This window comes from Haemaphysalis longicornis, unplaced genomic scaffold (assembly GCF_048455015.1).
Source record: "Haemaphysalis longicornis isolate Haplotype H1 unplaced genomic scaffold, Haemaphysalis longicornis Haplotype H1 scaffold_7, whole genome shotgun sequence".
Classification (NCBI taxonomy): domain Eukaryota; kingdom Metazoa; phylum Arthropoda; class Arachnida; order Ixodida; family Ixodidae; genus Haemaphysalis; species Haemaphysalis longicornis.
In genome coordinates, this window is record NW_027526422.1 from 117,529,276 (window position 1) to 117,601,364 (window position 72,089).

Genomic DNA, 72,089 nt, shown 5'->3' on the forward strand with positions numbered 1-72,089 from the left:
GTGTTAAGAACATATTAACAGAAATTCAGAAGAATAAATGGACGTGGGCAGGGCATGTAATGCGAAAGCAAGATAACCGTTGGTCATTAAGGGTATCCGGGTGGATCCCTAGAGAAGGCAAGTGTTGCAGGGGGCAGCAGAAAGTTAGATGGGCAGATGAGATCAACATGTTTGCGGGGATAAATTGGTCGTAGTTACCACAGAGCCGGGATATTTGGAGATTATTGGGAGAGGCCTTTGCCCGGCAGTGGCCGTAGATAAGCTGGTGGTGATGATGGTGATGCAGAAGAAGCACCTATAGCCACGAAAAAAACGTACCAAGAAAATTTCATGTCAGTACTCCTTTAAATGACATCGAAAACCTCAGCCAGTACGTAAGCGAACAGAAGCTTAACGCTACCAATCTCGTCTGCATGGGCGATTTTAATTCACCATGGATTCACTGGCCTTCGTTATCCTCATCTGGAAGACACAGTCTAACTATCTTTTGACCTCGTTCAGTCCGTGAATTCACCCACAAGAAACCATGCTCTCTTGTTAGTGGTTTTTGTTAGCTCCCACTTTGAAGAAGCAGGATTCAAATGTGAAGTTATCGACGGTATTTCGGACCACAGAGCGATTCTGGCTACCTCAAATTTCCTCATTTGTAGGCAAAATCATGCGTTCACCACGTTTTATGGTTTACAACTGGCGGACGCCGTCTCCACAACAGATATACTGGAAGGCGTTTCGACAAAGCCGTTTCGACTCATCGCCTCAGACGTTACGCGCCTCCTTCCTAACCCTGTAGTCCTAGGTTCGATTTTCCTTAGCGTTTCTTCTTTTTTCTTTGTTTTTGTTGTGTGTGTGGCCATCGCTAGTGTTTTGTCACAGCAAACTTTGCACCCACCTTATTATTCACGCTGTGGGAGCAGTCAGTCTTGGTTTTTACACGACTAGCCAGAGCTTTGCCGTTCACGGAATCCAAGCCCAACGTTATTCTGCCTTGTCAGTGGGCGGGTGAGATTTCGCCGGTTGGATAGACTGCTACATGTTGTCAAGCAGGCGTCACAAAAAAATGCACGAAAGAATAAATCCAGAGAAGAGAATTTGAGATCGCCAGACAAAGTGAGGGGGAAGGCACCCAACTGAACGACGGCGCCGGGTTGAAGTCTTTTTATCGCCAGGTGTTGCGTCTGCTGGCGCCGTTGGCTCGATATTCGAAACGTCTTGCTCGCCAGCGCAGGAGAGGTACGTAAAGTGACAACATAGCTCTGTGTTGCTTGCGTCGGCGTACACAACGAACGCTCATGTGCCTGACACCGGCCTAAAATACCGGTTGGTAATCCACCCGGAACTACATTATATTTGCACACGCAGATTGAGCGTTCCTATCTAAATAAAACCCACTTGTTTCCGTTTCAGGTAAAACGGATCAGAGGCCTTTATCGCACGGAGCGGAATAAATTCTGTTAAACGTAAAACAGAGGGAGCCCTGTATCTTGAGGAACTGGCGTATTTTCGTAAACTTGCTGCTGTTAGGTCCGTTTTGTAAGGAATGAAACTCGGTTTTGTATTTTAACAGTTGTTTTGTCGGCAATTTGCCCGCAAAACTACGGATTGTCCTCACAGTTTGTGTAACGTCCGGCGTATCTGAGTATGGATGATTTTTAAACTATTGAGCAACAAAGCGCCTTTAGATTGGTATTCTTACCTACTGCCTTTGACTTCTGTAATTATCGGGGCCGGTCTTTTTTTGCCACTTGTTGCCATTGGGCCCCGTGTTACTCTGTTCCAGTCATAAATGCTGTAGATAATTGGTTATAATGAAGGGTTCTGCTGTGAAGCTGCTGCGTAACTTCGAGATTATGAGGGTATAAGGTTGCCCCCATCAGAGCAACTACACAAAATTATTGTGTACCTGACATTTCTCTACTTTATGAGACATTCCTGACTGTATCCCAAAACGTATGAATTCTAAAATTAACCCAGTTTAAACTCCATCGGGAGCATTACTTTAATTGGTCAAAAGAGGAAATTGCGCAGTGTGGGCGACTTGCGGGACTACAATTGAGCTCTGGGAATCAATGGATAAAAGCGTGTGCGGCCTTGAATTCCCGGTTAAACGCAGGATGTCTTATAAAATGAATCTTTTCACATTGCAGCAAAAGGTTTCCTGTGCACACTACAAGTGCTTCTTGAGAACGCTTGAGCGAAAAGAATCTCTTTTGTACAACAGACAGCCGGCGTGGCTATGTCACTTCTCCTTTGCGCGCATGCTTTTAATATATGGAAGCGGGATGCGTGGACATTTTAACAGTAAAACTATTGTAGCTGGCGGTAACGTATGACACGTAACGCATAACGCGTTAAAAATACCAACAAACTGCCTAGTGCTCGTGAGCACGTGACTCGCGGCAACCATGAGGCGGTTGCAGTGAGGAACCCAATGATATCGATGAATATGACGATTACTACTAAGCACATAGCAAAGCGACGACGAAACATGTCAATAAACAATTTTGTTCTTCACAGCTCACGTAGAAAGAAGTCCTACAGTTTCGCTACGGTTGAAGCCTTGCGCGACTTAGTGCGAGATTCCCCAGTTTTTTAAAACTCTACTGCGCTACGTAGGCGGTGTTGCAGAAAACATTCGGTGGCAGTATCTGAAAATCCTTACTGACTGATTGATTTGGTCTAAACGAATGCGATTCACGTGGTTGAGATAAAGTTCCCATCGCCTCATGGTTCTAGCGGTGCTACCGTGTGGACCTTATCAGCGGTCTTTGGAAAAGGCGGCCCCCGCCTTGTCCGCCGGGTGAGAACACGTGCACGTGCACGTACACGGGGTAGGGGACGTTTCCCGCAGTAGTACATTCCGCTCATCTGCGCTTACAGCCTTGACCTCATCTTCCGTCTGTAGAGAATAAAAGATCTCCACACCGCCACGGGGACAGACCGCCGTGCCATGGTTCCGACATAGTCTACGACGCCTTCGACGAGTGCGAATGGCGCATCTACATCTTCTCCTGCTTCGACATACGCTTCGACTTCGGTTGTTCGGTCTGACCGTGTTTTCAAAATTACTGATAATCTATACCTAAAGGACAACTACCTTATTCATTAACTGACAGATTCGCTGGTTCTTCAACGCCCAGCTCAGACTGGTCGACCTAGAGATTTGAAATTTATGGCGCTAACTTTCGGGTGTGGCATGGCGCAGGGGCTCACTAATGTGGAATTTCTGGAAATGCTAATCCTAACCTGCGAAAAGGACAAATTGTGTTTTCATGAATGCGTGATTATCTCATTCACCCGTTGACATATCGCAGTGCTTTTTGGTATCATGAGTACTATATGTGTAGCAAATGTATAAAAATGAGTTTACGGTTTCGCACTCAGCAACGCTATTGTGGCGATTGTACATTTCGTAATAAAGCGGGCGTTCCTAAAGCTTCTCCAAGTAATGTTTCATTGATTGATTTATTCAATTGGTTCTTGCTAATAAATGTTACTCATCCAAAGGCACAGAACCAATTTGTAGGATTTTGCCCTACGAAGCCGGCAAAAGGGCGAAAAACATTTTTTTAGAAGTGACGCGCCTGAAGAGCCGAAAAGTTCGAGCAGGTGATGTGAACGCCCAGCGCAAATGCTAGCTCAAACGCCTTCACACTTCATGAGAACTTTGGGATTATGGTTTCCGAGCTCGATATTGCTAAAAATTAGTCCTGTGAGACAGTGAAAAGCGCCGAAATATATTTTCAGATATTTATTTTTTATCTTTGGGCCAGTTCAAATAGTTCACTGGTATTGGTTGATATATGTAACTCATCGTGTACCTACACACTTTTCCAGAAGATTTTGCTGTAACACCCACCTGATAGTGACAATCATGATTTCGAGAAAGCTGAGTCTTTCTACAGATTCCTCAATAAGTATACAGCGCCTCGATAGAGCGCATTCGTTTTTTCTTGCATATGCTTCCCATACAGTTTTTCAAAAACAAGACTCGCGATTTTGTCCTAGCAGGCGTATAATGGGCACAGCGGAATTTTTGATCTGACACCCACCTGGACGTGGAATTAAGTTTAATGTTTCCGCGTTCGCATAGCGGTCGCCATCTGTTGGGACTTTCTGGAACCACGCGCCTCCCGTAGGAGCCCATGTTATTTATCATAAAACTGTTATAGAAGTACATCGTTCATGCGTACAGATATAACAGTTATTATTGGTAATTAGTAATTTCGGCGCACAATGTTGGTGCAGTTTGTTTTGGGAGAGTTTTAAAAGCACGAACACCAGCACGAATAAGAGCCCATGTGTTGACTGCAGGTGGGAGTTCCCAACTTTGTACAACATAACGGTTTAACTAGCCAATTACGACAAGAAATAACTGAACAAGAGCCATACTCATTAGTGTCATTACTACATAGACCCACCCGGGCATCGCCAGGTACCACCACTAGTAATCAATATAAAAGTACATCAAAGCCCGCGCCCTCAATCCCTAGCGGTTATTTTACTTAAAATAACATGACTGCAGCTTAGGCGTCCAAAAGAAAATTTTGAAATTATGAGAAGGAAACTTCAGCAAGCGGAGAAGGAGAAGTAACCTTTTGCGACCAAAAATACAGCACAATTGTGTTCGCATCTAGGGCTATACGAGGACATTTGCCACGGAAGTATAGCTGCTAAACCGGGCCAAGCTGGCCGGGTTTACCAGCTGTCTTCCCATGGAAAAAGTCGGCCTGATTTAGCAGCTGCAGCTGGTTTGTTGGTCGGAGCTTCCAAGCAAGCTAGACCACTTCTGGAGGGTGCGGAAGAGTATGGGAGTGATTGTAACGGCTTGGGAGAGGGTACATGAGAATGGTATTTTTAGATGAAGCTGCATCTCATTCACGTGCCTTGTCCCTGCATCCGACCTCGGCGTTGTTGTCGGCGTCCGCCTCCGCCCCCCCCCCCCCCCCCATTCTCCTCGCCGCGTGAGCTGCGCTCTCCACCGCTCACCCCCTCTCCTCTCCGATAGCGAACACTCTCTCGCGAGGGGCATTGGATTGGATTCGAATGGATTGGCTTGGCTTGGCTTGGATTGGATTGGATTGGATTGGATTTGGATTGGATTGGATTGGATTGGATTGGATTGGATTGGAATAAAGTGGATTGTGTTGGATTGTGATGCGTCATAGCCGCGGCAGGCGCACTGGCGCCGGCGCGTCCCCTCACCGATATGCGCGCTATAAAACGCGGTGCCTGCGCCGTTCCGCTCCATCGTTCCAGCGCCGTTCCTCCGCTGTACAACGTTGCAACGTGAACCCCCTATGCGTCGCATCTACACAGGGCTTCCCGCCAGGGGAGGTGGGAGTTTTTATTGCAGGAGCCGTAGTGGGACCGCGTGAGAAGACTTCATGGGTGTAGGCTTCGGTTTGAAGGCGCCCATAATCAGCAAATTCTTGTTGTCAGCGATTGATTCTTAGCGAGGTCGAGAATACGGCGGAGGATACGATAGTATAGGATAGGGTGTCCCTTTGATTGCGGCAAACGACATGGTAGTCTTCCTCGCGAGGTGGCATTGGGGGAAACACCCGGCAGGATGTACGCGCTGGCCGTGGCATGTGCGGCCTGATTCCCCTAAGGAACACGTGTATCGGGGTCCAAACGAGGTGAAAGTAGCGAGGATACTGCGCAGTCATGAGAATGTGGTGCGGCAATGAACGATACAGCCACTGGGGTATTGGCGACACGCTGCCTTGGAGTGGTTGACAAAGGCAAGAGGGTTGGTGTCGGCAATTGTTGCGATAGAAATATATCGTTCCCCTCGTTGATAGCGGGGCTTATGGTGAGGACGGTGGGGTATTTCAAAAAAAGCACTTTTACTACAAAAACGAATAAGTGTTTGACACCCTCAATTCCCACAAAATTACCTCCCCAATCGTTAGGTGGAACCAAAAAACACGTGTCAGACCGTTTGCACGTTTAGTATTTGCGTCTAAAATTTTGCTGTTGTGGCTGCCTATTTACGCGCCTCAGAGCGACAGCATTATCCTTCAAACCATCCCCGAAAACTCACCAAAGTTCACTGCTTCCTGACACTACCACATGGGGTATACCGAGCCAGTCGCGTCGTCAGCCGCTTGGCCACCAGCGGTCCTAGTAGCTGCCACAGCAGAAAGCTGGGAAACTCGAACAGGTGAACGACGGATGCGCAGAAGGCAAATGGTTTAGAGTAGTGGTTGTCCGCCATTGGTGTGTTGCAGCCCGCTTGTGAACCCGTGCACGGGATTGCACGGGCAGTACATTGGTACATTAACACCACTGCAGTGTGACTTAGTGTGACTTTATTGCTCTCTAGCAGAAAATTGTCAGGATAATGAACCACGTAGCTTCATTTTTTGGTGGTGCATCAATGCGCCGCGCTTTGAGCATAGTCACTCATTTACGGACATAGCCTTGTTTTCCTACTTGGTTTTGATATATGCAAGCCATCGACGTCACTTAAAAATCCGGCACCGACTCACCGGGGACACTAAATTCGAGAATTTCGGTTAAAGCGGACGGAAGAGCAAAAGGAGGTTACCGAGACAATCATTTGCTTATTGCTGCCGTAGCCATGACCAAACCGTACTTCTTTTTTTTAAAGACAGGGGGCTTAGCGGACTCTAGAAATAGGTTAGCGTAGTACCTGGGATCCGCGGACCCCTATTTTCGAACGACTGGTTTAGTGCGTGGAAAACAGGCTTCTGGTGCCCCTGACAAGCAGAAATGGGTGTCCAGAAGGAGGTTCCGGGGCCAGATCCTCCAGCACCATTTACCTGCAAACGTTTGATGGGTCGTCGGTCAGAAAATAAATGCAAAGGATGGGATGGGAAAAATTCATTCCAGGAGAATGTATCGTCTGCTTCATCATGGGGCAGCAATTTTTTTTCTCTGCTCTCTGTATGCTGTAGGTGAATGCCCGACGTTAACTTCTCTAGCCCCAAGGAACCGTCCCTACAGGGAATTTTTAACAGAAGAGGTGTTTAAGCTTGAGCTAGGAGTGGTGAACTATGCAAGAAATACCCATAAAAAGGATACACGTTGTGCCTGGTGGTTAGAAAGGAGGGCGCGAAAGCAGCGCGCGTCAGCAAACAGCGAAGGGAACCCGCTAGCCTTTTCGTCCAGCCTCCCAGGAGGGCTTAACTTTAGTCAGGCCCAGCTACCAACAGCGTGAAGAACTGTCCTCCAGGCCGGGCTGAACTCTTCTCGGGGAGCGCGCGACATAGTCCAGCGTTGCCGACGCGTAGCGCCTTGTGACTCCACGTCGAGCACATCGTTTATACTCACGCAGAACATGGGTCACCTGAAGACATATATAACTCCAACGGAAGTAAAAGCGCAGTGCGAACGCCGTCGTGTTGGTGCTCGAGAACATGTGAAAAGGCCTCGATCTGGCTTCGGCAATCGCGCCGAAGCCGCCGCACCGAAACGGCAGCGAAGACCGGAAGATCCCGAGTACACTGACCACGGATCTCTGGCGACCCCCAAGCTACGCCGTTTCTTCAGCCTTGTAGTACGTGGGCCAACTGCGCCATTTTTAGGGTATTAGTTTGTTCTATTCAGTGTTGTGGAACTAGTTTGTGTTCACATTTCTGTTCATATGCGGTTTTACCTTTTCGAATGATAGAATATTTTCACTAATGTAGGAAATAAAGTTTACGACCTTGACTTCATTTTTGTCTAACACACATCGCCAGTGATTCTGCGACGAGGGCTTTCCGATTTGTAGGAATAGTCTCAAAGCCAACGTGCTTTCTTGCATTCTTTCAAATATTGATGCAAAGGTGCATAAGGGCGTTCGAATAAACATGTCGAGTTCTGTGATAAAGATTAAAGGACTAGAAATATCGCGCCTGAAGTGTGAGTGCCCTGGACTCAGTTCGGGAAGGTTGGAAAATGTTGTGGGAGACTGATGACATTGGGAACACAATCACGGAGCTCTGCACCACTCTAGCGCTGTGCCTACACCACGTGCCATCACATCCTCAGCGGCCAAGGTAACATTGAGTGCACAAATGTTTTTTCAATGTGCGGCTGCTCTCATCTCGCTTGATGATACAGCAACCACAGCCAACGCATCTGGGATTCCCTTAGCCACGCACCATGTACTCGGGAGCACGTGCGAGTGGTTGGGGAGCCGATTTAAATGTTATTTTACGCGAACGACTCCAGGCTCATTACTGAAGGGATTATCGAAACTCGACAACAGACCCAAGTCCCCAGTGTTTACGTACACTGAAGTTCCACCGGCATTTTCCCAGTGGTGCAAGGCTACCCCAACAAGATGTACCGCCTTTTCTCCGGAGTCGCTTGTTGGAGGAAGCACACGGAACTATCGGACAGACAGAACTTCCCCATTAGTGCCTAACAATTTAGAATGTCGCCTAACATTCTTTTACCGGTGGTTCAGTACTTTGGCTCTAAAAGTCGATTTGATTGTAGGGTTTAACGCGCCGACGCAACGCAGGCGATGAGGCGCGCCGTAGTGGAGGGCTCCGGATTAATTTTGACCAACTGGGGATCTTTAACGTGCGCCGAAATCTCGTACACACGGGCGTTTTTGCTTTTCGCCTCCATCAGAAAAGCGGCCGCCGCGGCCGGGAATCGAACCCGCGACCTCGTGCTCAGCAGCGCAAGGCTCTAAAAGTCACAAGCCTTCCACTACGTGGAGTTTATGAACAGCGATTCTTTTAAGCGCGGCAAGTGCTTGAGATAGAACTTGGATGAAAGAAATCAGCAAATTTTATCCTCTGACCATTGCTATGGTGTTCGAGGGGCGCCCAAAAAACGTTTTACTGCGGTTCTCGGAAACCGAGGGAAGGCGTCTTCAAGGGGCCACGCCTCATTTTCGCACAACGAGATGCGATGCGCAGGCTTTCATAAATATGCACCAATTATTCTAGAAGAGTTAGGAGTTGGGCCTGCTACTGTATACTTTGAAGAACGGTGGAACCCAGCCTTGAAAACGCGTACACGAGAAGATAGAAGGACAACATACATGTTGGGTTAGCAACAGCTTAATGAATAAAATTTCGAAGGAAAAACAAAATGAGGGCATGCGCCATTCAAACTAAAGTAAAAGGACCAGCTGATGACGCATTTCAGTATCGGATCTTTTCCAACAATTCAGCTTCTTTACCTGATACCGTTAGTGAGGGCACACTCAGGCACTTATCCAAGCTGTGCTTTGGCATTTGATAAATTTCAATATGCCCCACCTCGCATTTTGTGGTTCCACTACCAATGATTTCGTTTTTGTCAAAGAGGGGGTGCATCCATAACCTCGGCAATGAACAGGCAAGTATGCCGCTCCGCCTGACGTGACCGAAGTTTCATGTTCTTTTAAATGAACATTCAGACAGCGTCCCGTCTGCCCAATGTACACGTTATCGCACTGCAGTTGTAAACGGTAGATAACATTTGTCATGCACTTCGTGAATTTTCTGGCATGGCGGGTTCTTCAGGAGTTATTTGGTTTGGGCTTTTCAATTTTGGGGCAAAGGCTTGCCAGCTTACAGGGTGCCGAAAAAAACTGTGTGTACCCCACCCATGTCTTGTGGCCATTTTTTTAATAAAGTTTTAAAATAGGGGGCCCCAAAGCTCTGGGGTCCCCAAGCATCTTGGGGCGCCGTACAGCGCAAGCGCAGTACCCAAGCCGTAATTGGGGTTTTGGGTTTCCGTTTAGCGCGCACGCTATTTTTCCGAAATAAAGGGCGCCCCAAAGCTGGAGCTTGCGTCGCTCTTGCATCCAGCGAGACTGCGCGTCACCATGGCTGAAGCGACATCTGGGGTCCTACTCTCGGCTGCGCAAAATGCCGGCAGTTCGCCATGTTTCCCGGCAATTTACCGGAAGTATTTTCTGATTGGCTTTCAGTTTTGGTCACGTGCGTCCGGTTGACAAAGCCGTTGTGTGTGCTGTCATCATTTTGACGTTTTATGACGTTTACGGGCACCAGTTCTAAAGTTTGCCTTATTTCTCTTTACTGAAAGCGCATAATTCTTGGCCGGCAATGAAAAACCAGACTAAAAGCACTAGACATGACAACGTAGGCCTGTCTTTGCTATTCAACAAAAATAATGTCTGTAATACACACCCTCTCTGTGATTGGCTAAGGCGTGACGCAATTTAAACTGTTGGTGCAAACGATTACGTCATGCATTGGCATCTTCCGCCTGCGTAAAAGTGACGTAAAGCAACGTAACAGCTTGAAAATGGCGGCTGTTTTTGTAGCAAAATAGGGCAAAAAATTGCCCCGGCTTACGGCGCCGAGAAATGTCCGCCAATTTGCAGCAGGCGCAGTTTCGCATGCACGCTGTTTAAATCATGTTAAAGCTGTCTACAGACCTCTTGTTGTTGTTTTTTTTTTTATTTGTGTCATTATTCACCTGACGTAGCATGTTAGGCTATCTGCTGGACAGACTTCGTCAGCACCATTAAACTGCGTTCTATCTCTCTCTTACCGAAACAAATTATAGTTTGAACTGATTCCAAGTCAGCGATCATGGAGGATACAAATAACTTGCCATATTTTGCTCTTATGTTTGGTAATAAAATAAAAATTATTTGTTTGGCGTAACCACAATATAAGAGGGCAGTACAAGCCTCTCCATGACAAAGAGAACTCAATGCATGGCATTCGTCCACACTCGTCCTAGTGAGCTGTTGGGTCACATCATAGAGCGTCCTACTAATATATACTAGAGCGAAATCTGGCGCCACTGTCTAGGGGATCCGCGCTTCAGTTACTGTTCCTTCATGTACCCGGCAGGTCCTTGGCATGGCTCATGAACAGGTTGAAACGTTGGCTCTGGCTGCAAAAAAACAATAATATTACCGTAGATGGTTCATGAAATTTTTTTATTATAAAATTCAACCTCCAAAGTCAGTAGTTTTCAAAATCTGAATGCACGATGAACAAGAAAAAAATGTTAATTTTGTTCTTTGATTTTGGCTTCGAGACAAAAAAGAAGCCGTATGGCCAGCTAAGCGAAGTACGCGAGGAACGTCGCTAGCAGCAATGACGCCGTCCACGGCGGCCTGCGACTGTAGCGCAATTTCCCACTTGTATAAATGTTAGTATGAAACTCTATGGGTCACATGATCGAACTCAAGAGAAAATAAAAAAAGAAAAGTAACTCTTTGGTTCATTACAGCACTGATGAAAGTCGAGAATAACGAATGAGGGAATCGGCGACATCGGTGCGCTCCGCGGTTTTCAGGAGTAGCGCTTCGCTGCTTTTATGTGTCATAGAAGCGATTTTTGCGACCGTCTTTTTTTGTGATCACGCCATAAACTTGTAACATAGCAGCAGACGATAGCGTGGTGGCAGTGGGGGCAGGGAAGCTTGTATTGAAGCAGAGAGCCCAGCTATGTTACTAAAAGCGATTGAAAGAAATAAGTAGATACAGTAAAAAACTGTGTGATGTTCCTTAGCTCGACATCGGCCTTTCGCTCAATTTTGGATCAACGTTACTCAATCGCCCTGTGGTGTTGACGCCAATTTCGACGTCCAAAAATGTGTTTTTCTTGTCAGACTCAGCTACCGTCTTAACGTTTATAGTACGTGCCAAATGTTTTTTTATCTTTCTTGCACAATATTTGACACCTTGGGTGCGATCTTTATGAGTGAATCGTCACATTACACTGCATGTCGTTATAGCTATAGGTGCAGCACGTCACTGATTGCTTACGTCGTTCTTACGCAAAAAAACATGGCGAATTGCAGGCAATTTGTGCAGTCGAGAATAGGGCCTCTGCGGCTCGTTCTTCGATCCAGCCGATCAACTACGACAATCGCTGAGCTGAATACGTAGATTCCGCGCGTCGTTCGCAAGAAATAGATAAAGCAGGCCGCCGTGAAGCGTTTTTTGCCCTCGAAAACAGTCCGCACGCACGCCGGCCGCGTCTGCCTACTCGGCCCGCTAAGCGGCTAGAACAGGCGCAGACCTCGGTAACAACAGCTTATCGCCACTCTTCCAATCAATCTGATCGCGGAAAAGAAGTTGCGAGAAAGTATATATCAGTGTGGTGAAAGATGGTGCTGGGTTTGTTATAAGGGCTGATTTCGAAAGCGGAGATCACATATCTGCCGCGATGCTAAGCCTATGCTTACCGGCCGCGGATGCTCGGCGGTCCGACCGGGTCACGCGGGGCGAGGTGCTGCGAGCGCCCGATGGATGGAGTTACCTGCGCGGAAGCATCGAAACAGGCAACAGCAGATGTCTTGGTCACCGATCGCTCAAACCGAAATTATAGCGGAAATAAAGTTCCACATTCGAGAAAGGGGATGATAGTGCGGTGAAAAGTTGTTTAGGCTGTGTCATTCGCAGTTGCACAGATTGAGGCGATAAAATATCCGGAACAGTGCTGAGCTTGAAGTTCCCAACACCCGATCCAACTCGAGCAACGCAAGCCGGTTGCGGGCTGTTGGGGTCGACCCTCTTCTAAAAGTCGCCGTGCGCGAGCGGGTTGCGTTTGCGTTCCCCAAACTTCTTGGGGGCCGGCTTCCCCTATTCTAAAACTGCGTAATATTGTGCGAGACCTTGTGACTGTACGGGATTACTTCCACTTCCACACATCCAGCGTGTGTGTTGCCCTAGTCTATCCTCGTGTACGAGTCTTCAAGGCTGCGTTTCACCGTCCTTCAAATTATTCTAGCATTTGTTTTCAAGCGAAACTATATTTTACTGTTGTGTAAGGTTAGGAAGAGACAGCCGCTGCTGTTGCTTTGCAGCCTCGTACACCCGACACCGTCGTTGACAGTAAGTTAAGCGGAGGCTAGCTGTGTCCGCTAATCGCGCAACTCGACTCCGGTAAGCCGCACGCCGGGCAGAGGAGGGAAGTGGCTGAAGGGCACCTCCCATAGTTCCTCGAGATAGCGTACGCTCCGGGCCGTGCCTAAAGAGTAAGGCGGGGGAGTGCAGTGATGACGTACAGTAGAAAGCTTTAGGACCGTAAACACGGGAGCGCGTGTCGCTTAGTACATGCAGAGCGATCTCGCGATGAGATGGCGAACTGTCGTAGTTCGTACATTTGGCGGATCCACTCCCTGATAACGGTCAATTGCGCTGTTGTCTGCTGCGGTAGCTACGTTAGATATCTGGAAACGATTCCAGAGAAAACATGTGCCAATGAGGGGCTTTTAATCAGTTCTTCTCGCCCATTTCTACGACCAGCAACATTCTTTACAAAATTCGTGACGTCACTCACGAAGGATTCAAACATACGTCTGGTCTGGACTCCTGCTCACACATATAGAGCGGACGGAAACCATTCAGCGCATAATGCTGCCCGAGAGTGTTTACGCAATCCTCCCATGGTTCCCGCGTCCATCCAAGAAAAACCTCAGCCCCAACAGGCATGCGAATTGGACTGGCAGCAAGAATACCGTAGAAATAAGAACCTCAGCCGGCAACGGCTTGCCGACGCCTCACCACCTGGTTTTGTTGCTCCTCTGCAGTCCCTGCCAAGAACAGGCGAAATGTTTGCTAATAAAGTCTACGCTGTCTCGGGCTACACTCCGGACGCCATCTCCAAATGGACAACGCATAGGCACCTTGCTAGTCCTCGGTGCCCCTACTGCGACAGCAACACTGCACCGAACCTTTTCCACCTCATCTGGGCTTGTTCAGCTTACTCATCTGACCGCGACCAGTTCCTTACAACGCAAGTACGCCCGACGACTTCTGAAGAACATGTCCAACCTGTCAGAAACGACCCCCAAATTCTAGAGAAAATTACAGAATTCGGTCTCAAAACAGGTCTCTATAAAGAAGTATGATGGCGGATCGTTCACCCACTCTCTAGATGGCCCCCCAAAAACACCCTTTGTGGCTCCTGAACGGCTCCTATTGCACACACAGATCATGGTCGTATTAGAGTGTCCTCGCCACAACTTCAACTGTGCATACCATACTAAGTGAACCCTCACAGTGCAGTTGAAGTCTTTATATGAACCATCTTCCCGTACCCTTTTTCCCATGTCCCCCAACAGGGCCTATTGGCCTCCTCCTATAATAAAGTCACCCATTCCATTCCAAGCGCGAAACGGAGCGACCGCATTAAAATTTTGCTTTTCGCTGTCCGATTGGGTGGTAAAAAATGTGTTACCCTTCGTAACGTAACTAATGCAGCAGGCAGCCGCGCGATAAAGCGCTTTCAGGGAGTACGCCCGCCAACCGCACAAACTGAGAGCACGCCAGCCTCTCACCAGATCGCTCTGCATGTATTGAACGGCACACGCTCCCGTGTTTACTGTCATAAAGCTTTCGACTGTACAGAGATGATTGTTCTTGTTGTAAACCTGCTTATTTCAGGTGTATGATTCTGAACATTTCAAGGTCAGTGTTACGGATGCTGCCATGTGTTTGGGGGCCCTGTCGCCTTGTGAAACTGCCATCGGGCCAGCTTTTTCTGCAGGTCTCCTGCACAGCATGTATCTTTCAGGCGAAATGAACTCATTATTAAGTGAATTTTGTACATCCGTGGACAGCATTGGGGGAAGGGGGGAGCGGGGGGGTGCGGCTAGGGAGGATTTAAGTAGTGCTTGTAGATGCCAAGTTCTCTGCTCTTGGAGCTGCTGGCATGTTTGCAGGTGCGATTGAAAGTTTGACCGTTTCGGCTCACGTCGCGCATTTCTCTACGCACGTGCAACGGCTCCCAGTTTTAAAAATTAACAACTACGCCAAGCATTATAACACTAATAATGCTAAGTGCAAGTGCATTTCATCTCAGGAGTGCGACGCTGAAAGCTTCGCCTTATGCCAAGTTCCACCACTGTGTATTAATGGACAATTTTGGGGGCACCTTTATGGCGTGTAATACTAAACGTCGTCACTTATTCAAGTTTAGCGCTTCAGTTTCTTTTTTATTTTATTTTTTGGTTCAAGAGAATATAGAATGTCATAGGAGGCTACCGCACCAGCTACCGTAACGACATAAACGTGGTCTACCATCTGCAGTAATTTTATTTTGGCATTCAAATGATAAGCAGTAGCCATGAATTATTCAGTGTTATCTCGTTTTGACACTTGTGTTGCGAGGAGAAAAATGCTAGCAATCAGTTAAATGTTTGCCGTATGGGCTTGCCCGTGTGTCAGAGCTTACTTAAGGAAATGGAAGGGGAGCGGTAGTTAGTAACAATCGCAATACGCGGTATAATATGGCGCAGAACCACGGCGCCACATTTTGGAACAGGGACTTAGATCTCTTCATATGATTAAAAAAGGCTTCCATTGCTATATCCAGAGCTCCTTCAAACAAGTCTTCCCTTAATTAGTTGGCTTTGGGATGGTACAACTTGTTTCCGCGTCCACTACGTGACACATCAGGAATGGCTTCCCATAGAGAGCATTTCCCTCGAAGTAGATGTGCCTCGAGCGCTGCCTGTAGGTGGGCCACTGAAATCCACCTAGCAGACAGCATCTAAAGCAACTGCGGGAGGCGCCGGTCCGCTCCGCAGTATCGCCGTATCGCCGCGGCTTTTCCTGGACGTTTACGTTCAGGGAATTGCATATTTATGTGATGCAGTGACTCTGTTTGCAAATGTGGTGTATTTACGAGAGTGTAAATATTTCTGACGCGACCTTAGTGTGGTACATTCAGTCGGTATAAGCGCGAGGTGCTTGGCACAGGCCGGGGTAGGGAAACCGGCATGTGCTTGGAGCTGACTGTCATTCCACTGCTCTGAAATGAACTAACAGAATCGCCTTAAGCAGCGTTTTTCAAATGGTCGTGCTACGGCTGTACACGACGATGTAAATCGGTTTTGTGTGCTTACATAATATAGGGGAGCACTAATACCTGACAGCACGCCAGTTATGCTTTGTAACAAAAGGCCGTCCTAGTGCAGTCATCAATGTTAGGAATGGGCGATGCCAGCGCTGTCACCGATGTTGGGAATCAGCCATCTCGACGGTGTCCCTCTCGCCGATGTGACTGGGTTAACTCGCCGTAGCCACCACTGTTGTGGCTGGCCCTCCGAGCGCAGTCACTGGTGTAGCGACGTTGCCTTTCTCCGTCCACTATCGACGCGGCGCAGAGCAGAGCGATGAATTTCTCAAGCCGACAAAAAGTTGAAGCAACATTTATATGCAGTATGTACAGCCGTTAGCTGAAGTAAAGAGACCACGGGAGCGGTGGCCAAAACTAATCGCTGCGCCGCCTTGTTGCGCAACGCCTGCTGTCGAGACCGCGCACAGCGCAGGCGCGGCCAACCTGTTTTCTATGCATGTCACTAAATATCCCTTGCTTCTTCGCGACTAATTCTTGCTTCCATAAATCAGCGCCAGGGGAATTACGCCGCGCAGTTAGGGGAACATTGCAGGGCACCACCCTATATTGAAAACAGTGCGACTCATCTGATATGCGGCAATGGTTCTACGGTCACACATAGCGTGCTGTGGCTGCGTATGCGGCTCGTACCTTTTAGATGCGACGCTGAGAGGATCATCTCTTCCCGGCGGCCATTGTCCTGCGTGCGTCGGCGTCCGCGTCCGCACAGCTGCGTCTCTCCTCCGCTCACCCCCTCTGCTCTCTCCGATAGCGAACACTCTCTCTCTAAACATCTGTGGGCGCGTGGCGCAGCGCGCTCTCACTCCGCCGGTGGGCGGCGCTGCGCGCTGTGTGCATGTGCAGTACCCTCTCTCCCGCGATCTCCTCTCCTTCGGGTGCGCTGCGCATATACGCGGAGTGCCACGCTCTGGCCGGTCTCTCAGTCGACGGTCGTCCGCGTTTGCGCTTGCGCTTGCTCTCTTGCCGTACCCGACGATTGCTTGATGCGATGCCAATGGAACCCCCTTCAGCGTCGCATCACACCAGGGTTCCCGCGAGGGGAGGTGGGCGTAATTTTTTTTCTGTTCTTCAGTATCAGAAGGTCGCAGCGGGAAAGTTTTGCCGTAAATACATCCGAAAGAAACGGCCGACCAGCGTGGGTGCTTTCTCTGAACTCAACATGGTGTACGGGCTATTTTGCTTGTTTTGATTGTTTGTTTATTTGCTTGTTTGTCGGCTGAGGTTAAGTGCATTGGGGGTGCGGAGCACACGTGTGGGAACATTTTTTTGCTTTCCGTCGCTTCTAGAAAAGTCTGGATGTCGCGTATTATGCCCGAAACGGGCGGAGGTGAGCTGGAAAATTGTATAGCATTTTTATCAGTGTTTTTATCACCTGAGCGGCACCGTTTTTGTACCGTGTTAGGGAGGTGACAATAATTGTTTTTGAGGGTGTTATAAGGGTCATGGTAAATAGAAGATCCCAGTAAAGACACGAGAACTGTGAGGTCAGTCGAGGGGTCTGGAGGTTTAAACTGGGTGAACGCAAAAATATGTCCACGTTGTTAAAACTACGCAGCCGCGTTTCGATTCCTCACGGGTCTACCGCTGTACCAACTACCGCAGAGATATGTTGACGAAGGAGTGAGTGATGGCTCTTTTGTAATGCATGCGCAGCCCATCTTTTTCGAATGCCGGTGCCGGCGGTCAAAAAAAGGAACCTTCTGCGCGTAGCTTTATTTAGGCCTGCATTGCATGGCTGGGAATTCATACGGAGCACCCGATGTTTGATTGTTGAGTGGTGCAATTTTCTCAGTCGAGATCTGTTGTCTTGTCATTTCTTCGGTAGCGTGTTCTTGATAAACACCTTGGAGTTTCCGCAAGACAGGGCGAGCTAGAGTTGGGTCATATGGATGTCTGTGTACACAACAATTAACTGTATTTGTGGCCGATAAGCGGCCTAGTATCGCTTAATCGATAGGTCCTCCGAACTCTCCGTTGTGACGTTTCTTTTGGAGGCAGAACTTTTGTAATTAAACTTAAGTGCATGGCGTTGTGAAGGAAATAGGGCTACCCGCCGGACATGGGATTTGCCCGACCTGTGATTTTTTATGTCAGTGGTACTCGGCCGGTAGCGTTCCGAGGACTCCTTTTGGGCTTGCAAAAGTGGTGGGGGACCCCACGATGAAATATGGGGATAAGTGTCGCATTGTCACATAATTAACTATTTCAGCCAAAGTCGCTCATACACATCTCTCTATGCCAGCCGTTTGAGTGTGGTTTTTCTGCATAATTGAAACGTTGTGCAAAATGCCAGCTTTAAAATTTGTGCTGTGTGGAGAAGAGTTTCTAGCATATAATGCGGGAAATCCACTTTTTTTAGTTCGCGGCAGGATCAGGAAAAAAAAAGGAACTTGGGAGTATCGCGGAGGGACCCACTGAGCCCTAGGTGCCTTCACCGACCTTTGTTTCTCTGCGGACCCCCCTCTGAGAATGATGGCCCTGTGCATTGCTTTGTAAAAAAATGCGTGTAAATAAACTGTTTTTTAATTAAACCGTCGTTTGTTTGCCGCATACCGTCGGCCATAAGCTAGTAATCTTTTTATCTTAAATGATCGACTTACCGGTCCCTCTTTTTGATCAAATCCTCCAATTTCAACTCGTGTCACAGAAGTCCGCAAGAACTGTCAATACTGTTTTCAAGTGAAAATAATCTATCTGAAGACTGTAGTTTCTGTGCGTTTCGATAGTCGCTGGGCGTTCAAAGCGGGTTTCAATAGTACCCCACATCGCAACGGAGTTTTTGAACATTAAATGTATGTGTCGGTGCCTCAAACTTGAAAAAACTGCGAAGCTAGATTTTCACGAGCACTTGCGAAATGACCGATATCCCGCATAGAGAAAACGAAGTTTCATAAAGCAATGCAGTAGGCACCTAAACACAACAGTATTTTTTGAAACCTCATGTGCGCTTAGCATAAATAATTTTTCAACTTCGCTGACATTCTCAGGACGCCTATGATTCCGCATATATCCTCAAAACCAACAAATAATTTTGTTTTGTCTTAGTTTCTTTGACTGCACAGTGGTTTTTTCTTCTTCGTAATCTGCTTCAATATATGACGCGGGGGGGTGGGGCTTCAAAAAAAGCTACAAGCACGAGATAATCACCAGCAAGCCAATTCTGCCAGCGGGGCAGCGTCGCCGCTGATTGTGCCAGCGCGCGTTTCAACAGCAGACAGCAAAAGGGCCGCGTGGTTCCCCTGGCGTCAATTTATCAGAGCGTGAGGCAATCCTGAAGAAGCGAGTGATAGCGGCATGTGTGCTGTGCTGCTACGCCACGCCTGCGCTGTGCGCGGTCTGGATAGCATGCGCCGCGAAACCATACGGCGCAGCGATTAGTTTTGGCCACCGCTCCCGTGGTCCGTTTACTTCAGCTCACGGCTGTACAAGGTTGACAACCACGTTACATGGCTCGCACAAAGACGACAGCCCTTCTCCACTCGGTGCCTCCGAAAAGTGCCGCCGATAAGTGCCTGCGGGATGGGTTTTTATACCCCCGGAAGTCCGTTGGAGCCGCGAGCGGTTTGAATCGCTCCAATCAGGACTCTCACTGGCCGAAATTTGAAATCCGACGAATGGATGTGAAGCGGTTGCGTCAGCCGAGCCGCCCCGACGGGGGAAGGGAAGGCGACGCCGTCGCCGTCTCAGCGAAGCCTTCTCCAAGCGTGTAGCGGCATGTCAGTTGCCGGTCCTTCGCCTGATGCAAGATTCGGCCGAGCGGCCATGACGGGAAAAGGAGAGGACGCTGCGGTGATGCAAGTTTGGGCCTGTCGACCGCTGGTGGTTTGGTCTGGTTTGGTCGAGGCGTGAATCGGCCCCGTTGTCGACGCGCCGCCCCGTGCAACGAATTTGGGCCGGGCGCTCTGGTACAACAGCTTGCCAGTGTCATACCCCGGGTATTGATCACTTTTGTGGACAAGCCAATCTGTCATAAATTTCCCGAACATTCACGACAGGAGCCCAATAGACAATGCAAAATTATACTTTGGAATCAGCACACGACAAAACATTTAATACTGGGTCATCTTGTCCCGAGGAGAGCGCTCGTAAAGAATCATAGATCCTCTTTCAGCAGCGCGGAGATGGCCTTACTGAGAGTAATACGCGTCCGCGACTAAACACTCTTTCGAAGCATCACCATGTGACACAAGGAGCCTTCAGAATCTAGAACAAACTGAAATAAGAGGGGCTCACAGATACCGCAGTCTTCCAACGACACCTTTTATCAGTTGTGAACTGCCTACCCTACATACTTAAAAAATTCCGTCCTCCAAGTTATCAGCTGTTTGTCGAAAACAGCGAAAGTCGAAAAACAGAAGTAAAGTGAACGTGGAGCTTGTGTGGGGGATTGCTGAAACGTTCATGCTTTTATTTCGCTCCGCATTTCCCCACAATGATAATTAAGCTCCACCCTCCCGGCTCCGCCCCCCCCCCCCCCATTTTTTTGTTTTGTTAAATAGAAGTGCATTTCGCATGGAGTTGGTCTGGTGAGCCGTATCAAACGGACGTCTTAGACTTTTCCGAAGCTGCACTGTTTTTTTTTTTTTTTTTCATTCCCGTACGAGCTATTGTGTTCCTTCAGGACTTGCTAACTTTCCTTGCTTCGGGCTATAAGGTGTGAGTGGGCATATATTTTCCGACGTGCAGCCTTGGAACTTAACATTTTCGCGGAGCTTATATTCCGTTGAAAGGCACAGGTTACTGTGTGGTATTGGGAAATTACATCCCAGAATTATATTTTTCTACCACGTATATATTCGAAACAAGGCCGCATTCGTTTTCAGAGCTCCAAAACGAAAGCAACATCTCACTGTGCTAATATCAGGTCTAAACGGAGCGACAGTACAGTTCACCTGTGCTGTTGTACTTGAAGGGCACAGTGGTGATATGCTGCTGCCGTCGCCGACGCCCGTAAGACCTGCCAAGAAGCGCACATAACAGCGTCCCCGGATAGCTCTAGCTGCGTTCGACCACTCTATCAAGAACCAGCTGTTTTTTGAAGTGCCCTAAACGTGTTGAAGTGCCCTAAACTAAAACGCAAAAATTTCGGAATGTCTTTCTGTCTGCGACTCAATTAGGCCACCCGGTCAAAGTGAAGCAGAAACTGCGCAATAGCCTTGTATACCCGCAGTCAAATCTAAACGTCTGAGTCTAATGTTAATGTTCATACTTGCGAACATTGTTGAACAAGAACAAGACATTACGCAAATATAAAGCAGAAAATCAATACATGGGTGATATTTGCGGTGTTTCTTCAATAAAAAATTTACGGATGCCTAATTGTTTTGCGATAGCAAATGAAATCTACGTCAACTGCAGAAAACCGTCGCCTGCTGTTTTCCGCGCTAACTGGCGGCATTTAAAAAAATGAAATGGCAACAGGAACGAAAGGTTTCACTAGATAGGTTCCACGTTCCGCTTGGAACGCTCGTGGAGTAATTGGCTCGTGGAGTAATTGGTCAGTGCATTTAAATCGCCGGCGCAACGCAGGCGATGAGGCGCGCCGTAGTGGAGGGCTCAGAATCAATTTTGACCAACTGGGGATCCTTAAAGTGCGCCGAAATCACGTGCACACAGGCGTTTTTGTTTATCGCCTCCATCAGAAAAGCGGCCGCTGCGGCCGGGAATCGAATCCGTGTGCTCCTGCTCAGGCTCGTGGAGTAAGGCAACGTGGTTCTATAAACTATAAACGTTGTAGTACGGTGCCTCGATTCCCCGGCGTCTCCGCCGTACGGCAGCGCTACCATCGAGGCACCTGCCTTGGAGCAGTGGAACGCGGTTAATTTAAAGGGACACTGAAGTGATATGTAAACATTGCGGGATTACTAGCGCAAATTGTAGTCCGGAGTCCCCAGGCCATGTTTCGACCACTCTAGGCGCGTTTACGCGATTTTATTTAGTAGAAAAACTAATTCGAAAACGCTGTCCTCCTCTCTTTACGCTCGCCCATTTTCTGTGGCGTTTTCGTGTGACGTCAAGAGGGGATGAGCTGGCAATTGGCTGCGCCACGGCTGCGCTACTGCACGGCTCCCCGGCCGACAGAGTCAGTCGGCCCAGCGTTTCGTCCGCCGGCCGCCGGCGGGTCGTCGCAATCAAGGAGGTTAAAAAAAAATGCTTGGTCGCAATTCGTTCGCTTAGTTGAAACGAAGCCAGGACACGTTTGTGAATGGAAGAGTGTGCCTTTCTTTACTTGGTTTGTTTGTACACTGTATCTAGCTCCAAGTCAAGGTCGCATCACACAAGCGCTGCACATGCGACGCTTCGCTGACTGGTACGCCAGTAGGAAAATATAAGGCCTCTTGAAGGCGGGAGAAGAGTCAGCGAAGTCAATATAGGTACTAAGCAAATAAAATCAACTGATATTTTTACCGTACAGCGTAAAACTAGGGCGCGGGAAGCACTTTTTTGCGCTGGGGGGCGAACAAGCACAGCGGTCAGCAGCACGACTACGCATCTGCGAACGCTTTTCGTCTACGAAATGCAATTGCTAGACGTGAGCTACTGTGGAAACTCGGGCGACGCTTACTGCACGATCGCAGTACAACAAATAGTCACCTAAGCAGCTTGAAATGCCAAAACTAAATAAAAGTGTAAACCGGTTGTACAATATATACCCTATATTAGCCATGCATTCGCGTCCCGCTCCGTAGCCTAGCAGTCTGGAGCCCCAGGAATTCGCCGCAAATGTTTTGTGAGTCACGAGTTCGAATCCCCGCGGGTACGTGCTTTTTTTTTTTGTAAGTTAACTTTTTTGTTTTCCGTCGATGTTTTCTATATTGAGTTCACCTTTTTTGGGGCCGCAACGTTCATGGCTACACGAACTAGTTCACAAAACGCGCGCAGGCTGGCACTGCCGCGCTAGCGAGTTCTCGTTGGCATGCTGTTGCCATAAGCACCGACTCCTTGCAGGCAGTGGGCACATGCCAGAATGAACAGACCCTTGGCCTGGTGCGAACACGCTTTTTACGATACAGGCATGAGGGAGGCAAGCTCCAAATATGGGGGAAAAGCGCATGACATTTGGGCGTCTGCGGGTACGCGGAGGGCGTTCATGCACTGCGTAGGTCTCGGCTAGTGAATGCTACGACTACCAGCCGTCCTGGGAGGCTTATCTTGTGCATTTTACAGCCGACAACATGGCAGAAGCGCGGTACGATGATTACTGAGATATTGAGAATGCCCATCCAACAAAGCCATTGGTTATGTTTTACAGAACCGAAACCGAAACCGAAACTTGTGTGATTGCTAACCTTGGGCATCGTCCAATCACGGCGCCCTTCCTCTCAACGTCACAGCCTTAGTTGGTGCGGCCGCCGCAAACCGCGCATGGTAGTTTTTCTTCTTTCGCGCTTTGTAAAATAATTACCGATTTGTCAACCGGATAAACGATGAAAAGTGTGCTAATTTGAGCCAGTCTACGCAGTGCAAGCAAAAACGGGACCTTGACAAATTCACTTCAGTGTCCCTTTAATTGACTTACGTATTGTTCCGAAAGAGCGGGAGAGATAACGGAGGCATTTATTTTTCAGGGGCGGTAGTCGACTATCGTATTTTCCTACATTTGAAACGAAAGGAGGACATACGCGGCCATGTTTTGCTTACAGACATCACGATAACAAGTTGTTGAGGTTGCAGAAAGGCAAAAAGATGCGAAAGAGAGCCACAAAATGAAGGAAGCTCACACTAACGCGTAGGACCTAAATGTATCGAGCCTGGACACAACAGAAGCGCGTTTCCTTCTTTTCCGTTCACTGCGTTCTTTAAGCGATGCCGCTGTACGAGTGACCACAGCTAGATGTTCGTCCTACTCCATCGCACACGGCTCTGCGCGCAAGTCATCTTCCTCCGTCGCGCGCAAATATCGCTGCGGCGGCGGCGTCCTCGCCTTCCTCCGCCAGGTGGCGCACGGCTCCCGCGCCCTTCTCCGTTCCCTCCTAACGTACAGGCCTCCTGCGTTGGAGCTTTGATGACATGCAGCGCTCCTAGCGGCCGACGCATCTGGGTAGTACAAAAGCAGGCGACCCTCGCCGCCCTCCATGTGTTTTCAATTACAAGCCAGAGTGAAAGTTGGTTGTACTTAGTTTAATCGCTTTGGGGCGCGTTTAAATGACTCCATACTGTATGAAATAGCCCTTAAAGTAGTTTCAGAGGCTAAACAAAATAATATCCGCTAAAACAAGCCCATTCATAGGCTTTATTTTCAGCGAGCAGTCGCGGATCGCGGCGTTGGACAGTATCGCCAGGGCGGGTGGTCTAACTTCCTGACGACCATTACCGTTCTTTTTTCTTGCGTGCGGTCGACAAAGGGAAGTTCACGAGTAGCATAAACACGGAACGCTTCTGGTAACTGCAAAAGGTTGCTTCAGCGGGGGTGTGCAAGCGAAAGCAAGAATTGCGCAGCCGACTCAGCTGACACTGCTGGCCTAACACCGCCTTGAAAACGAGTGAAAATTTTGTGTTGTATTTTTGCAAATTAAATGATTCTTGAGTAACGTTTTACGCCGCACAATTTACGAACCGCAGGGTACATGTATACTAGCGAGTAGGTGAGGCAATAGCGTCAAATAAACAAATTAAGCGCTATTAAAGGACGCAAAACGAGCACCAAATCGCTCACCCGCTGCCTGCAAAGACGTGTACTTCTATATTTGCATAACATAACAGCCGCATACACGGCGCGCGGCCCTGAATATTTACATACGATCATCACTCTGTTGGTTGAACACCGACACGCCAGTTTTGTCCTCAAATGTAGTTAGGCAGCGAGACAAGAACAGAGAATTGGTCGCTTCCAGTTGAATTGCCCCCCAATCTTCACACTTCACCAGATTATTATGAAATATTATTGGCAATTCGGTATTTCTTTCTCTTTTTTTTGCGTTCAAAGCCCCCCTCCCTCTCCCACCCGATTTGCCGTCCAGCCCTCCGCCATGTCGGCTGCATGCAACTCGGCCCTACAATTCAAAACGTTGCTGACAATCATTCTATCCTATTAAGTGCGAACTGGAAATATATAATGCAGGAGCGTAATTAAGTAAAGTGAGAGCAGACAAGGCAAGCGAGCGGCCTCTCAGTTCGCCCGACCACCTTGTTTTATCGCCACTAATTTCGAAATCGCAAAACAGATTTCACGCTTCTGACGCTCGCTGCATTTTGTCACTGAGACAAGCAACAAAACAGCAAGCTAACGCTGCACCATGTATTCGTAACGGCGACGCAAATGAGCACTGTTTAATAAAAGTGCACGCATAGTGCGTAAGTACGCAAAAGAACGGCACACCGCAGCAGGCGAGCCAGCGGTCCGCCGGACTCGCTGGTTTTTTAAAGCGCGATCATCGTCGATTACGACGCTCTTATTTTTCGATCGGCTGTTGTTGAAAAGTCCTTGTCAGCCAGAGTATTAGTTTAAACTAGAAGTTTCACTTCAAATGGTCAGTGAACCTGCGAGTGGGAGAGCGCCGTCACCATCCCGGCACTTTCGTCGGCGCTGTAAACGTATTTAGCGCTGAAAAGCTTTTTCCCCGAATGACAAGTTGATCGCCGGAAGAGACCGGACTTGTCGGGGATGGACTGGTGACCATGTCGCAAAACAATCGGGAACATCGAGGTCATTTTGCTTCTGTCAACACGCGATCCTATGGGACCCGCGCAGCTTTGCACTACCCGGAAGTACTGCCCGGAAGCCGCATGCGCAGCGCCCCCTGGGCAGCGCAGGAGGCCTATCCCTACCCGCCATCGGGAGCTGCTCCAATCCAAGCGCTTGCGCAAGGGGGTGTGGTTTGACCTCTGGCTCTCAATGTTAAAACTGGTCACTCCGCGAAGACTGCCCAAGGTAGCGTATATATACTGTAGCTTTCGCTAGAAAAACTACATGAACCCCAACCAGCCACGCAGCGCTCATCGCGAGAAAGCCGCAGAGGAGCGGCTGCCGGCGGCGCAGCTCAAATTCATGGCCTCCGAGATTGGCTGCCGGAGGCGCGCTGCGCCGCCGGTAGCTAAAGCCCCTTTATTTATACAGGGGCTTTACCGGTAGCCGATCGTGGAGGCCACGGATTAGTGCGAGCAGTTCGGCTGAATTTCAGCAGATGACGCTAGTGCCGCACTCGCCATGACTGGCCTATTGCACAGGGCGGTGTCGGTTTCCGCCGTAGTCTGACATGGTGCTCAGAGAAGTGCACAGTCAGAAAATGTGAAAGCTACGGGGAAATCTTGCGCCGTAGTCGGATGTGCCAGCTGCGATCGGGACATCAAGGTGTTAGACGAATCCTTATGCGAGTCTCACTGACCGCAACTTCACTGACCGTGTGTGTGAGGCCTCTCGCAATGCACCGCTTTCCGCACCGTGAGTGCGACACGGAGATCAGGTGCGCTGGATGTCTATTTTCCAACGGAAGAATTTTGTTCCAGGAAAATCGGCAAGGGTGACTTTCAGCCCGTAATGGAAGGCTGCTGGCAAGCGTAGTGTAGTCCACACCAATCTCCCTCGGCACGCTTGTTCTAAAACATGCTTCCTGTTGTGTTTACGCGGCGTGCCTGTCGTCGCGACGAAGCGAGTCAGCCTGGCTGTTTAAGCTAGCCGATCTGAGCGGTGACTCTCTGATTCCTTTCTAGTTTGGACTAACGCATACCAACTTTGCCAGGGCGTAGAATATCTGGTCTCTTGTGAATTAAAGTGCACCAAATAACTTTTATTATTTACACTTTCACCCCACGACCGGCGAACTCGGAGCCCATCCGTTTGGCGCTGCCGCTGACCTGTTGTGACGAGCGCAGAATCCTGGCTTCAGTAAGCATTGCATATGTTTGTCGCATTGCACCCCTTTATTACTGCGAACTAGAATATTCTAATTCACTGTACCTGTATTATGCACGTTCGCGCCACCAGAGCTAAGCCGTAGCGGCAGCTGCCTTGCGCCATAGGTTGCAGCTTCGACGTTATTTCCTCCTCTGTTAATAATCCCTGCATGTGCGAACGAGTTCGTACATGTTCATTACATAACAGTGTGGCAACGAGCGGGTCAAAGCCGTTTCATTTACATGGGGGGGGGGGGCGCCAAAATTTTGACGTGCGGGCCGTGTTGCATGAAGCCAACACAGCTAGTGCTGGATGGCAAAAAATGGCGGGATGCCTTTTTTTGTTGTTTTTTTTTGACCGGTGCAAAAAAATGAATATGCTATCTGACTAAGTGTGAAGATGGGAAGCAATGAGCATTGGAAGCGATCTTACTTACTAATCCCATTTCAGGTCAGAATTGCAATATCAGCCTTTAGAAGTGACAAGGTGAGGAGGTTTCTGACGTCGACCCGGGGGCTACTTCCCCGCGTGCGACGCGCGGGCCGCAGGTTGCATCTCTGATATACATGGTGGCTGTGTACGTAGAAATAAACAAAGGATGCAACCCAACAGCTACTATACTCGGTTACAACTCAAGAACGGCACCACCTCATGTATTGTATCACTCCGCCAAAGCGGCGGACCCGTGACGTCAGTGCGCGCGCGTTTTGAAAGGGGTTTGCTATGAATGCGTGATATCGTCTGCCTTGCCTCACGCAGTTTGTTTGTCGTCACTGGAGTCGTTTATAAGCATATTATGTCCAAAAAATCACGGGAACGGCCCACGCCATGTTCAAAATATTCCCAGTAACGCCCTACTTGCGACGCGCGGAGAAACATCTGGCTACAGTGATAAGGCACAGTGGCAACTTCCGGTGCCGTTCTTAAGTTGTAACCGAGTATAAACGCGTGAAGAGGAGTTTAGCGATTTGAGTTTGTCAGAACAGTATTCTAAGAAGCTTTTTATGGGTCATTTTTTGGGCGAAGTAGTGTCTTATGGTTGGAACACAATTTCTACGTAACCGGTAATTCACAGCTACACTGCAACATTTACAAAATGCACCCATAAAGTCGCTCCGGTGCTCGCCCATGCTCCCGGCTTACTAAAGACTACGGCGCGAAAGCGTCCGAAAAGGTCGGCATACCGAGCGACGCCACGTTGTCCAACCTGGCTGCGCCCAGGCCGCCCCTGTGTAAACATTGCACAGGTGAGTTCCCGCACCGTTCGTCAAAATAAAAGTACGTTTGAGCCAAACATTTACTTGGTTATCTTGTCACGATATCAGGCTATGTCTGGCTGCTTGCGTGAAAATCATGCCGGAACGCTGCGAAGTTACTTTTTGTGCAACAATAAGGGAAATTTCACGAAAAGCTCTGCGGATATATATTGCCGGAATGGGTCGTTCTCACAACGGCAACGTGTTTCAGTGGCCATTTCATTGCCCGCCGCAAATGTGGAATGTGGATGTTGTAGGAAGTATAATATTCTAGCATCAAAGAAAAAAACAAAAGGCAAACCAGCCTTCTGCAAGAATAACCGGGTTCTTGTTTCATAATCGCCATCGCTTATATTTAGACACAGATTTGAAATTTTACGCAGAGCATCAAAGCATGCAGCTTCTCGCGCAATGCTTAAGAACTCTATCTTAACGAAGTTATCAGTGAGAAAGGAATCGTTCCTGACCGTGCCGGTAGTGCAATGATAGTCAGCCCTGCTTTCATATGAAAGGGAGGTACTTCTAGCCCACGCATACTACATCTTCCAAAAAAGAACACCATTGAACAGCGTCGAATACGCGTTAGGCTTGACATTTTCCCTTTGTTGTACCTTTATCTAGCGGTGGAAAGAAGTTTTCCATTAGTGTGCACCCTTTCGGGCGCGTATGACCCGGATTGGTTTTTCTTCGCACATTGGAGGGGAAACTAAAATTTTTTTTCATTCGCTTGTCCAATGCGATAACCAATCTTGGGTTTACATAGTTTTTTCAGTGGTTGTAACAGCGCCTCTGGTGTTTCTGCATTGAAAGCTATCATCAAAAACACCACATTGAAAGCTGTGATCGCGACCAGATGCTTCATGTTCAGGTTTTTTTTTTGTAGATGGGTACTGTTTGCCTCCGCTCTCTGACAAAACAGCTTATCAAATGTGGCCCTGTGCAGCGGCTGCGACCATTAGTTTACACTAGATATAGTCTAAAGAGAACTAATCGATATCATTGAGTCAGAAAAAGAATTATAATTTAGAAAAGCTACGAGAATATTGTTTTTGCGGAATTGCTTCGCAGTGCTTTTTTTTAATATCGTAAAATAGACGACAGCCCAATGCTAAAAAGAAAACAAAAGAAAGGCTAGCACTCACACCTATATAAGCTTCCTCAGGGCCTTACTCTCGGTCATATTTAAACGTCACCATGCAGCCGTTTGCCACCGAGTACTTCCGACACTCCACGTGGCTTCTCCGGTGGGGCGGCGTTTGGTACTTGGAGGAAGCCACAAATCCCACAAAACGAACCCTGCGCGATAAGCTATTGAGTTCGTACTTCTGGTATTGTGCCCTCTGCTTTGTCATCTGGCTGACGGGAGAAATAGGGCTTTTTTTCGCCGTTCTCTACAACAGCTATCAGCGCCGCGAGGTGTTCGTAAGCACCGTGTACTTGGCGACACACGCAAATGTTGTGACAAAAGCCGTGGTCCTGTGGCTGGCGTTTGCTGCGCAGGGTAGCCGCCTCAGAAGTATTCTTCGCAAAGCAGCGCAGTTCGAAGCCACTCGACGTGTAATGGTCATACAACAAAGGAGGCGCTTCAGCCGACGCAATATTCGCATATGGGGCCGTGCGCTCTTCATGGTCTTCTTCAGCGTCTACCGGGCGTTTGATGCATTGGCAATGATGAATTTGGAGAGCCCCCTCTTTGTTGTTATGTTCGCTGCTGTTGTAGGCTCCTCGGGAATGCTGCTAGTTTTGTATGATGGCCTCTACAGCGCGGTCCTAATGGCTTTTGCTGAAATATTCACAGCCTATTTGCGCCATGAAGTGAACGCTCTGAAGAAGGTTCCCGAAGAAGCCAGCAGCGCAATGGCAACGAGGATGCTCACGGATCATCGGGTTAACTTTAACGAAATCCAGGAACTTGTTAAAGCAGCCAACCATACAATGCGCTATTCTTTGCTGATGGCCTACGGTTGGAGTCTACTTATTTTATGCAACACCATCTATTTTGCTGTGGACACCGTGCAAGTTCCTTGGTCACTGAGGGTCTTCGCACTGTTGTATGGCCTTATCATGTGGCTTGACATGATGGACACCGGTGTCAGCGCCGAGGCAATGAACAGTCACGTAAGTGTAGTGCTTAAGAGCTTTATACTCAATATAAAAGGAGAAATTGGGGGCAGACTTTGCTGAACCACCAAAAAGGGCTCAGGGCATGCCATTCCTAAGTAATGATTACGCGGTAATTTACAAGGACAGAAACAATCAATATTGAGAACACATCTTTCACCTAATTTATATAACCGCGGAAAAGAATTCTGTTGTGCAATATATTGTATATAAACTTTCTCACGCCAAAGAATTCTCTTTGTACAATGCTCGCACTTCGCATTTAGGATTGCAAAAGAGCTTTTCAATACATCCACGACTATTACTCGGTTTAGCTCTTTTAAAAACTGAAGTACACCCCGTATACATTTGCAACCGTTTAAAAAACTTGTGCCATAAACATTTGCGTTGTAGGCGTGCCCCTGTCCACGTGTGTGTGCAAGGTGGCTCGTTTAGTGCCAGTTGTAATCTCGTGTGTGGGATGATTTTCCTGACGTAGTGGACTCCGGATCAAGATATAAGAAAACGTGCGCCGAACTGATCTTCAAATGTTTTAAGTGGGTTGGAGTAGGAGCAAAATAGGTCATTTTTAAGTCAAGCGGCTGCCTGCACAGTAGAAAAACAGCGTGAAACTAACGAAAATAAACATGTTAGCAGTTAGCTGAGGTTTTGCGGCTAACACAAATGAAACTAGTGTGGCTCATGGCGGTGGGCTCGCCCTACAGCATGAAAAGTTGTAGATCTGCATGCCTGCTCCCTTTGAATATACAATCTGCAACAAATATAAATATTCACAGTGTACGTATACAAATAGTATTGGCTCTAATTAAAAATATAATATGCAGTCATCTGCAACCGATGTACATTGCCAGCAACGTTATACATGTCGCGTATCTTTTGGCAGTACAAAGATTTGAACGGCGCTGCGAAAATTTTCCTATTCGATGAACGGTACAGTATAGTAGGCGTCGCATCCTATAATTCGTTATTGTAGTCACGAAATAATATCCGCAACTCGTTTGCTAGCGGTGCCAACCTAGCCACGAATCCAGTTGATGTGCACAATTTGTTGGACTTATGCGGCGCTTTGCAGCATTGGCCCACAGTATTCCTGACACCAACGAAAGCTCCTGTCGCTTACCTGCAACGCGTTTTCGGAAAATATGTCGAGCAGCATAACTGCTGTCTAGACACTTTTATACGTAGTGTGGGAAGGGTTTTCGCTTGCATAAGACATGTGTTTTGGTGATAACACATTTTGTGCAGAAAACTACGCAAGTATGGTCTTTTACGTTGGCCCCTATGTCTTAACTTCCGGGGATAGCGGGAATAATGTCAAACTCGTGGACATTATTGCCACCTATTCACAATCCCGCTTTGTCCATAGCCAAGCATGCATACCTTTTTGTGGTAGAGTGCACTCGAGTTGGGATGTGTTTAACGTTCGCGCCCGCTCCTACAGAAGCTGCAGCTCAGCCAACTGGTCAAAACAAGAGTTCTCTGCAACTTTTCGTTAATTGCCGTTAGCACATAATTCGTAGGTTCATTACAAGACAGAAACATTTTGCTGCTATTTTTGGTTTATCCTGAAATACAGAAAAAAAACGTCTAACGTTCTTACGCTGCCTGCATGGCAAGCCACTTGGCTTGCGTCGTTAAAGGCGCAATAAAAATATAAAAGAACGAAACGGGAAGCCCAGGATGCCACACTTGTATTATGACATGCAATATAACTCCGGCAGAAAATAAGGTAAATAAAATGTTACGGGAACAGCGATTTAAAGAAAAATATTTGTCTTTTTTAGTCGCTGGGTGTCATCTATCATGTCGCTCAAAATGCAGTTGATTGCGCTTTTCCACAAATATTCGGAATATGAATAAAGAATTGGAAAAAAAAAATACACACAATCACAAGTTCACGAAACAGGCAGCGACATTTATAGTGTAAATTTTCTCCCGGTTGCCCAGGTGAACGATATTGGTTAATATTGTTGGATTTTTTATCCGTCAGAAAACCACAATTTTTACAGCGTATGACATAATGAATCTATGGTATCTTTTGTGGCCGTGCAATGGCTCCACCAATTGCAACGACTTGAATAAAACTCTTCAGCATGACTTGAGGTGGTATGTCGATTTATGTGACATTTTTTGTCAACGCGCGAAACTTGTGTGAACTGCATTTAGTTATTCTTACTGCCTCTATCGATGCAAAAAGTGGCCCGATTCGTATAAACCGCGTTTATGACACCGGTAACCACCATCCTTCACTTTTTTTGACACTACCGGTATTTACCTAAACAAAAAGTCCCAACGGCAACAAAACCTCCCTCCTGAAACGTTCCGTATATACGGAATTATGGAAATGCGGAGTACATTCCTTGCATGACACACAGCCGCCACAAATCAAGAAAGATTTTTCAGACGCACATGAAAATAAAATAGTGCATTCCTATTGAAAAATTTGACACCGGTTTTAAGTCTGTATGATCAGTAGAACCGCGGAATCATTGTCCGCATGGACTCCGTATATACGGAGTATACGGAAATCATACGGAGCGTGATTTTGCTTATTATTGAAGATAAAAACACGAAAGAGTGCCAAACGTTCATATTGTGCGAACCCATATAATTCCCGTGTTTGTAGAACTAATATCTAGATTCATGACGCTTGGGGGCGTAACACTCCGTATGAACTCCGTATTCGTCATTTGACCAAAAACGTCTACAGATTTCCCGTATTTTTCACGTACTTCCATAATTATACAGATATTTAGCGGGGACCCCGTGCCTGTCTACAGACCTTACACTCATAAAATGAACTCTTTGGTGGGGCGCAAACAAACCGATTTTCTGATGTTACTGACAGTGGGAAGCGCATTGGGCTCTTTCATAAGACTTTTTTTGTGCCAGGGGTGTTGGTTTGTGCCGGTAACAAATGCCTTATTCTAATTGTGTAACGAATGCAAAATGAAGACATTCTTGGTTACCGCAGATTTGCCCAGGAGGCTGGCTGAGGCAATTTGTAGTTTGGATGATTCACATGGTCTACGAGTTTTTTATGTAAGTTATGAGCGCCAGGAATATTGCATTTATCAAGTACATTTGTAGGCTTTTTGTCCAAAATTGAAGTTTTATTACCATACCACGATTTGATTAATGTAGCCATCGCTGCTGTACTTACGTTGCAGGGATCAAAAATGAAGCGGCTTCTCGAATCAATGCCGTTGCGGGGCTTCCCGAACAGCTTCGGCAAACAGGTAAGCCCAACAAAACTACTTCGTCATTGATTTCTTCCGGCAAAATATTCGCCGGAGTTTAACAAAGCAACCTGCAGATGGGTGTATGAAATGTATAACATACGCACATTGACGTTTAGGGTTGCAGATTTCCGCGGAAGACCGACTAAGGCGAACATTAGAATACTGGGTATTCAAAGATTCTACAATGCACTTGCAGTACGATACACAAAAAATTCTGAGCGAGAGAAAAGAGCCCTCGTGACGCGAGAGACGACCAAACCGCGGGTCTGTGCGAGACGCTCAAAATACCACAAAAGAGTGGCGGAAGTAGAGAGAGCGGGCTTATAAAGCGTCAGTGATCCCATTGCCGCAGTGGGGTTAAAAATGTTCCGTGCGAACTTCCGTTTTATTCGATCACTTCGGGACATTTATTTCAATTGCAAGAGTGATGTTGGGAGCAGAGGTAGATCCAGACGGTGCTTGTGTGTGTATCCATGTATGCGTGTATGTATTGATGAGGTTCTGGGTATATAATTCCACCAAAGGGAAGCAAACTGTCCAGAACATCACGGAAACCTGAGGAGGCGTAGGATGACTGTCCCTCTCCCTCTAGTGAAGGTCGATATTTTAAATTCGACAATAAGATGAGCTTCGGGAGGGATAGGAAGCGACTTGCATCTGAGTACGTATTAGAAGTTATACTAAGTCAGCAACGCCTGTGCTATGTTCTCTTTCACTGTCTGAGGAATTTATACGGCTTTTGTGTTACCCTATCCCTTGCGGTAACAGTAGAACAACCGCTCCGAGGCATAGAGGTAAAAGGAACCTTCCTTTGAACCACAGTCCTCAACTGCAACGTAGGCGGCCAGTCAAGGGCAGTCCACTCGAAGGAAATCATTTTCTGATGCCAGTCACACTGAACTGCCAAAGCTGAAATTCCCATTTTGAATTTAGCCTAATACAGTCAATAATACATGGTATCTGTAAAGGAGCCTGAAAAGAATTTCTGTATTCTAGGAACAGAAGCAGCCAATAGGGGCACACGGATGTGCCAAAATTTGAGATTCTTAACCCTGGTTTTCTTCACCTCAGCCTGAGTAGGGAAAGCGCTCAGGCTTTATACAGACAGGCCAACGGCACTGCTTTATGTTGGTACAAACTAGACTATTAGTTGGCGATGTGTGCTCCGTCGCCCGTCTGGCAGTAGGGCCCCTTTTGAGCGGGGTCCGGTTCCATCGGCCAAGCGGGTCACGCCTTGTACTTTGTGGTATGGGTCATGCATGGCAGCCTCCCGGCGCTCCTTCCTGGCGATAGTAAGGAAATTAAATAAGATTGTAGCCAGGAAAATGGGATGCCCCCGCCGCCCCTTATGGTGTGTGATAGCGATGCGTGAGTGACAGAACAATTGCGGTCGTGCGTCTATCTAGAATTCAAGAAATACATTCATGGGCCGCTGAGTTTGAAGGAAGCTCAATTTTTAAGCGAAGCGTGTATTGCCTCACTGAGCTGTAGGCGTACGCCTAAGCGCCTCACGGCAATGCCATTTTTATTCCCGTACTGGTAGGGCTCAGATGGCGCTCGTTGTCGTCGTCGGTCGAATCGCGCAACATCGCAGGGGCGCTTACTGGCTGGCTCACTTGCGCCGTTGTAGTGGCGTTCGCCTAAAGCCTTTCTCCTCCGCATCTCCACAATCTCTTGCCCCCGCCAAGCTTGGCTCGTTCTGCTGGAGAGCGGGTGGCGTTCAAAGAACCTGAACATTAGCGGGATTTCTAACGCGCACGTGCTCGCCGGAGTGATCCGAGTTTCGTCGAGCAAAAGCCGATGTGAAGCAAGAGATCACGCTACACTACAGGTGAGTCTCAGTCGTCGATCGCGTAACGCCACATAGCAGGTGCGCTTGTTCGCGTCGGGTTGTTCACCGTCGACTGCCGAATGGGCAGGCCATACGTTGTTCGGTTCGCTGGAGAACGGGCAGCCGTTGAAGAACATAAATTTGTGCGGGCACGCGAACGTACTTTGGGGGATCGATGGTTTTGTGTTTCGATTTCGGTCATCGCGTTTTGAATTTGCAGAACTGCTTTCATTTTCGTTTTCACGGAGGTCCAGCTTTATGTGCACACCGGTATTCGAAAGGAAGAGTTTCGTGAGCTGTTTTTGTCAGCTGACATGGCCAACCATTGAGGTTGTACACTGGACGGCGTTGGTCACATTTGCAATAGAGTGACAGAGACCAATCACACTGCGTGCAAACTTACAGCAACTGAATTTTTTTTTTTACTTTTAATGACAGGTTCGTTTTTTCCACGACGTCGTGAACGACTCGGCGCTTCATTTTTCGGCGAGTGGATTCTTCAGACTGAGCCTGGCCCAGCTGCTATCAGTAAGCTCCTGCAGCAAATCTCAGCCTTGAACTTCTTGCACGCTATTAAACACAGTGTCTGACCGGAGACGAAACGGAAAATTTACGTATGGAGTTTAAAATCGTTCCCACCACTGAGTAGCACGTAGAACGATAAGGCCGCTGGACGGGCCTTTGCGTGACTTCAAAATACTTGGGCCTCGTTTTTGGAAGCTTTGTTTTAAATTTCCTGCAGACTAAGATGGAATTTTTTTAAAAATGCCTTAAAACGAGTCGTGTTTAAAAGTGGTTGTGGAATACCTGTGAATTAATGTAATCGTAATTTTGGTGGGATAGGAATCGTGAAAATTTGTGCGATTACTTTAATTGATGATAGCAAAGTTCCTGAATCGAAACTTGGTTGTTAACGTCTTACAAAAATGAATCTACTATCAGCTACGCGTGGCAAGTTGAGGTTTGCACAGCTTTGGGTAAGGCGAAGTACTGCCGCCTTATTTTCAATTACAAATATTGATGAACAATTTGCACCCTCATCTTCAGCGTCAGATAGTTACATTTTGTTACATTTTTGTGTTTTTTATTCGCGAGACAAGGCGGTGGGTATTGCGAATAAAATGGCACGTAAGGATATATTAATGTTCCTTGCTGCTTTTTCGACGAAAGGGTACATCGAGCTACGTGTGAACGACCATTTTAAGCACACGAGTACAGAGACAATGACAAAGGCAGAGCAGATATTTATCAACCAACAACAATTCTGAGAACAATGTAGAATTAAGCGCAGAATAGCTGTGATGTACCCTTTTTTATTTCTTCCTCGGTAGTGGACTGTTGTTGAGATGACCTGTTGTGTCCTCTCCACTCCCTACTTGTGCGGATCATGTTCACTTCCTTTGTGTGGGAAAGCTGAACATTGACTGCACAAAAAGAGCCTTATTGCACTACTGAATAGGTTTTGCATATGATGTGCGCATTTTCCAATATTCCTGATTGACATATTTTGAATCGAAAACTTTCTCAAAATATCTCTGATCGATAAAATATGTCGGTCGCTGTCCATGAAGGAGTAGCGTACTACGCACCTAACAAATGCTTACCGTACTGCGTACCTTAACACCTTCCCGGTTTCTTTTCCAGGTTGGAAACACCATCATCACCTACGCGGTGATAGTTGTGCAGACGCGTTCGCAGGTCGACCCATGAACTTTATGTGCGTGAAAGCCAGAGTCAATTCGAGCCCTGAGCGTGTTGTGAACTAAAACCGCTGTAAATTAGCAAAGCCGGGGCAGTTTGCAAGCTGATGTTCAGCAAGCAAACGAGCACAACAGGCAGCAGCTGTAGCGGCCGCTGTATAAACAGCTTCAGCAAGGCCGCCACCAGGCTCTTCGTACGTCACTGTAGTTCAGAAGCGTCACACGTACGTTCAGCACGAAAGTAGAAACGACTGCGCGGAAAGGCTTCATACCTTTATGACTGCGCCTCGAAGACACATGCACACGTGCCGCCTGGTTCTGCAAAACTTGTTCTTGCTGGATATCTGCGCCTGAAGTTAATAAAATATATACTCATCCAGCAAAGCACTGTCCACTTCAGACTGTCGTTTTGTGTGCGTGACATTAAAGACAATGGTTTAAAAATGGCCCATTACACTCATTTATTTTCAATCCCTCACAAATTGCTCTTGTCACTGCAGTGACAATTTGCTGGTCTTGGTTCGTAATGAGCGTAACTGTGAGTACTTTTACACGAGTCCTCCTTGCAAATGTCGGTACTGCACGACGTCACACTCCCAGAGAGTAGCCGCAGAGTCAAATCTTGGCAATACAATTTGTTACAATTGGATGTCAATTTTGTTTTGCCTTTGAAATTTCCAACCTATGTTCTCAAGGCCTCGCTGCGAAAACACGAATAAAGGTGAGGTGCTACCAATTACTGCGAAAATCTGTATGAGTAGTAAAGTATTATTGCTTCCACTGCACCGCAACATTGAAACCTGAAGAGTCTTTGCATTGTAATTACACTTTTTGTCGCGGTTCCTTCCAGCCTAAAAAAGATACATATGCGCGCTCTCCGGCCACACGAACGGAAAAGGCCTTTTCCATTTTCTGAGTTAAGGCTTTCGGAGGCTTTGTAAGGCGGTTCCAGTGAACCAGGCCGGTAAATTATTGACTCAGTTGTTGCCGAAGGTTCTTGGTATACGCAGAAACGTCTTTTGGGAGCGCAACTGCGAATGTTGGGCTCTGTAAGCCATTCCCAGTACCTCAACTTCGCTGATGTATCTGTGGGACCTAAAGGTAATAATATAATACTTCAGAGAAAGACAATAAGGTAACATGTAACGAAGAATTTGAAAACATCCTTGAAGAACTAAACTCCCCTATGGGCTGAAATACAAATATACGAGATAAAGCACACGCTGCTTTATTTTTGCCTGACTGATCACCGATTTCCTTTTTACAATTATATCACAGCCTTCCTGTAACCAAGGTCATGCTTCCTTTTATAAGCTTTGGCTTTACGTCACAGCAACATCCCGACCTGTTTATCTCAACAGTTTGTCGACAAGTGCTTTGTTGGAAAGCCTGGTGGCTGGCAATATCAATTGTCGCCTTTTACCAGCCATGTTCTCGGTCTGGTGTGTTTGGTGGCGTTCCGGACCGCTCATTATATACTCCGGTAAAACTGCGTCGTAGGAAGTGGCCTCTATACAACCCAAATGCTTCGGAATATTCCTTAAAATAACCGGAATGTCTGCTGAAGTTTTATTTTACGAGAGTTGGGTATCGGGTTCTCTCCAGGTTGCCTGGTCAAGAGCTTTTAGTACCTTGAGGATACAGGCTACAACTAACGCACGGAGATGGATGGGGTTATTCCTCAAAGAGGAGGAGAAAAACAACCGCATTTATTTTACGTTGTATGCGAAACCCCTGTATCATCAGCACGAACAAAACGGCTGTCAAGGGCGGAAGCCTTAAACTTCCGCAATATGAGAGCGGCAAAGCCCAGAAAGGAAATTCTGCACGCACGACAAATCTAGTGGTTGTACAGGCAAGGCGAATAGTCAAAGCAGACTCCATCATTATCGCATTTCTGTGTTACAAGGAACCGAATTGCGCTTACTACGCTGTGCCGCTTAATTACCGCCAAACCGCAGATGGAATATTGTTAGGCGGCGAAGTTAAACAGGCGCCAGAAAATAACACGATTGGAAGACATATAAAATTTAATATCATTATCGGGTAATTAGAGTAATCAAACTTGGGTCGACTGTACTTTTTTCGAACCTTCAAAACAGGGCACCCAGTTCCGTGGTCCGTTGTGACGGTGCCTGAAATGCTTATGTGTGGCGCCGTCATCATTCGTATGCAAAATGTGACTGATAATGTGCACGATGTGTGCCCAGAAACAGCTTCCCTTGGTTGGTTAGTGTTCTGAGCAGTTGCGTGGCACAGAATTTACGGCCATTCAAGCGTCATGAGAAAATGCAACATGGTCAGGCGTAGTGTGCGCCTCTGTTGCCACGACAAAATACAGGCACCAACTACAAACCACAAAGAATGAAAATAAAATTTAGAAATTCCACTCCATGAAGGTTTTACACCAGCGGAGTCGCATACTTCCACGCAGGACCGTTCTGAGATGAACTACAAAGGAATACTGTTTAATATCCGGTAAGTAAGGCCGGTCCCCCGTAACAAAGATACCGCCGGAAGTGTGTCACGCTAAAATAGCCCCCTACAAGCGCGCATACTAAAACAAAGGGCAGCGTAAAGCGTCTGGGAAATACTTATTCTTCGCCTAGCACACCCTCAAGCCTAGCACACCCTCGCCTAGCACACCCTCAAGTGTTATCACATGCCTTGCTGGCTTCCTTTGCCTCAATATAGAGGGCGCTGGGGGTTGTCATCCACGGACAAAACATATTTCTCGGTCAGGTAAGTCCATTACATTATTTTGAAGGTGGAATCCTTCCGATACAAATGGAAGATTTCTATAATGTTGAATCGTTTTTGCGCGCGCGCGCGTGTGTGTGTGTGTGTGTGTGTGTGTGTGTGTGTGTGTGTGTGTGTGTGTGTGTGTGTGTGTGTGTGTGTGTGTGTGTGTGTTCTTTTTTGTTGCTTCTTCGTTGCACGCTTCAAGCGAGAGCTTCTCTAGAACTAGGGGTGCCTGTCGCTGGCACGTATTTGTTCTCTTCACGTGCCGTCACACTCACTGTTTGCGCGACACGTGGCAAACTAAATTCCGCTCTACAAAGACTGAAACCCGAGATTCTGCCAGCCGTCAGCTGAAATTTAAGAAGGGGGGGGGGGGGGGCGCCGTACCGAACGCAGCGCCGTAGGCCACGGCCGGGCTCGAGCAGTGGACGCCGCCGGTGTAAGCCGGCCATACGCTGGAAGAAAGAAAACGGAGAAGAGCGCGTTTCGAAGGGTGAGACAGCGGAACCTAGCCATCCTGATGTGCTAGCTTGGTGCTACAGCACCGCGCGACACAAGCGCAGACACTGAAACAATTCGGCATGTGAGCTTAGTGATTTCCATTTATATCGTTTTAAACTAGTTAGTTTAGCAAGTTTGAAAATTGCGAAAAAGCTGAGGTAAATTTTATAATCGCGATTTATCAGATCCAGTTGCTACTTTCGCCTCCTGTAATACCTCTTGAAACAGAACCGAATTGGTATTCACCAATTTAGAAAACGGATACCCATTCGTGGCAAGCAGCGCGCAAAAGGTAGCGTTTCTCTTGCGGGCAGTTGTGGTTTGTGGTTTGTACATTTTGTTTTCCTGCCTTCCGAACCAATCCTTAACGTTTGTTTGGCGTACGACTACGTAATTACGCCGGGTGCTGGTTAACCTGGAGGTTCTGTCGAAGAAGTTACTCAAGCCGTACGAAGGCACCGCGCAATGGACACGAAGCTAGAACAAAACAAACCCACCACTACCATCGCTAAAGCAGATCACAAAGCCGTACGCCGACGCCACCACTGGCGAGCAATCACTTCCACGCGGGGAAAGCTGGGAAAATTCGCCGCGCCATCTCTAGTGTGCTCCGGGAGTGAAACCCTTCGCCCTCCTTTTTTCCGACCCTTCCTCCGCCTCCCCACCCCCCGGCGTCTCCGCCGCGTTGGGAGTTTGTTGTCCCGCACGCCACGAAAGAACCGTTGGCTGGTAGAGCTAGAAAGGTTTAGTTTAAAATGTCCAAAAAGCCATTTCAGCATTTTGTTTTAACATCCCAAATGTGAGTGCGGTTTTGAAATTGTTCCGCGAGCTAGATGATAATGCCTAAAATGCCCGTCAACACCGTGAACGAAGTCCTTGACTTCCAAATTTGAAACTTCAGCGGCACGTTCCTGGTATGGTGAAGGAACCTAATTGAGTCCTATTTCTTTATCATTGTCCACAGGGAGTGAAAACAATTTGTCGCGTATTTCTATAGTTCACTGTACTTATCGTGGAGAGATAATATTTTAGCCGCCACTGCCACTTGTCCTTCAATGCTTTACTTGTCACGAAATTTCTGCGTCACGCTATGGAATTTTTTATATTTTGACCAACGCTCCCGCGCTGCGGAGCTGCGAGTCCGGTGCCGGTGGAGTTTCTCTGTATAGCTCCCCTAGGGGAGCAGAGTTGCGCGTCCTTCCGCCATCTTGAATTCTAAGGTAGTGCGGGAAAGCCACCCGTCAGGCGTGTAGGAGCCGCCACCGCACCACCGCAACAGTGGCAACGGCGGGCAGGAGTCGGCGCATGCGCGTGCCGGCAGCTGCGGGGCAGTGCAACGGCGGGGATAGTCGGCTGCTTAACCGGCATTCACACGACGGAGCCTTTCGGCGGAGAAATCTGAGGGATGTCGTAACGTCTCCGCAGGCGGACTTCCGCTCGGCCAGCTCCTTCGCTCACACGGAGGATGCGACTGTCGTCGCCTATATCGACAGCAGGGCTGCCATTGAGAAGAACTACGAGCTGCGCTTGTTGGTAAATGTTCATGGTGGGAAAAGCGCTACGACGACGAGGACAAGCAAGTACACTGGACAAATCGCTTTGTCCAGTTTACTTTCTTGTCATCGTCGTCGTGGCGCTTTTGCCACCATGAGGGCTGCCATAGCATTGCCGATTCTGCGACGGCAGCAATTTAGGCCAGAGCCCCTACGTACTGATCGTGTCAGCCGCCCCAAAATTGGCCGCGGACGCAATGCAGGCGCTGCCGCGTTTAAGAGAACGGCGCTCGACACGCGAGGCAGTGGGTGGGGCGACCGTTCGCTGGGAGCAGCCGGCCGGTCCGCCTACAAAACGTTGGGCCCGCACACAGATTTTAGGCTTCACACATGCGGTGAATATTGGAGTGCCGCTCTTGCAAGCGACGAGATGACGATTTTTAATGAAATTTGCCATCACATCGCTGCCACCTTTCTCGTATGTGCAGCTTTGTTTGCGGATTGGGGAGCGATAACAGAATATCGCTCGAGCTACCTGCACCTGCCTTGCCCACTCCGCGGCAGCCGCTTGCCCAGCGACCGTTCTGGTGGTATACGCGGCTCTTTCACTGCGCCTGTCATTTGCGTGGCGCATTTTCGCGCCCAATGTAAGAAAAAGCAAACATCAATAAAAATACAGCGCCCGAAACCGCTCTAGAACTTGAGTCGCGGCCAGCTGCCCGACGAGCAGCCGAAATCTCACCGCCAAGCATCGGATCGTTTGTAGCTCGCGAGCAGAAGATCCGACCTCCGATCGGAGCGGTGCGCCGGCGAGAAACCGTGACGTAGGGGTCACGTGGCGCGCACTCCTGGTAGCAAAATGGCGGATTTTTCCGTCGCGTGAATACCCCTTTATCAGCTGAGCGGTCGCCGCTTGCGCCGCCACCGAAACCTGCGTCAGTAATTGAGCGGAACTGACATAAAAAATAGCAGTGGCTTAGCTCGGCTAAGCCAGGATATACGTAGCGTGAGCTAAGGTTCAGCTGGTTATTCCTAGGTTTCCTAGTTGCCTAAGATTAGCTGATTTCCATACTGCTGCTAAAACGATTTCCAATCTAATACAATCCAATCCAATCTAGTCCAGTCCCATCCCGTCACTTCGAGTCCAATCCAATCCAGCCCAGCCCGGTCCAGTGCAGTCCAGTCACTGCTTCTCGCGCATGCGCAGCATGGCTCTCCAGGAGCCACGCGAAACGGCTATCATGCGGCTGCGGCGCAGCGTCAGACTTGGCTATTGCGCAACAGAGGCGCACAGCTGGGCACGCGCCGGCGCCAGTGTGTCGGCCGCGGCCATGACGTCACTCATCTGTAATTAACAGACCGGCGAATTTGTAGACCCAATTCTGTACACACCCGGGGCCCTATTCTCGACCGCACAAATTCCCAGGCAATTCCCCATGTTTTTTCGCGTAAGCACGACGTAAGCAATCAGTGACGTGATACACGTATAACTATGACTACATGCACTGTAATTTGAAGCTTTGCTCATAAAGATCGCCACCAAGTTACTGAATATTGCGCATAAAAGTTATAGAAAACCTTGGCATGTATTATAAAATTTAGACGGTAGCAGACGTTTGCAAGAGAAACACATTGCTGCAGGTCAAAATTGCCGCCAACACCACAAAGTGATCGAGTAATGGCGGTTCAAAAGCGACCGAAAGGCGGATGTTGAGCTTAAGAACATCGCACAATATTTTTTACAGTATCTATTTATTTCTTTCAATCGCTTTTAGTAACATAGTTGAGCTCTCTACTCCCATGCAAGCTTTGTTGCGCTATCACCTTCCCGTCCGCCACCGCCACCACGCTATTGTCTGCTGCTATGGTACAAATTTATGGCGTGATCACATAAAAAGACGACTGAGACCATCGCTTCTACGGCACATAACAGCGAAGCGCTGCGCCTGATAACCTCGGAGCGTACCGATGTCGCCGATTCACTCATTCGTCAAGCTCATCCTCAATCAGCGCTGCAATGAACAAAAGAGTCACTTTTATTTGGTATTTTTCTCTTGAGTTCAATCATGTGACCAAGCAGCTTACTAGGAGGAGTGTGGACAAAGGCCATGCATTGGGTTCTCTTTGCCATGGAGAGGCTTGTACTGCCCTCTTATGTTGCGATCACGCAAAACAAACAATTTTTATCTTATCGCCCAAACATAAAAGCAAAATATCGCATGTCATTTGTATGCTGTGCTATTTCTGGCTTGGAAACAGTCGAGACTATTGTTTATTTCGGTACAAAACGTGCTGTAAAGCGCGTAATGCGAAACTGTGCCTGAGGCGAATTCCCAGATATTTCGTGGCGCCGAAGGTCGGCGAAATTTTTTGCCATATTTTGCGGCAAAAGCAGTCGCCGTTTTCGAGCTGTTCCGTAACATTACGTCACTTTAACGCAGGCTGAAGTTGCCAATATGGGACGTGATCGTTAACGCGAACTGTATAAATTTCGTCACGCCTTGTCAGCCAATCACAGAGAGGGCGTGTATTACAAGCTGTATTGCTGTTGAATAGCAAAGTATACGTTGTCATGTCCGGTGCATTTAAACTAGTTTTTCATTGCCGGCAATAATTATGGCCTTTTTGCAAATAGAAATAAGGCAAACATTAAAACTGGTGCCCGTTAACGTCATAAAACGTCAAAATGATGAAGGCACACACACCTGCTTTGTCAACCGGACGCACCTGACCAAAACTGAAAGCCAATCAGAAAAGACTTCCAGTAAATTCCTAGTTGCCCTGGGAATTATTGCAGTCGAAAATAGGGCCCCCGTACTCCGATGGGATTATATTTCTAATCAAATCTAATACAATCCAACCCAAATCCGATCCAATCCAATCCAATTCAATGCTCCTCACGCTTGCGTAGCACGGCCCTTCAAGGTCCACGCGAAACGGCTCAACCTCGGTCAGTGTAGCTTACGCTACAAAAACGGCGTCTTGTCAGGAGCACTGAAAGCGGGCTTCGCTGTCGTGAGGTGGAACCCGTGACATGTGACACTCAGACGCGCAACACTTGCGCTGCGCGATATACAGTAACCCTAGGTGCAGCTTGAGTTCGTGTATACAGCTCTCTAGGGTAGCACAGTTGCGAGTCCGTCTGCAATCTTGAGTTCTAAATTATGAGCCCATTATGGGGACGTTATGAGCGCATTTTTTCAACGTAGGTCCTACATGGTTCTTTTCTTCTAGGTTACTCCAACAACACGCGGCACGTACGGTGACAAACGACATTTAGCATGACCTCTTACCCTGGCAGTCTTCATAACGTGAAAGGGCTTTCCTGGATGTACTGTTTTCACAATATTAGAGCTAGCAGCAACAATAATTTGCGAGTGGAGTTTGGAGACTGGACGCTGTTGTGAGTGGTTTTATTTAGATGAGGCACGTCAGAGATAAAACAACAGTTTGTTCTTTGTGTCAACGTTAGGCTTTTCAATTGTCACGCCTTATTTAGTGCCGAGACCGGTGTTAGATTTTCGGGTGCTAATGGCAAGGTTCAATAGATGGAATACTGTTGCGGTACCCATCAGGAGCTTCAATAAGGCAGGAAGAAGCATTGCAGACAGTCATCAATACAACTAACTCTGGAAGAACAGTAGCCACGGCCACTTTTGTAAGTCTTGCGATGGCAGGATCCATGAAGTGCTGTGCCATGAAGTGCTTACACCATGTTTGGTATGACGAATGCAGCTGGCTGGTTGGCTCTGTCTTGAGGGCACCTGTAGACCTGCACAGGTGATGGTGATGTAGTACACAAACTGCTTGCAATGACAAATGACCTGCGAACAGTCTGTAAATTTCACTGCAACTACTACTCAAGTATTGCCTCCAGTGCATGCCACCTATTTAAAAAATGGGTTATCTTGTTCTATTCAGCAATCATGCCGTCAAGCTATTAGCAACACTAAAAATATGGGTCTTTGTAATTTCGCAACACTGTTTAGGCACATTCCTAATGTAATTCAGCTATTGTTGGGTATAAAAAAATGATAATGCTGCTAAAATAGCCTGAATCTCTTTGTCTTTTTTGTAAAATCCGGACGAAGAGCGAGAGCTAACTATACGTAATATAATGCTTAAAAAACCTGTTGCACCACGGGCCCGCGAAAGAAACGCATCACGAGAACGGGCACCTGGGGAAGCTGTATGGACACCATGGCAAGCAGCAGTGAGCGTCCTACTGATGACCGCCAAAGGCCATTGACTGAAAAACATCACAAGAACACACACAGCTCCGACTGAATAGGTGCAATCTGCCGAATGCGTGTTTTATGAAACTAGCCAAAATATGACTAGAGAAAAAAGCGCAAACGCTTGAAAAAACGGCAAGTGGGGAACAGTTCTATGCACTGCCTGCGATACGGGACTTGATATACAGTATAGAACGAAGACCATATTTGAAGGTTTCAATTCACTGCGCTCACACCCCGCCTCGAGAAAAGCTGTTACCTGCCGACTAAAGACGCGTTTTTACCGCAGCTGACGCGCGGGCGTTATCGGCGTCGGCGAGTGGGTTTGCTTGGTACGCAGGCAGCTTGCTATGCACACATGTGTAAAACTTTACGATGAGTGTACGGCTGCTGTTTATGCCCAGATAATCCAAATAATGCAGATACGGCTACTTCGTCGCATACGTTAGCCCGGACAGCTTTTAAGTGCATCACGGCCATAATAAATAATAGCAGTAACAGTTGGCCAAGTTAGCAATGGGTAGCTAGTATAATACAACGCAGCGTGCGGCTCAGATAATTCAGTGCAGCGAAAGCGCACAACGCCTGCTTCGACTACGGACAGCCGGCCACTGCCGCAACTCACCGCCGTCGTGTCCGGCACGTAAACGCTACGTGCGCTGACGGGCGCGTACTGCTGACATCCCTGCGCACTAGATAAAACGGCACAACCAGCCTAAAATATTATTAAGTCCGGCTAAAAAAATTGTGTCTTCCGCCTTTCCGGGGCGTTTTCAAAGCGCTTATCCTAAAGACGCAGAACTAGCTATGCCTTATTTCCCTGAGGCTAAACAGTGGTCGCAGCGTTTGCAGTACCAGGAAACGTAAATATGATACGCCACACCAGCAATTTAAAAAAGAAAGTCTCACATTTTGTTCAGGATGCAAAACCGATGTCGCAAAGAAAGCGCTTGGCCTTTCATTCTCCACAACAAAGGTTAGCACGAGGCTGCCGAAACGCACGTGAAAACCGTGCAGACGCTGCCGAAAGAGCCAAATGGCGGCTTGCGCTTGCGGCTTGGCCAGGCTTGGCAGAAAAAGGCCACGAAAAGTTACATTCACAGCCATTCATCTTGTTACATAAATAAAAGTGTGTAGTGTAATGTATAACAAAATTTTAAAAGTATAATATTGTGTGTTAGCCTAATCTTAAATACATAGTTTTTTACCATTTGCGCCAACTGCCGGACGGCGTAGGAGTCAGGCCATTCGCCCGCGAGAAGCCCGTGTGACCTCTCTTGTAATTTTTTTATTTCTCTATGGTCGTAAGCTGGAACCCGCGTCTTGTGGCAATCAGACGCGCCACTCCCTGGCTCCGTGATATACAGGAACTCTAGGTGCAGTTACAGTGCCTCGATTCATGCGCATCCGCCTGTACGGCGGCGCTGACATCGAGGCACCGTAGGTGCAGGCGCCTTGGACGGCGGTGGCCGCATTCGCACTGCGTTGGGTCGCGATCTTGCTGCGGTGTTTGTTTTGCGATATAGCTATGTTCATTCATCGCAAAGCGCAAACCGTGTATACTACGAGGCCTCAGACGTGCTAAGTGCCTGTTCATCGCTCCTTGTATCGAAATACAAGAGAAAAAGGTTGGTTTCCAAGCGACCGCGAAATTCCACGACAGGAGACGGACGCTTTCAGCTTCGAGTCATGTTCGAGAAGCATTTCGACTCCACGGACGTTATTCGAGCCATGGGGTTCATAATTAGCGGCAAACTGTGTCTCTCCAGCGCGAAAAACTCACGCTCCGTGTCGACGCCGCTGTAAGGATATTCGAAAACCTTCCCGCGTATATGACCAAGCCGAAGACACACGGTCGCGGTCGCAAGGAGTAAACCCACCCGTCCAACGAAGTCGCTTCTCATCGTGAGGGCTCAATAATTCGAACTTCAATCATTCGAGTTTTGTTATATTTCGAACTGTGTGATTTGGTCCGGCAAGTGCTTCATTAAGTCTACGTTCAAGTAGATCCTTTAATTCGAACGTGAGTACGTTCCACCATGGATAAATCGAAATACAAGCCACCGAACCCGCCGTTTGGTGCATTCCAGACTACTTCAGAAACACACCAGCTTCTTACACACGAGGTTTTGTCGCGTGCGAAATGAATTGGATAAGTGAAACACAAGTTAAGTGCGGGTAAAAGCTAGCTGAAACCCCCGTGAAGTACGCCATAAAGACGTAATCTTTGCAGGCTAGGTCAATGTGTACATGATTGGCTTTTATGCGGTGCACTGACAAGTGAGGACATCATTGCTGAAGTCAGAAGCACGAGGTTTCACTGTCAGTCACGACGACGAGGATAAGCAGAGTGATGGTAGCATGGAAATGCCACCTTGCCCTTCAGGTTTTAGAAGGCGGAGAGGACGCCTTTCCTACACATTCACCCGTTAAAGCAAAACGTCCCGGCTGTTGCCTTCAGGGACACAAAGCGGACTGGTACCACGGAGTTTCCAAGTTTTTGGCATGCCGCACTGCTTCCCAATCGCAGTGTATGGTTGTTATTCTTGAATTTCATTAGTTCTAATTTTCAATTAATTGAACTGAGGTGGCGTGCACTGGTGCTTTTAATTGAGGAGATTTTGGTAAAAACGTGTAGAACATAGCCCTGCGGAGCCTGTGTAGGTCCTTCTGCACGATCATGGCAGCGGCCTACTACGGCCAGCCGGTGTTCAAAGATTTCTGTCAAGTGTGTGGGGGACCAAAACTCTGCGCTGGCCACATCTTATAACCTAATCGTTATTTGTAGTCCTGCAGTGCTGGAGATGACGAGCAGCGTTTGAATGTTTTATTACCTTCCTTTTGCGTGGCTGGGTGGCAGACGCTCTGCGTGTCAGTTTTTATTTCTTAGACACCTATGTGTTCAGCAAGGAGACACCCAAACTGTAATATCTCCCTCCTCCCTCTCCGCGCTACAATGATGTGCTGCCATTTCCTTAGCCTTTTTTCTGCTGCCCATGGTCTCTTTCGAACTTTCGATTACTAATATTACTATCTAATATTTTTTCACCATAAAATCCCACAGATGCAGTTATAAACCAACGTGATATGGGGCTGGGTTTGTATGCCTCTTTTCTCAGCGCAGCCGGTCACTCAGGACTGTTTACCCCCGCACGGGGCACCTTGAGCAATCTTGGTGACGGTACTGGCGATACCGCGGACCCCGAGCCCCCAAACATAAGCTGGATCCAACCGTGGCGATGTGTTTATAGGTGGAGGGTTAGAAACCACGAACGGTGGCCGTCGGAGCCCAGGTCAAGCTCCGGCGGATGGGCTCCCTGTCTGTTCACCAGGCAGGGAGCTCCGGGACCTCTTTGGCTACCAGGGTAAGGTCAAAGAAGAAAGTACCCCAGTCTCCCTACTTTTATACTATGCTCTATGGCATTTTCAACCCCCCCCCCAAACGTGATCGGTCCCTGAAAAGGGGCCGCACCGAAGTATCTTTTCCCCAATTGCCATCTTTAACATTTCCTGAACCGGATAATTTCTCTCGATTTCTTGTGATGGAATCGCTCAATCCAACCCACCCTCTAGCATCTCAGTCAGTCTTCTTGATCGCCAAGTATCTTGAAGCCATAGTAGGAAAATCATATAAATCCAAAAAACAAAGGTCTGGTGAACTCCTCATCGAAATAAATGACAAGCAGCAGTCCACGAAGCTTCTAGCTCAGACTAGACTGACTGATCTAGACATCAGGGTCACACCCCATCGGAGCCTCAACAGCTCCCAGGGTGTGATATCCGAGACAGATCTCTTGAACGAAACGGATGCGGATCTCCTTGCCGGCTTGAAGGATCAGGGCGTCACTGCCGTGAGACGCATCACTATCCGCAGAGACGACAAGGAGATTCCCAGCAAGCACATTATCTTGACTTTCGACCGCGCAGTTCTTCCACAACACATCAATGCAGGTTTTATCCGTTGCTCCATCCGTCCGTACATCCCGAATCCGCGGCGCTGTTTTAAGTGCCAGCGGTTCGGGCACGGTACAACCTCTTGCCGTGGCCGAACGACGTGTGCGAAATGCGCGGCGCAGGATCATCCGACTGACGACTGTCCATCCGAAACCCTCACTTGTGTGAACTGCGGCGGTCCGCATGCAGCGTACTCCCGCAAGTGCGAAAAATTTCAAATGGAAAAAAGCATAATTAACATCAAGGTCACGGAGAACATCACCTTCCCAGAGGCGCGAAAGAGGTTCGCCTCTTTCCCTCTGGGGAGGTACGCCGACGCGGCTCGCCGGGGGGCGGAGCGGCGTCTGGTGTCCACAGGGACCCAGTTCAGCGAGTCTGACCTGGTCCCTGCCCCGCCCCCCCCCTGGGTTGCCTCTGGCAGCCCAACCCGCGGCCACGCCGCTTGCTGAGGCAGCAGCGGTTGTGGTGCAAACGTCTTCCGTCGGGACCGGTGCCGCTCCCGCCTCTGTCTCCCGGTCCTCCAGTGCGTTGGAGGGTACCGAGGTGATGGACACCACAGGCCCCGCACCGGTTCCCACCGCCACCGCACCGCCCGTGCCACCTCTGGCGCCCCGGACGCCCTCGGCGGTGGCGGCTCAAACGAAGGCCTCCCGAGGGGTGGCCAAGTCCGGGGGGCCCGGTCCGTCGGGCACCCCTCGGACATCTGACGACGACATGGATGTCGGGCCGTTCCTGCTTGCAACGCAGCGCAAGGAACGCGTCCCGACGCCAAAGCCTCCCGACAAGCCAAAAAAGGCAAGAGTCACAGCCCCGAAAGACGACACATAAACAAACACACACACTCCAGTAGCTCTCACACTAAATAATGGGAAGAGAAAACATAATTCAATGGAACTGTAGAGGCCTTCTTAAAAATCTTGACGATGTATACGAACTACTGCATGCTAATCAGCCAAGTGTAATGTGTGTTCAGGAAACACATTTGAATTCCAAGCACACAAATTTCTTGAATAGTTACATGGTCTTCAGAAAGGACAGGGATGGCTGCACACACTCTTCTGGCGGTGTGGCCATAATTGCCCGGAAATCCTTAGCCTGCCACCCTGTCACTCTGAACACTATCCTTGAGGCTGTAGCAATACGCTTGATAATATTTAATAGGTTGATAACGGTATGCTCCATATACATTCCTCCTGATGTTTCACTTTTAAGCTCTGACTTCGAGGCGCTGGTTGACCAGCTGCCCGAACCATACATCCTGACAGGCGACCTTAATGCTCACAACACTCTTTGGGGCTCTTCTCGCACTGATGCCCGAGGTCGCCTTATAGAGAAATTCCTTACATCTTCAGGAGCATGCCTTTTCAACAATAAACAGCCTACATACCATAGCATAGGACACAACACATACTCATGTCTTGACTTGGCGATTGGCTCCGCAGTTCTCTTTCCTCTCCTCGAGTGGGCTGTGGGCACTGACCCATACGGTAGTGACCACTTCCCCACCTCACTCACATACATAGGTAAAGGCCCATGCAGTCCATCTTCCCATAATAGGTTCAATGAAGCAAGAGCTAACTGGAATACATTTACAGAGACATCCAAACTACACTACACATCCATAGGACACCTACACGTCGAAGAAGCTACCCAACTCCTCACGGCGCACATCCTCGAAGCCGCCGAAAAGTCTATTTCCCACGCCTCTGGTGCCCCGCGCAACCAGAGGAGGCCGTGGTGGAACGAGGACTGCAGGCGGGCGCGAGAGGCCCAGAACAAGGCGTGGGGTGTCCTTCGCCGGTACCCCACGTCAGATAACGTTATTTCTTTTAAACGGGCAAAGGCTTTTGGAAAGCGAGTGCGTCGTGAGGCGAAAAGGGAGAGTTGGCGCACCTTCCTCACTTCCATCAACTCATACACTGACACACATAAAGTCTGGACACGAATACGAAAACTAAAAGGACAACAGACACACAGCCTGCCCCTGGTTAGTACAACAGGGGACACACTGGAAGACCAGGCTAACACACTTGCACAACACTTCGAACACGTGTCCAGTTCAGCACACTACACAAACACTTTCATGAAACACAAAACATCTGTAGAAAAGAAGAAGATCACAACAAGTCACACACTTCTTACAATTGTCCTTTTTCAATTCATGAGCTGAAGGTTGCTCTCAGCACATGTAAGCCTTCAGCTCCAGGTGCAGACAAAATCACATACACCATAATACAACACCTACACCCAGACACTCTTGAAACACTCCTACATCTATACAACAACATATGGCTTTCGGGGCACATTCCTCCCTCATGGAGGGAGGCCATAGTGGTGGCTTTCTTGAAGGAAGGAAAGGACCCTTCCTCTCCCGCCAGTTACCGTCCCATTGCCCTGACAAGCTGCCTGTGTAAGCTCTTTGAGAAGATGATAAACAGGAGACTCGTGTACTTCTTAGAGTACCATGGTCTTCTCGAGAGCTGCCAGGCAGGCTTCAGGGCGGGGCGATCTACAAATGACCAACTTGTCGCTCTTGAGTCATACATAAAGGACGCTTTCATTCATAAACAGTTTTGCACAACGGTGTTTTTTGACCTTGAGAAGGCATATGACACCGCCTGGCGCTACGGGATCCTCAGTGACCTGAAGTCATTTGGTGTCTCAGGGAACATGATGAACATTCTTGCTAGTTATTTGTCCGAAAGAACTTTTCGTGTGAGAGTTGGTAGCGCACTCTCAAGGGTTCATGTACAAGAAAACGGCGTTCCGCAAGGTGGAGTTTTAAGCTGCACTCTTTTCATAGTTAAAATGAACTCCCTTGGGAAGGCATTGCCACCTACAATTTCTTATTCCATGTATGTAGACGACGTCCAGGTATCTTTTAAATCATACAATACGTCCATCTGTGAGCGTCAAGTCTAGCTGGCTGTCAAAAAACTTGCCAGCTGGGCAGACACGAATGGGTTTCAACTTAATCCAGAAAAAAGCACCTGTGTTGTCTTCTCCAGGAGGCGTGGGATCCATCCGGACCCAGACATTACACTTAATGGCGTTTCGCTTCCTGTGAGGAAGGAACACAAGTTTTTAGGAGTGGTGTTGGATGAAAAACTTACATTCATACCTCACATTAGGCAATTGAAACATAAATGTCTAAAGGCTCTGAGCATTCTTAAAATCTCGTCCCTCCAGTCTTATGGAACGGACAAGCAACTCCTCTTACGTATTTTCACAAGCCTAGTGGGGTCCCGATTGGACTATGGAAGCGTCATTTATGGGTCTGCAACAAAAACGGCACTGAAAATGCTCAACCCAGTGCTGCATCTAAGTCTTCGCCTTGCATGTGGTGCTTTTCGCACTAGCCCAGTCGAGAGCCTCTACGCCGAGTGTGATAAATGGTCCCTATATCACCAGAGGATTTACATGGATTTGTTGTATGCCTCGAAAATCATGGCCCTGACTAACCACCCTTTTAATTCCACCAATAATAACACATCCTCACAACAACTGTTCTTAAATCGTCCATCCATCTCTCTGCCCTTTTCACTTAGGGTAAGAGAGGAAGCCTCTGAGCATGAGGTACCCTTTTTAGACATTCACAAGACACCCATCACTGATTTTATACCACCATGGAATCTGCGCCCTGTGCTTTGTGACCTGTCTTTTGCGCATCTTGATAAGAACAGGGCACCAAGAATTGCGATTCAGCAGCATTTCATGTATCTGCAGGATAAATACAGGGCTGCAGAGTTTTTCACTGATGCTTCCAAAACGTTCACTGCGGTGTCTTGTGCTGCTCATGGACCCAATTTTGAAGGAGGTAGAGCCATGAATGCAAAGACAAGTATTTTTTCGGCAGAAGCATATGGCATCTTTCTGGCTGTAAATCACATAGTTGAACATAATATTCCTAAATCTATCATCTATACAGATTCGCTGAGCGTCGTCCGTGCATTATCATCCGGAAAGTCATCGAAAAACCATGTAGTTAACCTTCTCTTGAAATCAATTATGCTGGCGTATTCTTCAAACCATGAGGTGACTGTGTGTTGGGTGCCAGGCCACTCTGGCATCGGTGGAAATGAACTGGCGGATGAAATGGCCGCCAATGCTGCACTCCGAAACACAGTAAACATAACAACACTTCCTTACACAGACCTCAAGCCACACATAAGACAGCAACTCCGTAAAACGTGGCAAGCAGACTGGAGCGAACAGACAGACAACAAACTACACGTAATAAAACCACACTTGGGACAATACACTACTGACTCACACAACAGGCACATTGAAGTTACCTTAGCTAGATTACGGATAGACCATACACATGTGACGCACTCGCACCTGCTCACGGGTTCTCCAAGACCCCTGTGTAGCAGGTGTGGGGAGGGCCTATCCGTAGTCCACATACTCATACAATGCAACACACTTGACACAACACGACACAAACACTTCAGAGAACTGTACAGACAACATATTCCCCTACACCCATCGTTGTTTCTGGGTGACGATGCCAAGGTTTCTGTGAAACGCGTGTTTAAGTATTTGTCAGACGTGAAGTTTTGAAACCTCATTTCCTATCATGCATAATCAAATCTGGCTCTATACACCAGCCATCACGATTATCTTTATTGATTTTACTATGTCGAGTTTACACATTTTATAGCTACCTTTTGTGGTAAACACTTCTTTTCATTAAATAACGTCTCTGGCGCTCTTTGCCCTCGTCGGCCTTGCGCCATTAAACACAAACCATCATCATCATCCTCAGGACTGTTTACCGGTTTATTCTGGTGCTAGTTAACCCGTATCATCAAGGCGGAAAAGCAAAGGCTGGTCACAAAACGAAAACACTAAATGTGCGCCATTTGTTCTCACACGCATGTTAAACTCCCATCAACCGCAGAAAACACAATAACACATACATTGCTGCAGCATTTGCTTATAGCTGCTGACCGTTGTAGCCTGTTGAGCGGGAAAATTGAGTCTTCGATTCAGAGCCCTTAGTCAATCGAGTGGCAGCTGTCTTGGGGTCGCATGAAACACTATTGCTTCGTTGAGTCCGAGGTGGCGCTAACGCTTTCCGATGAACTACGGGATTGGTAGCTCCACCACTGATGCGAAGAGAATCTACTCGAGGAGCAGTACACAGCGATCATCGGCAGAGTGCTCTGTACTCGTTTCGCAAGCACAAGGCGTCCAATGACCAAGACGTTCGTCAGATCGTGCTCTTATACATCGTAGAAGACACGCCGAGCGCGGCGGCAGTAGAAATGTTAACTCCCGCGCTGGGGATCTGCATCTTTATGTGCACACTAAGCAGGTCGCTAAATCAGTCATACCTGGGATCATCCTTTGGTGGCAATACCGTGTACAAGGTCAGTTTCTGGCGTAGTCTTAGTGTAGCCAACTGTATGTGGTGTGGTTTCAAGTGCCCTCTAAGCAAGTGTGGGCCATATATGGCCAAATATTATTTGCAGGCACTTATGAAAATAGGCTTTACCATTGGCCGGATGTACTCGGTATATCGCGAAGTTTCTTTTTCTCCGGAACTATAATTGTCTAGAAATTATCACGAACTACTCTACTGAGTATATAAATTCTTGGTGGATATGTTGCTTGTAGGACTGCTTCTGGCTAGCGCAAATTATATTCCCTGTTTATCATGTAGCAAAAGATGACCACAATGGCTACAGGAAAATATGTTGCTCCGCGGCACGTAAACAAGCGTATTACGTCTAACACCATTTTTATAAAATACAAAAACTTTTAGCACTATAAAATAACATACGTGCAAAAGGCACAATCACAAAGGGTTTCTCAGAGCCAGGTCGCACCCATGCAGGGGCGTTTCGTTGAAAGGGATTTTTAGTTTTCTGTACGCCAGACGGACGTTCATTGGTCTGACTGGATACGCACACCACGACGAGGGCGTGGAAAGTGGGGCTTAGGCCATACACGTTCTCGTCAAATTGTTTTTTTTTTCTGTGAATTCTTGACTGCCTGCCCAGGCTCTTTGCTATCTACGCAGGCTAACCCTCAAGGGTGCGTTTTCTGAAAAGTGTAATGAGGGCACCGCTATTGATTCTTGCAGTCAAACAATAGAGCTCGTTGTTCATGGCACTGTTGTGAACAGGGAATGCTGCGCCTGCCGCAATCTATTGATTTTTGGAACCCCATGCTTCAAACATTTCTTCCCCGAGGAAAACGTTCTTATCGGACGAAATTGTGCCTCGTTGTTTGAATACGCGCGCATGAATCTATAATCGAAGCTTTCTGTATTAGCAAATAAATTTATGAAAGCGGGCGCCAGCATCAATAAAGCAATCAAGCTGAGCTGCTTTTTCAAGGGCATACAAGACATTTTCTGCTGCTACAACACTTCCATTACAATGAGGTATCTGCGCAGAACTTCGAATGATTAGAAATGACATTTTGCCTGCATGGCTGCTGCGTTTACTTACCGAAATGACCTAGAACACTGTTGCCTGGGATCGTCTGATAATACCCTTATTTGTTGAAACAGAGAGCGATTAACCGTGACCATGGCATCAAAGCTTTGTTGTAGGCAACATAAAACGACGCTACTTCCTTCTTTGAATTAAGAACTGACAGAGCTTATATACGTTGTCGGGAGTACTTTGCAATAATCGTTCTCGTCATTATGTAATTGATCGTACTCCAGACATGTGAAAGCATGACGGATAAACAATGAAATCAAACCTAAATTCACATACTACTAGCCTGCGGTACCACTTCATTTTTGGTTACGCGGAGATCACACAAAGGTTTTAACAAATACAAATACCTACCCGAAAGGTTTACCCCCTTAATCTGGTTGCCTGAACTTCCCCACGGTTGAAATGATATTGCTTAATTCAACACAGAGGAATTCTCCTTCCCTTACTGGTAGTGTAACAGTAAACAACAAAAATAAAAATAGATCTGCGTTTCATTTGCGTTATAAAACAGGTGGCATCAAATTCAAGTTTAAAAAGGGACAAAATTCCGCGTGCAAGTGGTTTTGGTGACCCGTTAGCGGAGTTACAAAAACTTATACAAAATGATATTTTACAAATAGGAAATGGAAGGTAGGCACCTAACGTATGCCACCTTTTTATAGCGAAATATCTGAAGAGGCTATTATATTTCAAGAGTTGCTCAAATGGACAAGCATTTGTAAAACGTAGCACTGCTACAAGCAGCAAATATGGTAAAAAACGAACTGACATCACAGTGAGCTTGTAGCTTCACAAACCTTATGGATCGGCCTGAGTCAGGGATGTACGCATGACGTGCCTGCAAGTTGCGACGAGGTGGCGCCTACTATAAAAACCTGCATCAAATGGTAGGAGTGCAAACATTGCTCAGAGCAATAGTAAGCGGTCGTCGCGGATAGGCTCACGGTTACGTCGACTGCTGCCTTCACTTCCGGTTAGTGAGCTCTGCTTCTCTTCCGTTCCACCGAATGAAAACGCTCATGAATCGCGCCTCGAATGAATAACAACAATTGATCCCACTGGGATCTTCCTTTAAAAGTAAGCACTCTGTGACTTATAAACAACGCACACCCGCGTGCGTGAAACACGCCGGCGTCAGGGGAGCTCTCAAACCGGAAGTTGCGGGGGCAGACAACGTAGCCGTGAGTCTTTGCGCTTTTACTGCTTACATATAGAGACAGCGTTTACTGAAGTGCAGCTTCCATATACTCATCGGGCCTTCCTTAGGAACATCGGGTTGTTATATGAATGAATAATTTAGCGAAAATCAGGTTTAGTCTTCCCCGCCGATCAACTGGAAGAACGGAGATCGTAGGAATGTAAAGATTTGAACACCACCGATCATCAGGATAGCTGTAATGGCCAAACAGTGATCAGGGATCTGATGAAAGTTTTAGAGGCATAATAGGATCCTCACGCGCAGTATTGGAAGCGCAGTATACCCATCGCAAATCTTTGCTACATAACGAAAATGCACAAGGCCTCATCAATGGCACACGAAGAGAGTCTTCGAAAGTAAGCCGAGGTAGATAAAAGAAACGAACGACTAAACAATAGATGAAGGCTGTAAAAAATCTATATGACCCGAGTGTGCACATTTCTAATGATATAGTACGCGATCATTTTTTTTATTGTTAAGTCTCATCAGCCTTCTGCTCTATTTGTGGCTTCCTATAATATATTTACGTAGGTGTAGCGGCGCAATTTCTAGCAAGCTTTTGCTCAGGCTAGAATGGGCGGTAGGTCCAAACACGCAAGTTCCCGAGCTTGTCAACCATCGCCGGATTTTTAGAAAACGCACCCTTCGGCGAGACGCATTCTCCTAGAATACAAAACTGGATTCGAAATGCGGCGTTCGCCATCATAGAGTGAACATTTTTTGTGCAACAGTCAAACCCGACTGTAACGAACCCGGAGAGAGCGAATTATCCTAGATATCGAACAAAAATAAATCAGTTACGGAAATACGCGCCCAACATATTCCTTATAACGAACTTCAAATGTGATATATTGAACTCGCCGTGCCTGGAATGACCGCCAAAATGCATGGTCTCGGAGCGGTGAATGAGATGTTCATTGGCCGCGGAGCAAAGGTCGCGAATGAGACATTGCGCCTCGTATGGAGTGAGATGGCGCCCGACACTTTCCGTAACTGTTCCCGACGCGCGGAAGTCATTACGGAACCCGCCCAGTCAGTGAGTCCTGACCAAGACGGCAGCTCGCCAACTTTCCCGATGCTGTGCCGAAAGGAGTGTCCTTCCAAGATTTCCTGAGTGTCCACGAAGGCGTTGTCGTCACTGTAAGCCCCTCGGACGCAGTCGCCGTCAGCAGCACCGTCGTAATGCTGATGAAAAGCACCGAGGAGGCAGAGGATATCGCGAGTGAAAGCCGTCCGACGCTTAATAAAGTGCTTTCGGCAATCGATGGCCTCCGCGAATATTTCTGCAATATTGAAGTACACGAACTCTAACTGGTCAAACAATGTCTCGTGTAAATAATGCTACGCTAGTTGAGGCTGCCAAAAGAACCATAACAACAAAAAATCACCGCTTTTTTTTTTGAAGTAGGCAGTTAAGGCGTTAAGGCGGAATATAGCTTCATTATTTGCAATAAATCCATTGTTTTGTGTATGGTAATGAAATTTTGTATTTTCGTTTCTGCATGCGGGGATGGCAAGAGGATTCCCGCGTATTTCGAACTCGCCACAATAAACTCGTTATAGGCGGGTTCGGCTATATCGAACTATTACACATATCGAACCAATAGTGGCGATATTGCCGTTCGCAAAGACCGGGTTGGACTGTATCTGTTGTCAAAGGGCTCTGTTCCCTCCCGGCAAGGAAGAAGGTGCGTGCGTTGTGGCAGGTGTTCATTTAAATTTGAGCAACGGTGGTCCTCGGTTACGATAGCCGTGAATCTGAGATTTTCACCTCCGTGGCAATACCTGTGAACTTTTTTTACATTCTTAGCCCCTGGTCGGGCTTCCGCCCTAAAAATCTATCCATCATCATCACCATAAATTCCTGTGAAACCTTAAGGTGGAAGCTGCACAGTTGTATCGCTGCCGCGGGGCAGACGATTTTGGAGCTTAGTTTGATAACAGCGCTAGGACAGGACACAGAGAAGGCGACACGAGACTGGGCGCTGACTAACAAAAAAAAAAAAAAAGCTCGTACAGGTTTTTTTTTTGTTAGTCAGCGCCCAGTCTCGTGTCGCCTTCTCTGTGTCCTGTCCTAGCGCTGTTATCACACTAAGTATGTACCAACAAGCCCGAATTAACACAGATTTTGGAGCATTATAGTAACTTTACGAATAATCTGCGGTAGTTGCGTGATAAACACAAATGTAATCAAGACGAGCGAAAACAGCCTTAAAGGAGCCTTGAGGGCAAAATACGATTGAGTTTGAAAAAATCTAGCGTTGGTAGTTAACTCGGCTCTATTGTAGCTGCAAAAGAATTTTTTAACGGAAACACCCATACCAAAACAAACGCTACACAGGCGATGCGGCGCGCCGTAGTGGAGGGCTCTAATTAATTTTGAACACCTGGGTTCCTAAATCGCGACCACACGGGCGTTTTTGCTTTTCGCCTACATCAGAAAAGCAGCCGCCGTGGCCGGTAATAAAACCCGCGTCCTTGTGCTCCGAAGCACAACGCAATAGCCACTGAACTACCGTGGTGGGTTATTCGGCTTATAAATTACTGCAGCGACGACAAACAAAGCACGAGTGAAAAGTTACAGCCGTTCCACTCTACGTGAAAACTGTTGGAAATGCAGAGCACTGATTCGCCATAATGGGCTGTAGCGCCGTTATCCACTCACTGCTACCACCCGACGCATTTCAAATTTCCCGCCTTCGCAGTGCTCGCGCGCGCACTGCCTGAAACTGCGCCAGCAGGAGTTCTGTTCTTTTTGTGCTTGTTTTCCCTCCCGCATCGCCGTCCGACGTTCACAAATGGCTGCGGCTTCTCGCTGGCGAAGTTCGGCGTCGGCGGCTCGCTTGCGGCGCTTGCGCTCAGCATCCGCAGCACGCCGCCGCGCCGCCTTCTCTTCCCGCGTAGACATTGTCGATGAAGTCGATGGTGAAACGTGAAACGTGCCGTGAACCCCCTGCCGCGGCTATGACGCAACGTGGAGCGGCTATGACGCAACGTGGCGCGGCTATGACGCAACATAATCCAACACAATCCACTTTAATCCAATCCAATCCAAATCCAAACCAATCCAAGCCAAGCCAAGCCAATCAAATCCAATCCAATCCAAGTCAATCCAATCCAATCGAATCCAATCCAATGCCAGACCGACGGGGAGCGATGCGGACTACGGACGCCAACGCGGGTGACATCGTGAGTTACTGAAATGCTCTGCATTTAAAAAAGCATCGACGTCACACCTTAAGTGCAATCTTTTAAAACGCGCACTCGCGCTAACACCCGGGGCCGCCGCTTCGGCGTCGGGATACATTACTCCACTTGCTGGAGTTATACGCCTTACTCGATTTACTCGAATTATATAAGTTACTCGAGTTATACGCCGCGAGCTGCGCGATCGCTGTGCCGCCAGACGCTGCTTCTCCGCGGCGTTTATGGGATGAACGCTGCGTGGCTGATAGGAGCTCATGCAGTGTTTTGATTCTCTTTCGCTCGTTTTTGCCTTTCTGCGCCCTCAACAACTTAGTATGATAACGTCTCTCATAATATAGTAGGTTTAGGGCATTCAAAAACAGCTGAGTCTTGGAAGAGTTCTCGAACGCTACCAAGAGCCAGCCGGGGACGCAGTTCTGTGCGCTTCTTTGCCGCTCATACGGGCGTCGGCGACGGTAGCAGCTTAGCAGCATTGTCACCTTGGAATACGTCAGGACAAGTGAATTCTATTGGTGTTATGTTTACACCTGATGCTGGCACAGTGAGGTGTTGGCTTCGTTTTTCATCGCGGCCTAGGATGCCGCTTTCTTTGCAATATATACGTCGTCGAACAATACGTTTCGGCGATGTAATTATTCAATACTTGAAAATAACTTGTGCTTTTTATGGCACTATAAGCGAGGCAAAAATGTGTAGTATATACTTAGAATTCGCGTCGTTGAATATGTGCCAACTTACGCTTTGAAGCAAGAACCAAGAATGGTAATGTAACCAGAGAAAAATAAAAAGTCGACAATTCTATAAGGAACAGAATAGCTCGTACGGGAAATAAAAACTTAGCACAGCATCGGCAATGCTAAATACGCTAGTCTGGTAGGGCTCACTAGACCAACCAGATGCGAAATGCCCTTCTATTTCCCATATCATGGTGGTGGTGGGGGGGGGGGGGGGGGGCGAACGGAAGGGATGGAGGGATACGCTTAACTAATGTGTACAAATGCAGAGCGAAATCAAAGAATGAACGATTTAGCAATCACACATACAAGCTCCGTGTTCACCTTCCTTTTGTTTTTCGACTTCAACGAACAGCTGATTACTCAGCGGACGCATTTTTTGTAGTATACAGGTTAGGGGGTTCACAAGCGATAAAAGCTGTCGTTAAACAATGTGATATCCGAGAAGGTCTTCTGATTTAAGTTTGTGCTAGATTTTGCAGGCACCCTGTGTCATATCATGGAGTTTAGAAGAAGGGTTTAGTCGCGGACACGGATTATTCTATAGGCACTGGACACTCGATTTTTTCCGGGCGACCACAGCGCAATTCGCGGCAGACGCGCACAACTCTCTAGGTCGGTCCGGCCGCACCATCCGCTTTCATCGCCCTCGAAAAAGTATAACTTTGTCAGCACTCATTCGTACAAAATACTGCAACGGTGGCAGAAAGAAATGTTGTAGACGATAGAATCCGCCAAATAAGACTGCGCTGGTGAAATAATATCCCCTTCCTGCCGAGCCGTAGGCAGGCACACTGTGAAGGTTGCTTTGAATGCTTGGGGCTTGGCATTTCCTCGTAGATTCTCCTCTTTTTCCGGGTACGAATCCATAGTTTCTGCATTTTAAAAACAGTATAAGTGAGCGGATGCCCTGCTGCCGTGAAATACGAGCAGGTGGCTATAACGTTGGTTAGTAGGCTGTAACTACGCACAAGTGCGCAGTATAGTTGTTCACAACGTGGACGCTCAAACGCAGTTTTCACAGCGTAGTTTATCATCCCGCGCTTCCACCCTATGGTACATCTATTATTTCACGTGGCTATTGCCTTATTTAACAAAGACAACCACGTGTGGTGCCTACTCATAAACGTTGATGTTCCCAAATGCTCGCTCAGCTATTGGATGTCATAACGTATCACTGGCCTTTCTTGCAAAAACCAGGCAGCACAGGACTGTTTGGTCTAAATCAAGCCGGTGTACTTGGGCCGGTGATCTTCTGTCCGGCCTTTTTCCGGCAGCCATATTCGGCCCGTGTCCAAATGTGGGCTTTTTGGCCGTATACGGCCGTATCCCATGGCTGTCCAACGGCCAGTGTCCGTCGGCCAGTCGACCGGCTTACGTTCATACGGCCAAATTCCAGCCGTAGGGCTCCGGGCATTCCGAAGACACCCGTGTACGGCCGAAGTACGGCCACCGGAGGACATCCGAGATGCGGTCGTCGGACTCCAGCCGGACTAAAGCTGCCGGAAATACGGCCGTGCTGCGGGCATTGGAGTTAGCCTCAGTACGTTAACTGTACTGAGGCCGTTCACTGCATGTCGCGCAAGCAGATGACTCAGTCGCGCAGTGCAGCAGCACAAACACAGCATTTTGGGTATATGCAGCCACAGCAAAGTCAGCCAGCGCGCAACCACCAGCCGTCCAGCCTTCAGCGCAGCCTTGCTTAATTATCAGCGTTAGTTGACACCAAAATTCATTTATTAAACAGTGCTCACAAATCGTCGTTCCTTTAATTGATGTGCCTCTTTTACGGTCGAATGCAGAAAATATTCAGTTCTTTGTAGAGCTGGAATAGATGTATTGTCCATGTCCCGATATCTTCTGTGGGGCAGCTTACCTGCAATAAACGGGGAATGAGGGGGGAGGGCGGCGGTAAAGGGATGCTCTTGATTTTCACAACGATGAAAGCGCCGCTTTTAGCCAATTTCATTTTGGACAGTCTTCCCGAGCACTTTCATGCTCTGACTATATCAACTATTTTTACAACAGTTGCTTGACCAATCTTGTTGTATATAAAACCGGCGCGAATGCCTTTACGAAGCGTTTTGGTACTCCACAAAAACTGAGGAGCATTCAATATAAATTCCTTCGCACAAAAAAGTGTGTCCAGTATTTGCCCATTTTTCTTGCAAAGAAATTGTCTACTCGATCAACTTTTCTGATGCTCTTTCACAGGGCTGATGCTTGGAGAGATCGAACAAGTGCTTTCATTTTCAATCTATTTTTGAAGTTGTATTCATGAGTTACGGGCACACCACTTAATAGCCCAGAATAACTTAATTTTCCTCTCATGTCGTACAACGGTAAAAAAATTCTAAACGCGCTGCGAATGACGCCTTGCTGCAGATGGCTAAAGTTCTATCCCTCTGTGTTCACGCAAAGAAAGGCGTAAGACTAGCGTTTCATAATTTGTTTAAAACCAATAACATGGCAATGGTAGTATTCATACAGCAAACATTGCATACTGCAACGAATAAAACAATCAATATTTTATTGGTCAAGTTTGAATGCGTAAGGTTCTCAACCCGTCGCAGGCGAACTTGAAGCTCCGCAAGTTTGTTTATTTATTTAGTCATTCTTGTTGTTTATTTATTTTTTATTTATTTATTTGATATCTGCTTGCCTTTGCATGCATTACAGCAGGGAGATACATAACACTAAGCATCAAATATGAGACCAAATAACAAAATAATTCCACAAAGCCCCGTGAAAATCGTTATTATAAACAGTTGGTACAATCATACGTGGAGGATAATTACACTCTCGTATTGATCTAAGATAAAATGAATCGGGCAAGATGTCATCTTTAAAGAAAAGCTAACAATTTGCTTCAAGCTACCGATCCCACTTTGGGATATGTAGAATGGCGCTTGGATATACTTCTCCCCTTCTATTCCAGTTTTCGAATGAAAGATATTACGAAAAAATTTCAACCTGAGTTTTCCTCTCTGATCTTTTACGTCTTACAATTCAAGTGTACTTTTACTTTCCCTCGTGTTAAGTTGACAGTGCCAATTACCTTATATGAATCGCACTGCCCTATTCTGTATGTTTTCGAGCGTATCAACCAGCTCTTTGGTGTAGGGATCCGAGAAAACACATGTGTACTCCAACATTGAGCGCACATGAGTAAAATAGGTTGTTCTTTTCAGGTAGATGGAGGTTCGCTGAAATTTGATCTCAAAAAGCCAAAAACACGTGCAGACGTAACTTTTGTGTTGTGAACGTGCCTATTTAACCTCTAATCTCTGTCTAAAGAACTTCTAGTTATTTTTATTCCCCGGCCGTTCTTAAAGCACTGTAATTTACGCTATACGTATTCAATTGGAATGAAGGTTTTGTTGTAAAAGTGACGTTAACACACTTTTTAACATTCAACGACTTTTCTCAATCAGCACACCATGATGTTATTAAATTAGAATCATGCTGCAGGTATTCGGAATCACGTCCATTCGCTATAGCCCTGTAAACACACCGTCATTCGCGAACAATTTGAACAAACATTTGAGGCCAATAGTAATAACATTTATGTATAACAGAAACGAAAGAGGGCCCGCAACTTCCCCTTGAGGAATTCCTCAGGCCACGGGAACATATCCGGACGAACAACCGTTGAGAGCGACCGACTGCTGTCTTGGAGAGATATACTCGGCTATCCATGCAATAACCGATTCATTAGGCTTGTAGCCCTCAATGTACTAACAAGAAGCTGATATGGAACACCTCCAACTGCTTTTTTTGCAGTACGAGAAAATACGGTCGGCTACTTTAAGCTTTGAGCCAAATCATGCGTGCACTCAACAAGCTGCGTTGAGCAAAAAAAAAAAAAAAAACCCACGAAATCTGTGTTTGCTATGATGCGGCCGATTAGTTTAAACGAATGAGTCATTTCCGATGTGTAGCTAAGCTCACCTTCAAACACCGCTACTAAATTAACTTCCAGGCTTCGTCATTCACAAGGCGCTGTTGTTATGGCAAATTTAAAATAACACGTGTTTCTAAATAGACAGTCACAAAATTTCATGAAGCAGGGCACGACGTTGAGCCTACCAATGCACGAGCTTAGCCTCTTCTACGTTTAACACCAACAAAATAGTGCAACATTGTTTTTCGCTGTATTATTGTAAGAAGAATAGTCGCAATCTTGAGCTTTTGCGCGGCCGTGCCTTTCTTTGATGGGGAGTCCTGGACATGGCGCCGGTTGAGCTCCTGCGTGGCGGCCGCTTGCTCGACGCCCTTTAAGGCCACTTATTTTTGTGTACCTCCGCCACCTCGGGTCGAACATTTCTGTCGGGTCGATGTCTCCAATGGACTCCATTTCTTGAGGGGGCGAATAGCCTCGAGCTGATGCGTCGACGAATCCGATGGGCGAGGCGTGGTAGCGGCTATGACTGACGAGGCTTAGCTCAACCGCCGGTGTGGCAGAGTCTTCGTGTGTGATAAATGGCATTGCGATGGCTCTAAAGGTTTCCTGGTAATGTCCAGTGAGTCCTTGCACCTTGCCCGTTCACCTAGAACACTCATTACTGTTTCACAAAGGAAGTTAGTTCATTTAAAACGTAGAAGCACCGAGCGGATAAAAAACGCGTCTGCGTCATTCGGCTCCCTAACGGCTCTTTCTTCACCCAGGGAAAAACTGGTCCTACACCGGTGAGTCTCCTTGCAAACACGTCTGTGCATGAATTCTCAACTCCCAGACCCATGCCGTCGTTCGGCTGTACGCCACTTACCGAAAGAATGACGTATAACCTGAGACCTCACGTAGGCTGGTCTCCTCTTGAACACCAATTGCCAAAATTATGTAGCCGTTCGCTTGCCGCAATTCGGCCGAGCACCGCTAACCGAATGAAAAATGTACATTCTGGGGCCGTGCGTCGTCCGGTCTCCTGTATAACACCGGTTGCCCGAAGAAAACAAATATTCTGCCGCCGGACGCGCGGTTCACCGTTGAAAGAGCGAATGCAAAGCAGCTGCGCTCCGCCTGTCTCCTTTCGTACACCAACTGCCACAAGAATACGGATATTCTGTGGCCGGTCGCTTGCCGTGCTTGGGCTGAACACCACTTCCCGAAGGAAAAACGGATGCCCTAAAGCAGTATTTCGGCCGTTCTCTTTCTCAACGTCGGCAGCCGAAAGTGAACTGAATATCTGGCAGCCGCGTATCGGCCGTTGTGCGTCTGAACGCGTGCGGCCGGAGAAATACCGAAGTGCTGGTTGCCGAATGCTGGCCGCTCATCGTATGATCAGTGTCTGCCAGAACCTGGATGCTGGCCGAACATTCAAGAAACCGGCCATAGACGGGGCGGTCTTTGGACACACTTTCTATGGCGCCTAGGAACATACTTCTCAAAACTGCTGCACGATCCATTGATGGGGTAAGAAAAATACAGATAACATCGGCTGCAATAAAAGGTGGAAATATGCAAAACGCAGGACCAAATTATCGCGTTCCAGCTATTTTCTTTCTTTTTTCTGATTAAAGCTTCTGCTGCCAATTGAAGGTAATAAACGCTATACAATTAAGATGTTATTGAGTTATCACGCGATAGCCTTCATTGGAGAGAAAAAGATATTGCGAAATATGATTATTTATAATAATTCCAATATACTTATAGGTATCCCGCTCCCTCCTCTCTTCCCCCCGCCTCTTTCCTGGTATCCTCATCGAATTGTAGGTTCTTTGATAGCTTTCTTGGGAAGAGTTTTTTTCGCGTCGTGTTTTTATACAGCGGGCGTTTTGGGTTGGACCAAGAAACCTGTAAAATTCATTGGTGGAGGGGCCAACAGAGACACAAAGCTGTGTATTTTTGTCGGTCCGTAAGGGGATATTCGCCGTGCGTTGCGCCAGCAGATGTGAGGAAAGAGACAGGAAAAGAAAATGACACGGTGTGCCTGATACAAATCCTTTTGTATTTCGATAGTTATAGTCGAACTCATGAATTCAAAATAAGCATCGGATTTTCAGCTGTCAAGACGTCTTATTCGAATGTGCATTCCATTCATTAACGTCACCGCTTCCCATGCACAGAAACATGTGCGAATTTTATACTGTATGATATGCCAAGTAACATATCCAAGTTAGACCACTATGTAACGCCCATGTTGCTCAGTCAGTAGCTCTGTAGTCAACAGCGTTTTTCGAGAAGTATACTCACACGAATCGGCTAATACGCGGAAACATCGCGCAACGTCTGATATGGTATTTGCAAACAAAATATCCTCTTTAGGGAACTCGTAAATAGTAAAGTACTGTTTCTTTTGAACCAAAACACCGAGATTACGAGAACGTTCTTTGAGCCAGCCAAAAGAGACGTGAGCTATACCACGCATGCCTTTACCTTCGAGGCGTCACAACAATTGATTTTATTCATAAAAAGGGCTACTAATGATTCACCCGCGGTGCGGTGAGAAAGGAGCGCGCCCGCCACAAACGTTACAAAAGTGGCAATGAACATCAGTGCGGGTACTGCGCTTAATGTATTAAGCCAAGGGATGGCCTTTAGTTTGGCCGTTTTATGGGACACTTGAAGGTATTTATGTTTAACTCTTCGCGGCCTTGTACCATCATAACAATAACAATTTTCGTTTTCCTGTCGTTGGTAAAGATCGCACACGTCTTCGCGTGAAAATATTTGCACTGTTGCAAAAATTTATTTGGAACCTCAAAAATTGTTTTGCATGCCTCTTTTTTGGCGCATAAAACGCATTCTTTAATGCCTAAAAATTCTTCCACAACTACCGAGCCTCATGCTTGGGGCTGGAGCGCCAGTCCGAACAGTATGAAAAAAGTATATGTCAGCAGATGGCAACAGTTCAAACGCTATAAAACTGACTTGAATTTAGCATAACCCCATTAGCTTTTATTATGCGAGGACCGGGACGCGTACTCCCAAACCATATCCCGTAGGGGCCCACGCCGACCCCACCCTTTAAGCAGGGGCGCAGCCAATGAGGTTAAAAATTGCAATTTTTTAACTTCCTTAGACGCAGCACCGTGACGTCTCTACCTATATGTGCGCAACATCATGCGAGGTGGATTTTTTCTTTTTTTCCCTCCCCTCGTTTCGGCTGCTTTGCGGGTGGCCGATGGTTTCGCTCCGCGGGCAACTTGTGTTGTAATATTTATGTTTTATTCCTGCTATTTCTTGTTGACACATTTGTATACTTTTTAGCGTGTGTGTGGCTTACAGTTGAGGCACGAGCTGTTACACAATGCTGGCGAATTAAAAGGCCAGACACTACAGAAATATATATATGTGGTAGCTAAAAATGCGCCGCAGGAAACAGACACAAACTGCTCATCTATACCCATAAGTGGATCTCTAAAAGTGACAATTTTTTGCCGCTATTTGGACTCCGAGATCACTATCGCAAAAATAGTGCGCCAAGGAGATAACCTTTTTACTTAGCGTTATCTCTGCTGCGACTACCGTGACTTCAAGCTCACGGGAAACTACTCATTATTCCCAGCGAAAAGAATTTACGTATCTGAGTGAGTGTAACACTGCATTAAATGAGAGGCCATGGGGCCCTGGGGGAGCAAGGATGGGGAGAAAAGGGGAAGGTCACAACTCGCACAATGAACACAGTTGCAGTCTTGGGGTCCTAATCGCAAAATGAACACATTAAAGTCGGTCAGTGGCAGCGAAACGCACAGTTCACACTTTTATGTACAGTTCACACTGTGGACAATGCGGTTCACACTGAAAACAGTGCACGCTGCAGAGAGTTCACATTGTATACCGAACGGGAAAGTCGGCCGGGCTGCTACACCAATTAGTAGAGTCTGTTTTCAAGGGCGTACTCGGTAATTGCTTCCAGTGCGGTGAGATCGTCACGGACCCGACTAACATGTTCCTGTTCAGCCGCAGGTGCGGGACCTAGAGTTAAAAGCTGGTGGCGATTACGGTCTAATAATGGACAGAGCCAAATTAAGTGGTAACGATTTGGTGTGCCTTCCCGATTACAGGGGGGGTGGGGGGCATCAGCGCCATTCGGATCCTGCTGGAGCTGTCTATTTATAAATAACGTATCTTATGCAGCAAAATCTCTGTGTACATGAAGCACAAATTGTTAAAAATAACTAATCGACATTGGCAACAGTGTGAGTGGTAGCGCGCATGATTACTGATATCAAACTCGGCTTGGTGGCTTCAGTGAAGAGACTGGTCAATAGCCCTGTACAGAAGATATATATCAACTCCTCGAGTACTTCAGTTGCTGTACTCTCCAACTATTACTTAGCCATTGGTTGGTATATATATTCGTTATTGTTTCCATAAATTGTTATGACCAGCAGTGCAAATTATGAATAATTCATGACCGAGTGTAAAACGTGTACGTTTGAGGTGGTGTCTTTCTTATCAATGTATCACCTTTGCAAGAACGATTCACACCTTCCATTGCTGTTAACAAAATGTCAATGTTTTCCTTAGTGACACTGTTCCTGATAAAGAATAGTGCAATGAAGTTAATGTTAACAAAATTCAATGTAATAGTGCTTATGAAAGTGCCAAAATGTCGCAGCACAGCAGCTGTAATATTTCGCAAGAGTAGGACAGTTTGTAAATGTAGTCATGGGTAATTGGCTGCCTTTCTTGTAATCCTTACCTGCAGCACCGAATTGTGTTTTGAGCTGTGTATATAGTGAAAGAGCACCCAACTCAATTGTATACCCTTCTGTGTGCTGTGTGCTTTCAATGAGGGTGTTTACTTTCCGGACCGTGTAAATTGCCACATGCGCGTGAAAGCGTCCATCCGCGCGCGCGCACTTCGAGCACCGAGTCGAGCGCTTATTTAGGAACACGATCGGAGGTCAGCGTCAACTTGCAGGTGCGCAAGAAGAGCACGGAGAGATCAGGGACTCAGGTACAAAAGGTTAGCTTCTACCACTTGTGCGTCAGCTTCCCCAGCGCCACAGGCCAGCCCCGCCCACGGAGTGAAACCATCGGCCGCCTGCCAAGCAGTCGAAATGAGGGGAGCGGGAAAAAAGAAAAAAATCCGCCTCGCATAAAGTCGCGCACATATATGTAGAGACGTCACGGTGCTGCGTCCAAGGAGGATAAAAAATTGCAATTTCTTTAATCTCTGTGGCTGCGCCCCTGCTTAGGGGGTGTGGTCGGCTTGGGCCCCTACGGGATATGGTTTGGGAATACGCGACCGGGACAGGATGGGGGTTATGTGAGAGGTCTCTGGGGTAGAGAGAAGAGACAATCACGTGGTAAGGGCGGAAGAAGAGGATCGCCTTTCGATGGCAACTGCAGCTAAGCGAGCAGACACGCGTCCATTTTTTTACTGGTATACAAGCTGCCTTTCTCGTATAACCAAATGGTGGGCTGAAGAATATTTGATGCGAAAATCTCCCCTTTACCATTCACGTAAACAGGCCCACTTCTTTCCATTTCTTGGTGCACAGCTGCCTTTCACAGCATGTATCGCTGAGTCAGCCAACTTGACAATCGGTGGGGGGAGGGTCAGTCAGTTGGTCTTCCGGGCATAGCTGTCACCCTCGTACAGGAGAGGTACGTAAGCCTAAACATTTGAAATGGGGATATTTAGAGGGATATGCGAGTAGTTCAAAACAACTGGCATTGTGTTTATAACTGTTTTGGCCTGAAGTGAAATATTGCGCTGCTTTGACAAATGGCATGACATTCCCTGGGAAAAAAAAACAGCCCGCTGTAACATACGAGAAATTTCCGTGGGAATACGTTTCCTTGAATTTTTATAAAAATAAAGGGACAACTTTACAAGGACGCCATCTACACATAATAAGTGGTTCTCGCCGTGCATTTTATTTTCGTATTTTATCTCTGCCGTTGCTTCCGATATTTTTACTCTGTTGGTGTTTACTATTCTCAAGAAGACAGCAGTGTACTTACCATGAAATGTCAATAGAGTTTGTTGGAACAGCCGAAGCGATAAAGAATTAGTAATATTTGCGATTCAATATTTCTGGAAGGGAAAGAAAGATATGCATATCTGCATTAGAAATAAATTACGGGGAACGTACACTACGTTCTAAAATCAATTTCCTAATGGCGAATCGTCATTAAATCATGTACACTGCACACAAGGTGGCTGCGCCCTGTGCGATAGCTTCTTGCAAAGAGAACCGACTTCGGTGTGATAAGAGTCCAGCGATCAATTTCAATGCGCACGTCGAGAGTACCGGCGTCAACGACAGATATAAAACTGTACTTCGAGCAAATTTGTTCTATTACACCGGAGTTTCAAACAAGGATGGGGTCTCTGGTAGCGGAGCACTTCCGACAGGCTACGCGACTATTGCGCTGGGGTGGCGTATGGTACGTGGCCGAAGCCACGAACACGGCAAAGCCCGATACGTGTCACATGCTCCTGAGACCGTACTTCTGGTATAGCTTGCTATGTTTCTCTGTCTGGCTAGCAACCGACGTAGTGGCTGCCCTGTGGGCCGTCATGTACGGTTCCACAAGACGCGGAGCGTTTGTAAGCACGGTGTACTTGTCCACGCAAATTGTCGTCCTAATAAAGACCGTACTTGTCTGGGTGGCGCTGGCTTTCGAGGCCCGACGTCTCAGGCGCCTGATCGAGAAGTCTGCCCACTTCGAGTTCAACCGTGCAATTATCGCTGAAATACCTAAAAAGCGATTCGGAAGGCGCGAGATGCGGGTCTGGGGCCGCGTACTCGTAATGATCATGTTTATGGTGAACCGTAACATCGACACCCTGCCGCTGTTCGAAGTGGAGAATTACGT

General features: G+C 47.5%; 2 protein-coding genes and 1 long non-coding RNA gene across 3 annotated transcripts in view; 2 read left to right on the forward strand and 1 right to left on the reverse strand.

Moving 5' to 3' along the window:
* Nucleotides 1-29,133: 29,133 nt before the first annotated feature.
* Nucleotides 29,134-36,834, forward strand: LOC144144944 (uncharacterized). Its single transcript, XM_077676446.1, has 4 exons — nucleotides 29,134-30,014; nucleotides 33,188-33,256; nucleotides 35,529-35,618; nucleotides 36,735-36,834. The coding sequence occupies exons 1-4, from the start codon at nucleotides 29,457-29,459 to the stop codon at nucleotides 36,798-36,800; spliced, it is 783 nt and encodes a 260-aa protein (XP_077532572.1). The 5' UTR covers nucleotides 29,134-29,456; the 3' UTR covers nucleotides 36,801-36,834.
* On the reverse strand, nucleotides 34,390-46,804 carry LOC144144945 (uncharacterized). Its single transcript, XR_013317379.1, has 4 exons — nucleotides 46,671-46,804; nucleotides 45,237-45,298; nucleotides 37,063-37,140; nucleotides 34,390-34,542 (listed from the first exon to the last, which is right to left on the reverse strand). It is a non-coding gene; the product is annotated as an uncharacterized LOC144144945 (long non-coding RNA).
* A 24,789-nt stretch (nucleotides 46,805-71,593) lies between these two features.
* The window catches only part of LOC144144946 (uncharacterized), a 9,219-nt gene continuing 8,723 nt past the window's right edge, over nucleotides 71,594-72,089 (forward strand). The window contains exon 1 of the mRNA XM_077676447.1: nucleotides 71,594-72,089. This exon is cut by the window's right edge and continues 427 nt beyond it. Within this exon, the coding sequence (XP_077532573.1) occupies nucleotides 71,704-72,089 (386 nt within the window). The 5' untranslated portion in view covers nucleotides 71,594-71,703.

Coding starts and splice junctions, on each gene's coding strand:
- LOC144144944 (XM_077676446.1), top strand. CDS start 29,457: ATGGTCATACAACAAAGGAGGCGCTTCAGCCGACGCAATATTCGCATA. Junction 30,015..33,187: donor CCGAGGCAATGAACAGTCAC/GTAAGTGTAGTG, acceptor CTTACGTTGCAG/GGATCAAAAATGAAGCGGCT. Junction 33,257..35,528: donor CGAACAGCTTCGGCAAACAG/GTAAGCCCAACA, acceptor TTTTAATGACAG/GTTCGTTTTTTCCACGACGT.